The 70435-nt window shown below is 47.8% G+C and overlaps 2 protein-coding genes and 1 long non-coding RNA gene across 9 annotated transcripts; 2 read left to right on the top strand and 1 right to left on the bottom strand.

Annotated features, from left to right (window-relative positions):
* Positions 1-17273: 17273 nt before the first annotated feature.
* On the bottom strand, positions 17274-43892 carry ZBTB49 (zinc finger and BTB domain containing 49). Of its 7 annotated transcripts, none has more exons than XM_038533387.1 (9): positions 42740-43289; positions 36687-36732; positions 35676-35846; positions 32664-33769; positions 30128-30174; positions 23709-23782; positions 22294-22376; positions 22040-22201; positions 17274-18369 (listed from the first exon to the last, which is right to left on the bottom strand). In XM_038533387.1, the coding sequence occupies exons 3-9, from the start codon at positions 35825-35827 to the stop codon at positions 17696-17698; spliced, it is 2298 nt and encodes a 765-aa protein (XP_038389315.1). In that variant the 5' UTR covers positions 35828-35846; positions 36687-36732; positions 42740-43289; the 3' UTR covers positions 17274-17695. The 7 variants fall into 7 exon arrangements, with proteins under 7 accessions (XP_038389315.1, XP_038389316.1, XP_038389318.1 ...); XM_038533388.1 differs by having other exon boundaries at positions 42787-43289; XM_038533391.1 differs by lacking the exon at positions 36687-36732 and adding an exon at positions 35382-35410 and having other exon boundaries at positions 17275-18369; positions 42740-43288.
* Positions 43893-44003: 111 nt separating this feature from the next.
* On the top strand, positions 44004-62943 carry LYAR (Ly1 antibody reactive). The gene is made up of 9 exons (XM_038533383.1): positions 44004-44134; positions 49499-49677; positions 51190-51304; positions 55485-55592; positions 55720-55803; positions 58701-59106; positions 59436-59522; positions 62068-62153; positions 62627-62943. The coding sequence occupies exons 2-9, from the start codon at positions 49556-49558 to the stop codon at positions 62759-62761; spliced, it is 1143 nt and encodes a 380-aa protein (XP_038389311.1). The 5' UTR covers positions 44004-44134; positions 49499-49555; the 3' UTR covers positions 62762-62943.
* A 4193-nt stretch (positions 62944-67136) lies between these two features.
* Positions 67137-68890, top strand: LOC111095278. The gene is made up of 3 exons (XR_005357252.1): positions 67137-67296; positions 68286-68318; positions 68413-68890. It is a non-coding gene; the product is annotated as an uncharacterized LOC111095278 (long non-coding RNA).
* Positions 68891-70435: the final 1545 nt, after the last annotated feature.

The following is a 70435-nucleotide window of genomic DNA, read 5'->3' as shown; positions in this document are numbered from 1 at the left end:
TATGTAATCGCCATTCAACAAACGTTTAGTGGGTCTTTAGTACGAGCTGGCTCCATGCTGGGCCCTGGTGAAGAAGTGAGGGTCCCTGTGCTTCAGGTGCTCCGCCTGGAGGAGGAAAAAGGACGCCAAATGAATCGTTACGGTGGAAGCCGGTGATGGCTGGGACGGGGGTGGTACGGAAGGTTGCAGAAGCAAGGGGGGAAAATCCAACTCACCTGGGGAGAGTCAGAGAAAGGTGGTGGGAATGGATCTGGGTTTTGGCAGATGTGTAGGAGTTTCCTAGGAGTAAATAAGCAAGCAGTGGATTGGGGGCCGAGGGAAGGGCATCGGCAAAGGTGCAGAGCAATGCAAGCGCGTGGCCTGTGGCTGGCGGGGAAGGAGGAGGCTGCGAACACAGGTTAGCGGACTGCAAAGAACCTGGCCTTCCCATCTAGGTTTGGATTTATCCTGTGAGGAGCTACGTACGGAAGGGTTTGTGGCATGACAGATGGGAGGGATGACTGGATTGCATTTTGGAAAGATGGCTCTGCCTGCAGCGTGGAGGATGGGGGGAGGAAGGGGATCAGAACCCCAGAGGGGAGGTGTGGGGACCGGGGTGGCCCTCGAGTGCTCCTGGTCCTTGGGGATAATTTCTAGGCTGCTACCTCCCGCCCTGCTGGGGACCCCCTTGGTCCCAGAGACAGTCCCCCTGTCATACGAGGGTTTTTCCTCTTCTAGAGAGATGTGGATGTTCACTGTCACTAGCCCCCCAAGTCCTTGCCTTGTGGGCATCTTTGTACACAGTCGCGGTCCTGCCGGACGGGCACTCACATATCTCGTTTCACCCAACTCGGCGCTCTTCTACGTTAGTACAGACTCTCTGTAAACATTTTCTGCCAGGCTGACAGGCTGTTGTTTACTTGATCAGTCTCTTCTGGTTAGTCATTGAAGCTAGTCCCAATTTATTCTTTACCACGGTTTTCTAAATGCTGTAATAACATCTTCGTATGGAAAATTTGACCACATCTCTGATTATGTCCTTAGGAGAGAATTTTAGAAGCGGAGTCACTGAATTGAAATGGAACAACTCTCCTGGCAGTTCTTGGGAAATGTTATCAAGTTACTTCCTAAAGGGGGCCATGAGCATCCCATGAAAGTCACTGTTTCAACATATCCTTGCCAGGACTGGCGATTACCATAGAAAGAAAGAAAGAGAGAGAGAGAGAGAAGAAAGAAAGAAAAAGAAATAAAGAAATGAAAGAAAGAAAGAAAGAAAGAAAGAAAGAAAGAAAGAAAGAAAGAAAGAAAGAAAGAAAGAAAAGCAAAACTTTAAGTAATTTGAAAGGCAAGAAATGACATCCAGTATCATCATATTTGTTTGGCCACCAGGGCGATGGACACACTTCCGGGCTTGTTAACTAGCGACATTTCCTGCCTTGGAGCCACTGGCTACCCTTTGCTTCTGACTTCCTTTCTTTTAAGATTTTATTTATTTATTCATTAGAAACACAGAGAGAGAGAGGCAGAGACACAGGCAGAGGCAGAAGCAGGCTCCATGCAGGGAGCCCGACGTGGACTCGATCCCGGGTCTCCAGGATCACACCCTGGACTGAAGGTGACGCCAAACCGCTGAGCCACCAGGGCTGCCCTGCTTCTGACTTCTTATGAGCAACAGCCTAGGAGTTTCCGACCAGAGATGAGGGAGAAAAGCCTGGAGGGGATTGGAGAAAGGTCAGTGAAGTCACCGAGAGGCAGTGTCCCTGTTTTGTCGGGACGGAATTGCCCAGCTGGCCCCACACATGACTGCACTCGGCGCTGCGGGGACTGCTGGTGGCTCCCGCAGCCTCTCCTGTCTTCTTGTGTTGTGCTAGAGCCTGGGGTCAAGACCAGATGGACGGCTTGCACTGGGCGGAATAGCGTCCCCCTGAAACTTCCATCCACCGGGATCCTCAGAACCTGGCCCCATTTGGAAACAGGGTCTTTGCAGACATCATCGGTTAAGATGAGGTCACGCAGGGACGTGGCCCTAACCCAATATGGCCTGGGTCCTTGTAAGAAGAGGAGAAAAGACACAGAAGACCATGTGCCAATGGAGGCAGGGATCGGAGTGGTGCAGCCAGAGCCACCGGACGCTGGACGAGGCCAGGAAGGGTCCCCCCCCGAAGCCATGAACTAGCGCGCAGCCCCGTGTGCCTTGACTGATCTCAGACCTCCGGCCTCCATGGGGCACCACGTGCAGGGGGCTGCAGAGACGTCACGAAGACGTTGAGCCCAGCCCTGCCTCCTGGAGCTGACTGACGACTTGGGGCCAGTTGGTAAGTTCCCGTGCCTCAGTGCCCTCTTCTGTCAACTGAGGTCACTAACAGGTGCACCGTGGCGCTGCGATGCGGATTACAGGACAGGACACCCCTCCGACACGCGGTAGTCACCCAGAAAGTGTTAGTCCTTTCCCGCGTTGCTGTTCTGAGCGTGGGCTCCAGCGTCAGACTGCCGGGGTTCACACTCCCACTCTGCACGGTCTGAGTCCCAACTACCCCTTGGCAAGTCCCTAACGTTCCATGCCTCAGTTTCCCCATTTGTCAAAAAGGCTATTATTCATTGAACAAGACATTGTGCGTGAAGCCCTTCGGATGTTCCCTGCTCCCAGGAAGGGCGCAGCGGGAAGCAGTTGTCACTGGGCGCAGGAGGCATCCGAGGTGGCGAGGGAGGCCAGTCCTGTGGCGCCTCACTGCTCGGGCCGCTCTCTGCACCGGCAGTGCCACCCGGGAGCTGGCTGGGAATGCCAACTGCGGCCCACCCCGAGCTGCTGGATTCCACTCTGCGTCTAACCCACCCCAGGTAGCTGTGTGCGCAGGAGCTCGACGGGAATGCAGCGTCTCCGAAACTCTGAGAATCACCAGGAAACAGGCTGTGGCCACACACTCCCAAGGCCCCCTCCTGGACCAGGTGATTCTGACTCTTGGGGGTGGCACCTGCCAACTGCCAGGTGATCCTTCTCCCCTGGGGCGTCAGGGGATGCCTAGCAAGGAGCCTTCCCTTGCAATGGGGTGGCTCCCTCCTGAGCAGGCGAGGCTGTCCTGCGGGGGAGTCCTGCCAGTTGGTGGGCATCGTGGCCTGGGAGGGGGAGGGTTACAGAGCTCAAATGAGGGGACTGACGGCAAAATCAGAGTAGAGAGTGTTTAGAGCTATTTATTGATTGACAATAAATGAACAAATGGCAACAGCACCCTGGGGAAGGCAGAGAAACACCCCGGATTCTTGCAAGAGTGTTCCATCCCTTGTGGGAAGGGTATCTGTGCAGCCAAAGCCTGCGTGTGATCCCGCCTGCCTGTCATACTTGGTTTGAGCTAATGCGTAGGTGAGTACCTTATGCATGTGTGCACACGTGTCCTCACGCACACGCACGGGGCTCAGGACCTGGCACCCTGACCTCCTACCTCATCCCCACACCAGCTGTCTCTGAGCTGACTGTGCCACCCTGTCCTTCTCTGAAAATACCTTGCTCCTTGTTTGCCACTTGGCTCTTCCCACAAAACCGGAACTTCCCCAAGATCAGCCTCACGACCCCAGAACTGGGCCTGCAGCATCCTCTGCCCCCCTCTTGTAAAGATCCCTGTGATGACAGATAGGGCCCAGCCATGTAATCCCCGACAGCCTCTGCACCTCAAGATCCTTAATTTCATCACATCTGCGAAGTCCCTTCTGCTCTACACGGAGGTATTTACAGGCTCTGGGGGTGAGGGCCTAGACCTGTCGGGGACCCCGTGCAGCTAGCCATGGGGCTCGCAGACAGCATCTGGGCAGGGTGGCCTGTTGGGGGCTAGGGCCCGAACTGGTGTTGCCCGCAGCCATGGGCTCCGGGGACTGGGGAGGTGGGGATGAGGCAGGCCCCCCCAGGAACCCACACAAGTGCCCACAGAGGACATGGGTGTCAGCCATGCGGGGGGCATATCATGGCTGAGGGTGAACTTGAGCTGCCCGCTCCGGAACACTGTCCTGCTGCTGCTCCACGCTGGGGGAGCCGGGCCCACTTGGGGCTTGGGAGACCCCTGCCAGATGGGACCGGGTGGTGGAGTCAGGCCGCACCCTCCGCACCCAAGAACTGGGCAGGAGAGCTGACCCGGCCAGACCTTTGGTCCTGGGATAATGCCCCATTTTGCATCTTCTGAGAAGTGACAGACCTGCCCAGGTCTCCCCGGGGCCGGGTTTGAAGGGGCAGAAACTTGCCTGTACCAGCCCTGGCCGTGGCTGCTCGTGCAACACGCCTGCGGTGCCCGCACCCCCTCCTGGGGGCCTGGGGCAGGGCTCGCTTTAAGAACACCTGGTAGAGGGACGCCTGGGTGGCTCAGTGGTTGAGCCCTTTGGCCCAGGGCATGATCCGGGGTCCTGGGATTGAGTCCCACATCAGGCTCCCTGTGGGGAGCCTGCATCTCCCTCTGCCTGTGTCTCTGCCTCTCTCTTTCTGTGTCTCTCATGAATAAATAAATAAGAAATCTTTTAAAATAAATAAATAAATAAAACTCTGATTCTTGGTGGGCCTGGGTGGCTCAGCGGCTGAGCATCTGCCTTGGGCTCAGGGCATGATCCCAGGTCCTGGGATCGAGTCCCACATCGGGGTCCCTGCGGGGATCCTGCTTCTCCCTCTGCCTGTGTCTCTGCCTCTCTGTCTCTGAGTCTCTCATGAATAAATAAAGAAAATCTTAAAACAAAAACAAAAACCCGGTAGCACCACTGGCCCGCCGGCGGGAGAGGAAGCCGTCTGAGGAGCCTTCCTTGCCGCGGGGGGGTTGTCCTTGGGCTCCCACCACAAGGAAGCCGTATCTCAAAAATCGAGTTTAATGAGCAACAGCGGCGAGGCAAGGGTATGGTGATGACCCCTTATACAAAAGGGTCTCCCTGTATGAACCTGCTGCCCAAGCAGCAGGAGCTCACGGGCCATCGTGTCTGTTTCTGGAACTGCTCTGGGCATTGTGGATGAGGGCCTGGGCCGTGGGCCTCCGCGGGGGGTCTTCCCAGCCCACCATCCTTTTCTCGCGGCTTGAACACTCGCTCGTGTGTTCAATGTGGATGCATGACATCCACATGCCTGTGGGGCAGAGACTGGCTCCCTCGGGAACCTCTGCCTGCGCCTTCGCCTGACTGGTTCCGGAGCCCTTTGTTCTAGCACCTTCGTATCTATCACCGTGAACAGGACCCCGGGGTGCCGGGCAGGAGCCAGGGAGGTGGGGGTCACAGTGGGCAGCGTGCAGCCCCCGCTCTCCGGTGTCCCCCCGAACCAGGGAGTGAGGAGGTGCAGGGAGCAGTGAGTGATGACGGCACCGGGGCAGGTGTCCTAAAGCAGGTCCCAGGTGGGCCTGGAAGAACTGTCCCTCTCCGCCGGGTGACAGGCCAGGGCTCCGGGAAGGGCCAGCGTCTCAGCCACCACCCCAGGCCTCGTTCTGCTTCTCGGCCTGAGCCTGCGGGGAGCCAGGCTGATGCGTGGAGCCCGTCTCTGATCGGGGTGCAGCTGGGTGGGAGCCCGGCCTGCCAGCATTTTGTCTGTACGGGTGGGAGGTCTGTTTGGAGAGCTCGGATGCCGTACTCGCATCCTCTGGGGTGTTTCCAGGAGATGCCAGGCGGCTTGCCGGGGCCGTTGCAGGGCGCACGAGGCCGCCCCTGGGGTGCTAGCCTGGGCTGCCGGAGCCTGGCATCAGCGCGGGCACCAGCAGGGGGGAGGGCAGCACAGAGAGGAGGGGGTCCCCAGGAGAGGCGGCGCCAGAGCAGGGCCCGGCATCCCGTCTTGGCCACCTTTCAGCAGCTTTGGGAGCAGTTACGTCCTTGTCCCGAGCCTCCTCTGCTCGGGATAACTAGAGCTTTCTGCCTTCCCCGTGGGACTGTCCAGAGCACCCCGCACATCGTGTGCACCCAACGAACCCCGGCTCTCCGGCCCTCCCGGCCCTCGTAACTGTTTTGCTGTTGTGAGGCGTACGAGGGCCACCCGCGCCTCGGGCCCCCAGCGCAGCACCTCGGACCCCACCTCCTCAGGCCCCTCCGACGCTCTCATCGCCCCGCCACCAGCCCCCGCCTGCATCCTGCCACGCGGCGACTGTTACCGAGGGTCCGCTCCGTGCCGCGGACAGACAGCTAGGGTAGCACGTCTCCATAGCACGTCCCGGTTCCATCCTATTCCAATCTGCGCTGTTGCATTTCACCTGAGCCCTGTGCCCCCGGAAAATAGCAAGGATTTAGAAATCCTCCCACCGTTTGTGTTCTGGAAAAACAGCTTGCTGCAAAGCACCAGCCTTCCCGTGTGACTCAGGTCTGACTCACAGACGTCCCCTTGTTTACTGTGACAAGGCCAGTGACAAACCATCCAATTCCCACTCTTTGTGCATGAAAGGTTAGCGGAACGGTTTGTCCCCACCGGCCAGTCTGTCCCTTAAGGTCCAAGCGTGTCCCCTAATCTGACCGGACCAGACGGGCACAAAGCCTCTCTCCTCTCGGCAGGCTCGCTCCCAGCCTGGCCCGGTGTGCGGTGCTGGGCGCGGCCTCCTGAGAAAGCCTGGCGGACGGTAGGTGCCCGGAACCACGGCCTCCGACCTACGGTCCCTTCCTCCACCGCCACGACCATCACACCCCACACTGCTCCTTTCCAGCCTGTAGAAGAAAGCCCTTCTCTGCCTGGCCTGGGGGTGCTTGCCGGGCTCGGGGTCCGAGCCCTCTCCCCAGGCCAATCACCCCGTTCCCACAAAGACCTTGTCTAAAGTCCAGAACTATTCATTTTTCATAAGTGCTTTTCTCTTTAGTTTTTTAGGGGGTGGAAGGGGAGAGAGAGAGAGAGACAGAGAGTATCTCAGCCAACTCGGTACTGAGCGCGCAGCCCGAGCTGGGGCTCCATGTCGCCTCAATCCTGAGATCATGACCTGAGCCGAAATCAGGAGTCAGATTGAGCCACTGACTGAGCCACTCAGGTGCCCCGTTTTTTTTGTGTGTGCTTCTCTCTCTCTTTTTTTAGAACTATGGTAAAAATACATAACGTACACTTTACTGTCTTTAACCACTGCTAGGTGTGGTGGTGCCACCGTCATCACTTTGCATCTCCAGAACTTTCTCCTCTTGCAAAACTGCAACTCCGTCCCCATTACGACTGTCCCCACCCCCCCTGCACCCCCCAGCCCTGGCGCCCACCACTCTGCTTTCCGGCCCTCCTCCAGGCACCTCAGCTAAGTGGAGTCACACGCAGGGCTCACCCACGTGGTGGCGTCCACAAGATTTCCTTCCTTAGTTTCAGGCCAAACAACATCCCCCCGAGTGGATGTGCCAGGCGTCGCGTCTCCCATTCGTGGACAGACACTTGTGTTGTTTCCACCTGGTGGCCCATCCTGAATAGCGCTGCTTTGAACACGGGCGTGCAACTCTCTCGAGACCCAACCTTCAGCTCTTTCGGACGCATCCCTGGGAGTGGGTTCACCAGATGCATTTGTAGTTTTTTCAGACATAAGGTGATAATTTTGATTTTTAAGTTTGTTGAAGAGCCGCCATGCCGTGGTCCCCGGTGGGGACCCCCCCACAGTGCACGGGGCTCTGATTCCTTTGCAACCTCAGCACTGTTGGTCATTTCGTTTTTTCTGAGAGTAGCCATCCTAATGGCTACGAGCCCGGGTCTGTTCGTGTGACGGTATCGGCAACTATTTCTGGGCTCTTACTACGCTGCCAGCGCCAGTGCGTGTACATGGCGTGGGTGGAGGGACCAGAGGGTGAGCGTGGTTCTGTTTCCTCATCAGGACGGCCCATCTGGGTCTGTGCCCTGCAGAGGCCTGAGGGAGGGCGGGGGGGGGGGTGTCAGGGGCTGTGAGGCGCCCCCACACACGTCTGCTCGGCGGAGGCACAACCCAGCGAGAGATGGACACCCGACCCCAGGGACCACCTCCGAGACCCTCCAGACTGTGAGAACAGAAGCACAGAGGCTAAGAAGAGCCAGGGCCTGGGGGCCCCAACAGAAATGAGGAAATCTGAGAGCATGCACGCCCTGAAGGAGCCTTGGGGGATTATTTCCTCTGGGTTATCAAAGACCTTCCTCTTGTGGCTGGACCGGTTGGCGTTGTTTGGAGTCGGGTGTTGAGAAGGATCCTGGAGCCAACGTGAACCCAGGGGTTGATCAATGGGCAGGTGGGGCTGGGCGAGCACGGGATACACTGGACACCTCTGATGCTCCAACCCCATCACTTCATAAAGGAAGAAACACGGCCCAGAGAGAGCGTGCACTTTTCCCGAGGTGCCACAGCAGGAAGCAGAGGGAACACAAATTACTTGAGGACCCTTCCGTCAGCCAGATGAGAAGACGTGGGTGCCTCCCGACCCTCTCCCTGTGGCTGACCTGGCCGGCCACAACCTCAAACCCCGGGGACCGTCACGTCACATGTGCCTGGGAAGCCTGGCTATGCCCGGCCCTGTGTCTTGGCCTGGGCCCACAGCCCGTATGGATCCCCTATCAGCTATTTCTCTGGAATGAAAACCGACATTAGCCACTGGAAGACAGTTATAAAATCTAAAACCACAGGGCTGGAGGGGAACTTCGTCAGCTTCTGGTCTACCGTTTTCCAAAGTGATGATATTTGAGGGAAAAAAATGAAAAATAAGAAAAATGAAAAATACAAAAGATGTCAGGGAGCATTTATTTTTAGGCACCTCCTGGGTGCCAGGCACTGCTCTGAGCGCCCCGGACCTAGCACTTCCACTGAGGCGGCCCGCTTTGCGCACAAGAAACACTCAGATTCCAGTAACAGATTCCTTCTTTGCTTTGGCCGCCAGGAATCTCATGGCTGAAGGTGAGGCTCGTGGTTAAGTGGCAGGACCATGCGGGTGTTCCTCAGGCCGCCAGAACAAAGTACCAGAAATGGACGGGCTTAAACAGCAGAAATGTACCGTCTCTGCAGTTCTGGAGGCCAGGAGCCAGAAGCGCTAGATCCGGGCGGTGCAGGGCTGTGCCCGCCTGAAGGTGCGGAGAAGCATGTGTTCCAGGCTTCCCTCCCAGCCTCTGGCCGCGTCCTGGTTTGTGGCAGCACAGCCCCAGTCCTCACACGGTGTCCTCCCTGTGTGCGTCTATGTCCAAACTTCTCCGTTTCATGGCGATGCGGGGCAGGCTGGCTTTGGGTCGGGCCTACCCGACTCCACTATGGCCTTATCCTGACTTGACTTCTTATATCTGAACAGCCCTATTTCCAAGTAAGATCAGAGAGAGGCACCTGGGTGGCTCAGCCAGTGAAGCATCAGCCTTCGGCTCATGTCATGATCTCAGGGTCCTGGGATCGAGTCCCGCATCAGGCTCCCTGCTCAGCAGGGAGTCTGCTTCTCCCTCTGTCCCTCCCCCTGCTTGTGCTCTCTCTCTCTCTCTCTCTCAAATAATACATAAAAATTTAAAAAATCAAATAAACCAGAGTCTGAGGTGCTGAGGGTTAGGACTTCTATGTAATTTTTTGTGGGACGCGCTGCCTTCCTGCCTGCTATGTGCGCAGCCCTTCCTTGGTGTGCATCGTGGGGGGCGGGGGGGAGCAGGGCTCTCTGGTGTGTCTTCTTACAAGGACACTAGTCCTAGCAGATCAGGGGCCCTCCCTTATGACCCTTTAAAGCTGAGTCATGCAGAACATGAGAGACTCCTAGCTCTGGGAAACGAACAAGGGGTGGTGGAAAGGGGGGTGGGCGGGGGGGTGGGGTGACTGTGTGACGGGCACCGAGGGGGGCACTTGATGGGATGAGCACTGGGTGTTATGCTATATGTTGGCAAATTGAACTCCAAATAAAAGAAATTAAAAAAAAATAAAGCTCAGTCATGTCGGTAGAGGCCCCATCTTCAAACACAGCCTCACTGGGGTCAGGGCTTTACCATATGACTTTGGGGCAGACACAAACATAAAGTCCTACGTTTCTATAGAACAACCACACCCCTGGTTTCACCTTATCCCCTGCCTCTATTTCGCCTTGTATATACTTCAGAAGTACAAAAATTTATTTGTACTTCTAGTTTTGGGGGAGCAAGGCAGGTCTTGATAACGAACAACGAAATGATGGAACTGTCCTGTGTTCACGTAGAGGAGCCCAAAAGGCAGGAAACGCAGTGCCAGACAGTCTCTTCTGTCGCTCAGGCCAGTGGCTTCCCCACTCTTGTCCTTGGAGTCCCCCAGGGTCTCAACGAGCCCCCTCGGGGGGCCCGCGGCTGTGGGGACAGTGACGAGGGGCCTTGCACTCAGGGCTCTGGCCCCCAGGCTCCCTGAGCTGGAGTGTCTAGATCCTTCTGCTCTGTGGGTTGGGCTTCCACGTGGCCTGTTATGGATTAACGGTTCCGTGGCCACGATTGTTTGGAAAACCCTGCGGCCAAAGCAGCACCAGGAGGTCAGCCAGCAGCAGGAGGATGCGTCTGTCCTCAGAGCCCAGAGTCCGTTCTCTCTGCCTTCCTTCCTACAGTGGAAGGGTCAGGCAGTTGACAGCCGAGGGCCCTGAGAAAATCTCCTGGCCATTTGAGAATTGGGGAGACCAAGAGTATAATGGTCCCTTTAGCAGCTGGACTTGTGTGTCCCCGGCCTTGCACTCATTCTGTCTCCGGTTTGGGAATCGCAGGCAGACTGATGAACTGGGTCACCCAGCGCAGTATTGGTGCCAGGCCCTGGGGGTGTGAGAGCGGCTGCCTCGGCTGCTCAGCCAGCAGGGCTCCCGGCCACCTCTCCGTGCCCCGGCCCCCGGCCCACCCTGTCTCTTGCTCTATGTCACGGGCTGACCTGTGTCCCCGCCAAATTCAGGTGTGAGTCCTAGTCCCCAGCACCTCCGAATATGACTGTACTTGGAGACAGGGCCTTGAAAGAGGTGATTCAGGGAAAATGAGGTCACCTTGGGGGGCCGTGATCCAGTATAACTGGCGTCCTTACAAAAGAGGAGACCAGGACACAGACACGGAGGGACGACCCTACGAGGGCACAGGGAGAAGCTGGCTGTCTACAGGGCGAGGCGAGGAGGCATCAACCCTGCCCACACCCTGATCTCTGACCACCGGCCTCCAGAATGTTGGGAGGATAAACATCTGCTGTTTAGACCCCCTCGTCTGTGGTATTTCGTCACGGCAGCCCTAGCAAGCTAATACAGCCTGTGCCTGGAAATCTACCAAACACAGGCATCGATAGTAAACAAGAACATTTTTGTCTACATCTAGACCCTTTCAGAAGACCGTTAAAAATAATTTTCAAAGAAAGGTAAAATCCTGCTTCTCATACAGATGGGACTATGCATATGCATTGAAGATTTTATTTAACTCATGAATCAGGGAGCGAACCAGGCAGATGTTCTCACTGGTTCAAACGAGAATCCAAAGAACAGATGCATTTTTCAGATCAGGAACATTGGAGGGAATGACGTGGAGGGAGGGCGGGCTCATCGCGGCAGAGAGAGCAGCCCACTGAGGCCCGCAGGCGAGGACAGGGTCTGCATGTCCTCAGAAGAGAATTATTATTATTTTTAAAAGATGCTATTTATTTATTCATGAGACACACAGAGAGAGAGGCAGAGACACAGGCAGAGGGAGGAGCAGGCTCCCTGCAGGGAGCCCAATGTGGGACTTGATCCCAGGACCCCGGGATCATGACCCGAGTCAAAGGCAGATGCTCAATCACTGAGCCACCGGTGGCCCAACAAGAATTATTTTGTACTCCCAGTGGCCCCAGGCTGAGTTGGGTTTATGCTTTTACACTACTTATGTTTAACCGTAAGGGTGCTCTTTTGAAAAGTAATAATTTTATTCTTTCGCTCCTGAGAACACGACCATCCTCCATGATGATCTGAAGCCTCCAACTGCCTTGGGTGGGGATAGGAGTGAGGTTAGGAATATTAGGGAAGGAGCAAAGACCAAGGCCAAGGGACTTAAGATGATCCGTTCTAAGAGCCAGGGTTTTGTTTTGTTAGAGAGACAGGGTTTTCAAAACTCCTTTCTCCCACTTGTCAGCCTATTGCAGGCCTGGCCCCGCTGGTTTGGAGGGTCCTCAGGAGGTGGCGAGGCAAGCAGGAGGTTTTTGTCCCAGAGATATGGGGAGATTGGACATCCATGCACCCTGCAGGTGCCACTGCGTGGGAGCAGAGGGGAAGCCTGGCCCCTACTCCCCGATTTGCCCCAGGGTCTCTTCTTTTCAAAAGGATACCAGTTTTGGGATGGGACCCCAGCCTTAAGATCTCATTTTAGTGGGGAGGGGGGACACACAATTCAGTCCACAGCAAGCACTTTCTTTTCATTCCAGAACTTCATCATCTCAAGTGGAAATCTCAACCTTGTGAACAGCCACTTCCCATAACCCTGTCCCCTGCCCCCCAGCTGCGGACATCTGCTCTCTTCTCTTCTTTCTCTTTTCTTTCGGTTCAAGAGAGAGGCGGGATTCGGGCGCGGAGAAGGAGGGAGGGAGGAGGGACGGAGGAAGGAGGAGAGAGGAAGGAAGGAGAAGGAAGAAGGGAGAGATATGAGGACTGTCATTAATTCTTATGGGGCTGGTGCGAGTATGTGAGGTAGGATGTAGTTTTCCTTCTTCTTTCTTTCTTTCTTTCTCTTTCTTTCTCTTCTTCTCTTTCTTTCTTCTTTCTTTCTTTCTTTTTTCTTCTTTTTCGTTCTGGCTTTTTCTTTCTTTCTTCTTTGCTTTTCTTGTTCTTTCTTTCTTTCTTCTTCTTTCTTTCCTTCTCTTCTTTCTTTCTCCATGGATTTGCCTATTCTAGACATTCCATGTAAATGGAATCACCCCACACATGCCCTTTGGGTCTGGCTTCCTTCACTTAGCACCATGCTCATAAGGGTTACCCACCAGGTAAAGCTATTTTTAAAGCTCAATTGTACAGAGACACGGAGAACCCAGGGAACCGAGTTCACGAGGCTGCTGAGTGGGGTCTCCTCTTAGAGCTGTGATGTGCCCCCTTCCCCCCCACCCCAGGGGGGCATACTGGAGTCTGGGACACGGAAGGGCACTCAGCAAGGACAAGAGACCCATGAGCTGGTGACTTCCCTTCATAGGACGCATCCCTCCAGACTGGGGAGAGAGGACGCTGCCTTGCCAGAAGCCGCTTGGGGGGCTCCAGGGGGCTCAGGAGGGTGAATGCACTTTGCCACCTGCCGGGTGCTGCAGGAATGCCCAGCAGCCCAGGCCCCGGGAGGGCTGAGGTCACCCCACCCGGGTCTCCGCTTTGTGAGGGGCTATAGCGCCATCTGGTGGCATGAAGGAAACCCGACAGCAGCAGCCCAGGAGGGCCCACCGACTTGCTTGTACCTACATTCAAGGGAACCGGGCTTGTCTAGGCCCCTAGGGCCGTGCTTGGACCTTCGCGAACGTCCTCAAGCTCAGGGCAAGTGTGATGGGAATACAGGACACGGGTTCAGGGCGCTGACGGCAACGCACATTTTTGTGACAAGGGAAGAGGTCTGTGACCATTTGCGATGTGAAAAGGCAAAGGAGTGCACATGGTATGAGCCACTTAAGAGAATGTGTAAGTAGCTAGATTTATTTGTATCTGAGCGCCAAGGGAGATGGCTGGAGGGAACAAGCCAAGGTGTCAACACAGAACGTTGAAGGGGTACGGAGCCAGGCCGCGCCTGAGAGAGATCTCAGCAGGTGTTAGCTGCTGTGGTCAGGGCAGGATCAGGTTCTTCATCCTCATCCTCATCCTCATCCTCATCATCCCTGGCTGATGGAATTATTTTTCCCTTTTACTTGTACATATTTTCTGAGTTTTGTCTGCTGCCCATGCTACTCAGAAAAAAAAAAAAAAAGAAGAAATTAAAATAGAGGAAGGTGCATAAGCTCCCACGGAGAGATGAGCTCTGACTTTCATGAATATCATGGCAGCAAGCTGTGTTCTCTCCAAGCCCATCAATCACCTGGCAGGTGAGCCCTGCATGCCGGGCTGGGTCTGATCCTGGCTTTGGGCCCTGCCGCCCAGTCACCCTGCGACCCTGGGACCCGACCCCTCAGGGGGCTACTTTCCTCATCCGTAAACGGAGGGATCACAGGACTGACCTCACAGGTTTTGTTATGGAGTTTGCACAAGCTGACTCCTGTAAAGCACGTACTGTCCCGCCTGGCGCGTGGTAAGCACAGTGCATCTTTGCTGCCATACCCGGGCGAACCACCTCCCATCTCAGTGCATCAATCCAGCGAGGGATCTGGACAAGATCAGGGTTTCTGTGAGTCTTGTCCTTCCAACACCTGCCTCAGAGCCATCTGGGAAACTTGCTGAAAGGCAGATTCCTAGGCCTTGCCTAAAAGTTCCAAATCTGCACGGTCAGTAGATGTCACAGGGGAAACCTTCCAAGCTGAGCTCACGGGAAGTTGAGACCCATAATTTCTAAGGCCCCTTCCAGCTCACACATTCTAAGATGCTGGGTTCCTCTGGAGACCAGCCCAATCTCTTGACCTCTGCTCCCCAATTTTGTAATAGGAAAGGCAGTCCTCACCCCGGGCAGGCTGTTTTCAGAGAATCGTAAAGCACTAAAGCTGGAGCTACTCATGCCGTAGTAGTCAGGACACTGATGTCCAGAGAGGGGAGGACGCTTATGCTTGCTGTGGGTGGCCCAGGCTAGGTGCACCCCACAACATCAAGGCCTGTCCCTGTCAGATAATTTGCTGTCCAAGCACACATTCACACACTTCCAAGCCTTTTCACCCCTTACACGTTTTTCTTTATTTCGGTTCAGGCTTTGGGGCAGAGTGATAAGGGGAGAAACGGAAGAGACAGGAACTATGGATTAAAAGAGCTTTGAAATTAATTTTTCCCTGGTTTTATTCTACAAGAACAAATTCCTGTCTTTGTCCAGCAGATTTATGCAAAGGGAGCCCCCTCAGCCTCACCAGGTCTTATTCTGAGCCTCAGGCAAGCAAACCCAGTACCTAGCATACAGGAGGTGCTCCATTAATGTTTCTCGATGGACATGGGGCAACTCTTAGGGTTTTTAGTCTGAGCAATGGGAATGAGCCTGCCATTTAATAAAGTCAGTAAGAGTAGGGGCAAGAATGCAGAGCTGAGATTGGAAAGTTTTCAGTCTGAGTGGTCTGTTGGATATTCAGATGAGGATGATGGGCAGTCCTGGGGAGGCTCTGGAGGACAGGAGTTTGGGAGTCATGAACAAATAGCACCGAAGCACAACTCGGACCTGAGGAGGTGCCCTAGGGAGGCAGCAAGGTCAGGGAGGGGTTGGGCCTGTGCTCCGAGCCACCCCAATTTCCAAGTGTGGACTGATGAGAGGGGAGAAGGGGTCTGAGATGGAGCAGCCAGTGAGTTGGGAATCTAGAGGGATCGACTCTCTGGGACATGTCCTAATTCTTGTCTCACGGAGGAAGGAGGCATCAATTCACTGCTAGACTGTCAGTACTGCCCAGGAGTCAACCAAGATGGGGACCCCTGGGTTAGCAATGGGGACCTGGACACCACTTGCCTTGGTGGAGTACTGGGAACAAGGGTTGTCTGATGGAACAGGGTTCTAGAGAGAAAAGAAAATCAGAGGATCAATCCAGGAGGTCCAATATTTGACTATATGATATTTAGTGATATTTCAAGAACTTTTTTTTAAGATTTTATTTATTTATTCATGAGAATACACAGAGAGGAGAGAGAGAGAGAGAGAGAGAGAGAGAGAGAGAGAGACAGAGACATAGGCAGAGGCAGAAGCAGGCTCCATGCAGGGAACCTGACGTGGGACTTGATCCCGGGTCTCCAGGATCACGCCCTGGGCTGAAGGCGGGGCCAAGCTGCTGAGCCACCCGGGATGGCTGGTGGCAAGTATCTTTTGACAAGTATCTGCTGAGCATCAGCAAGTGCCAGGCCCTGTGCTGGGCTCATGGGATAAAGGAGTGAACAAGAGACAAAAATCCAGGGAGTTCACATCCAGACACGATAACAAAAATCCGTAGGTCAGGCAGTGGTTAAGTCCTGATGAGAAAAACAAAGCTGGCAAGTTGGGAATGGGGTGTGTGTGTGGAGGGTTGCAGCTTTACATGGGGGTGCAATCTACAGATGTGGACCAGAGAGGCTGGTAGGTGCAGGCGAGGTTCCTCACTATTTGCTTCTACTTTCTCAGACAAAAAGGGAGCCAGGTCATGAGCAGGTCGAGGGGGAAAGGAGGTGTGGAGGCTGGAGAGGACGATGAAGCGCACAAAGCAGAGTCGCCGAGGAAAGCGTGGGGTGGAAGGCAGCGAGGAAGGCCTTGCGGTGGCGGCCTAGGTCACAGGAGCAAGCTGTAGTAGGAAGCGGACAACAGCTGTTTCTCACCAGCCGGGCTCAGATAGCCCCATGCAGGGGGCCAGGGCTGGAGGCCGACCACGTAGGTTTGATACAGAGGCTGGGGGCTGGATCCTGGTGTGACGGGCCATGGGCTTAGCCTGGAAGGAGGCAGACAGGGACACGAGTGGACAGATCCAGTGGATCGCTGGATGGGGGGGATGAGGCCTGTTGGGCCCAGGAAACCAGAGGGAGGAGCGGGAAAGAGGCAGCGGGAGTTGTGGAGGGCAAGTGGAAGGAGGGAGAACCTCAGTTGTGTGTGACCACCGTGGCTCAGGCTGACGCCTGCACACCTGCGAGCCGGTTCTCAGCTGGACCACGGGGCTGTGCCCATGCGAACCTCAGGTTCTCCCATCTGTAAGACGGGGATACTATATGCTCGCTGCTCCAGAGCTGCAGGACCAGAGGGCCGGTCCTGGTGGGGAAAACCTGGAGGCGAACCTGAGTCGGACTTCAAAGTGCACATTTGAGTCTGCAACCACACTGCCTTCCCGAGCACCATCACCTGCCTGCTTCTCTCACTGCTGGTACTGTATTTTGGAGTTACAGTGGGCAGTGACGGCATCTGTACAGGGTCCTTTGTGCAGTTTCAAGGGTAAGGACTCGCATTGTGCCACATGGGGACCTGCATTTCCACGTGCTTGAGCTCACTTAGTCTAGGGACTACCCCGTAGACACACCTCGTGTCACAGAGGCCGGCAGGTCTGCTGGGAAGGCAAGGAGGAAATACATGTTCAGGAAGCCCTGCCAAGCAACCAGGGATGACGAGGTCACTGGGCCCTGTATGGGTGCTGCAAGGCTTTTACCTCAGACTGTAGAAAAGAAAACCCAGAGAAGATTCTGAGAGGCTGAGGAGCTTGCCTGTGACCTAACCATAAGTGGCAGCCAGGACTGACGTCCTGTTCTCGTGGCTGAACTGAACTAGGACTCATCCCTGTAGGACGAGCCCTTATTGATACTTATTTTTATACCACTATGATCTTTAATAAAAATGCTGGAGGAAACACATTATATAGAAAGTCAATTTCATTTATTCAAATTAAATTATAGCATGAGTTTCATACACAAATAAAACTTTTGTGTAAATAAAAATACAAACCGTACAAATTTCAATGTAAAAAATGCAAAAATATTTATATACTAGATATGTCTTTTTCCCTTTAGCGTGACTGAAATGGACAGCAGTTGACCTAATGTGTGCACTGTTGTGCCAGCCAAGGTCAGTGGGATGGTTTCTCGGGCTGTCCACTTCTCCCCTCCTGCACGAGTTGCTGCCAAGCCTCCGTCCCAAATCCTGGGGCTCTGCATGCTTCCAGTTCTGTTACCACCAGCACAGTGATGGTCCAACTCCTCTTGGGCTGGTCAGAAAGGGATGCCATGGAAAAAATGCTCTCCCCCAAAGCGCGGATACTAGTCCACTGGGCTCAGAGAATGCCACCGCCAGACATCACTGGTCCAACTCGTTTTCATTCTGCAGCGTCTTCATGGCCAGCCCCCAGAGGGTCATGCTAGAGAAGAACTGCCCTTCGGAGTTCCTGTACGGCGTGGCAGGCCCGCGGCTGCCTGGCGCATCACCACAGTGATTGTCCAGGGCAGCCAGAGACGAGCGGCCCAGGGATAGGCTGTCAGCCTGCAGTGGCTGGTCGCCGGCCGCAGTGGCCACGTCTGGGTAAGCATATGCCTGATGTTGTGCTGGCTGCGGTGGGGGCTTGGCACGCCTGCCAGGATCCAGACTGACCTTCTCTGGCTCACCGCCTGCATGAGGCTGAACCATCGGCCGGAACTTGCAGTAGGAACTGGTGGCATGGCCGTCAAACTCTGTCACTGAGTCTTCCACGGGGTGAACAGGGAGCTTGACCGACACGGGCATCAAGGTCACGGACACATCTTGGGCAAAAGGATCTGAGCCTTGAGATTTCTCCAGGTCGGGGGTCTCAAGGGCCTGAGTGAGCTCATGCAGCGCGTCCCGGCCTGCGCTCGCCCTGCAGTGCATCTTCTCATGGCGCCGGAGCACCGCCGAGCGCGTGAAGCACTTGCTGCAGATCTCACACGTGTACGGCTTCTCCCCGGTATGAGTGCGCACGTGCCTGCGGAGGTCGCCAGATCCCCCAAAACATTTTCCTGCAAAATGAAAATGGGATCCTTTTATTTATTTATTTTTTAAAGATTTTATTTATTTATTCATGACAGAGAGAGAGGCAGAGACACAGGCAGAGGGAGAAGCAGGCTCTGTGCAGGGAGCCCGATGTGGGACTCGATCCTGGGTCTCCAGGATCACACCCCAAGCTGAAGGCGGTGCTAAACCACTGAGCCACTGGGGCTGTCCAAAATGGGATCCTTTTAGAAGAGGACATTCTGGAAGGACATTCCTCTTCCTCCTGCCATCACCTGCTCACTCTGGAAGACTCCTCTGGAAGACTCCTCTGTTCTTCTTGAGCTGCATCTCTCTGACCTGGTTGTGGGTACCTCAGGGCGAGCCTTTGAGGGACCCTGTCTCCCTGCACAGGAGCGCCTCTCTGGGAAGCCAAGGTGCCTGCCTCTACTGGCCAGGCTTGCTTAAGTTTTTGTAAACCTAACATGGCCAATCTAGAATTCAGAAACATCTTTTTGCTCATAATGTAATTTTACCTACACTTCTCTCAGTTCGATTTCCTTTCTGTGTATACAACACAGGTAGGGGATCTACTTCCATGATTAAAGTAGGTAAGAAGGTCAGAAGAAAACAACCAATAAAGAACCTTACAGAAGACATCACGTATTCACAGAAGATAATACGTCACGCAGGTACGAGGACATGTACTTACAACTTCTCCCTTATGCGTGTGAACACTAGGCCATCCTGCCCTCATCAGCCAGCGGTGGGCCATTAAAAAAAAAACACACACCTTTGAACAAACTAGGTGTCAACTTCCACAAGTTACATTTTGGCACTTCTTCCCCCTACAGAACACTGAGGCACACTGTGGTGAGTCTTCTTCATGTCTTCATTTTGCCTGCAAGTCAGGCTCAGTCTCCTTCACGTAACGTCACAGTAAAAGCATTTTCACCGTCTGCTGCACTGTCTATACAACATATGGTTTATATGGATAGGAGCTATTTCATAACCATTCCTCGATTTACTGCACGTTTGGGTGCCTTCCACCTGATTGCTACTTTACTTCATGTTCAATTAATATTTTTCTTTTCACTGTTTCCTTCAGAAAAATTCTCAGTAGTGGAAATTACTGGGCAAATGGGAATCTTTTCTGGGGTCCTTAAAGCATATGAATTTTAGCCACAGTGGAGGTCCCCCCAGGAGACAGTCAAGACAGGGGGGCCAGACTTCACAACCGTCCTCATGGCAAGGTAAGGTGTGGCACCTGCCTCCCGCATAGGAAATCCACCGCACTAGTGCAGACAGGATGGTGTCCCTCTGCATGGCCGTGGCCTGCAGTCCCCGTAGTGTTGCCACAGACTGGACAAAGGTCATGCTTGCAAGTGAGCTGCCAGGATTCATCTTCAATCCAGCCTGAGAGATCTGCACAGAGGGGCAGGGAGACCCCAACAGAGAAAGTCTCCTGGGAATAAGGAGCTAGGACCCAGGGCTGAGGAAAATAAACATCTGCACCTGAGAAAGTGCAGAGAAATGCAGGGAAAGGAAGAGGGGAAGGTAGGAGAGGAAATCTTTGGAACAAGAATGACATTGCGGGGGGGGGGGGGGGGGGCGAGGGGGGTTGTGTGTGAGGAGGGGAGGGGAAACAGAGGAAGGGGAGCTCTATTCCCTGAAAAAGCCCAGAATGTGAAGCCACCTTAAAACTGAGCCCATCTTTTGAACTCAAGAAAATGAAAACACGCCCAAACTACATACACGTGTTCACAGCAGATTTTCTAAGTGAAAGAAGTCAGTTACAAAAGCCCACATGCTGTAGGATTCCATTTATGTGAAATGTCCAGAACAAGCAAATCCCGAGAGAGAAGGCAGATTAATGGTAGCCTAGGCTGGGGCGTAGGAGCAGGGCGTGACTGTTAACATGCAGGGAGCTTCTTTTTGGGGTGATGAAAATGTTCTAAAATAGACCATAGTGAGGGTTCTATGACTCCGTGAATAACATACCAAAACTATTGAATTGTTCACTTTAAATGAGTAAATTTTATGGTATGGGAATTTTTTTTTTTTTTAAAGATTTTATTTATTTATTCATGATAGTCACAGAGAGAGAGAGAGGCAGAGACACAGGCAGAGGGAGAAGCAGGCTCCATGCACCGGAAGCCTGACGTGGGATTCGATCCCGGGTCTCCAGGATCGTGCCCTGGGCCAAAGGCAGGCGCCAAACCGCTGCGCCACCCAGGGATCCCATGGTATGGGAATTTTACCGCAATGAAGCTGTTACAAAATTTTGAACCTGTCCTGTAAGAACAAACACTCTTGCTCTTTTTTTCTTCCCCTGGTTCCAGGATGACCTTGTCAGGGTCAGAAACCATGGTTAGTGAGGGAGGGGAATGGGCTAGAAGCATAAGGTGTGGCAGCAGGGCCTCTACTTCCTCCTCTGCCCGGGTCCTAGGCCAGCAACAAGTTCTAGTGGAGGAGGGAAGAGAAAATTCAACCTTAAATCAAGTTGGCAACTGTAATATAATTTGGAACTGACATTTTAGTGACTTGAGATTGCATTTGTGATTTAAAGTAATCCTACTTTTATTTTATCTTATTTTATTTTAGAGAGAGTGTGAGCAGGGGGAGGGGAAACAGATTCCATGCTGAGCGCAGAGCCCAACACAAGGCTCGATCTCATGACCCTGATCTCAGGTCTCATGACCTGAGCTGAAATCAAAGTCAGATGCTCAACTGAATGGGCCACCCAGGTGCCCCAACACAATTTTACTTTGATAAGGAGTAATGAGAATAGTCATGGAGTTGCCAGGAAATCTGTACACAATTTAAGTGGGAGATAAAAACAAAGACCTGTGGTTACATCCCAGAAGTCCTGCCCTGTTTAGAAAGAGCCGCTCTGAGTAGTGCTCGGCTCCAGCCTTCCCACTGTGGAGCCTGAACAGTTTCCCCTTTTGTTCTAACTGGGAAACCACAAACACAGTCACTCACTTGTTCCTCAGTGACTCAATTCACATTGCCAACCACCTGTCCCAGGCACTCGTGCACACACACACACACAGTTCTTCAGAGGCTCAAACACTGTGATCGTAGGTCACAGGTGACTTGACTCACAGTCCCCATTTCCTAACATGAGCAATAACATCCCTCAATAGCGAGGTCGCCAGCTTTCCCCCGCCTCCCAAGACTTCACCACTGCATCAAATGCCTGGAGAAGGGACCTTTGTTTCTGAACACAGCATCTCAAGAAGCCCTCCCTCTTGACCCCATCACATGTTCTCAATGTTCCCGCAGGACAGTTAAACTGCAGCCCCCACACCCAGCCCTTTGGTCTGCGTGATGCTGACGCCCACTGCTGCACACTGCGCTCTCCCACACTTCCCCAACTGTCTACACCCCACCGACCTGGACCAGGAGCACGCAGCACCTGGGACTCTCAGTAGCCTCAGTAGGCTGTCCCCAGCGCTCTGGACACCTCACAGACACTCTGTGAGGCAACTCACAGAGTAAATGTCTGATATGTGAACACAGGAACGAACCAGAGACCACGTTAGGCAGTAAACAGTGCCACCTTCATTTTATCTATAACAGGGATGATTTACGCATGACACCAAAACAGCCAACCGCAGAGTGGGGAGAGACTGGGGTCTGTCCCCAGCGGGGATGGCCGGGTGACTGTCTGGTCCATGCCCTCCAGACACTTACCACAGGCAGAACAGCTGTAGGGCCGCTCCCCCGTGTGCCGAATTCGGTGCTTGACCAGCTTCCTCTGCATGTTGAAGGACTTGCCGCATTCGTCACAGGTGAAGACTTTATCGGCTGTGTGTGTCTTTTTGTGCTCCTTCAAATTACTGAAGTTACTGAACCCTGGAGAGACCATAACAGGTGTTCAGCGGAAGGACCGAGAACATTGCAATTGGTAGTCTTCAGGACAGAAAGGGAAAAACCTGCAGCAGTACCTCGGCCGCAGATGTCACACAAGTGTGGCTTCTCCCCCGAGTGGATGATGATGTGACGCTGGACATCACCAGAAGCTGCAAACCTGAAATGTAATATGAAATTCCAATCAACAACTTCTTTCTACATTGCTGCAAATCTTTGTAATTGCAAGTCACTGAGGGAGGAGGTGAACTGCTACCTTTGTTCCTTCAGAATGTAATCAGAAGTGGCCTGATTCATTTGAAATGTGCGTTGTTTTGGTGTTATTACTATTTTTTCTCCTAGTTTCATCTTTCTGCAGAGATGGTTGACTACTTGGCTCAGGGAATAATTCCAAGCCAGGCTCTCCGACATAAATCTGCTTCCTTTCCACCATACCTGATTGTCTAGCTGGTTCCACTGGGGAGATGCTGCCTATAGACCTGATTTTAAATACATGCCTTACTTTTAAATGGAGTTCAGAAGGCTTCCATTTAAGACGTGTAAAACAAGGCCAACAGTGAAGCAACACAACCACGTGAAACAGCCAGGAGTGCGCACTACAGAGGTACCGGAAGTGAGCAGTATGCAGTACCCCGGCACTGAACGGGGTCATCAGTATTCAGGTGGCCACAGCAGAAAAGGGAGACACGTCAGGATTGGGCAACTCATATTTCTTTGTTTTCTGCTACCTGCAGGGACAGTGGTTTTCCCAGACCTGAACCAGTGCTGCTTTTCCTGCTGGCATCCCCAGGCACATGCTGCATCAGAGGACTCTAACTTTAGTTGTCCCATGTCTGCCCACCACCTTGAGGATGACCTTATCTGAGGCAGAGCTTGTACTATTTCTATGTTCCCCTCATAGCACTCAGCACACAGTAGGTACCAAAAAAATGTTGAAAGGTTATATAAATGAATGACTGAATCGCTGTCATGTCAATGACTGGTGGCTGCTGCCTGAATGCAACCACTCGAGAGCATGTGCACTCCCAACAAATGACCCAGTGAGGGGAGGAGGGTCCCTCTGGACCCTGCCCTGCCCCCACTTAGGCCCCTCCTCCGATGCTGAGCTCTCAAGGCCCTTCCCTGATTCAGCTCAGGCTACCTCCTCTGGTCCTCTCTCCTGACACCCAAGCTTTCAGTTGCAAGTCTCTTTTCCCCCATAAGACAGTCACCTCCATGGGGACGTTTATGCTAACATTCTTGGAATGAATGGAAATTTTAGTATAAAATAATTTTGTTTCATATAAAATCCCATTTTGTAAGACTCCTGTCCTAGATTTTCTTTCTTTTAATTAACATTTTTCTTTCTTTTTGTTCTTCTCATCATGGAAAGCCGGACGATTTACATGTGTTCCTCAGCGACAGAGTGAGCCCTGGTGGCTCAGAGAACACGGAGTTCAAAGACAGACTACGAGTTGTTCCTTAGAAATGGAAGTATAAGCCCAGCACTGACCTCTTTCCACAGATTTCGCAGATATATGGTTTTTCACCAGAATGCCGACGTAGGTGAGTCTGCAAGTTACCTGCCTGCAAGAAAGCAGGGGAGAAAAAGCATACCGATAATGAAAAGTGATCTTAAAGGTCATATAATTCAAAAGGAAAACTGACAGGCTGAGGCAGGTCCCGGTCCAACTTTCCAAGTGAAGATTACATATGCACAACTCAAAAGCAACCATGTGCAAGGAGATCTGGGACCAGCCCAATTCTAACTCCAGGAGTAGCTCCGCCCCAGCAATCTGCTGAACACAGATGCATCTCCATCCTGTGCTCTGAGCAAAAGCGCCTGCTCCACGTGCGCCCCTGGCTTGTCCCATTTCAGGCATGCACTGTGCTGCTTCTCTCTTAAATGGGCCCTGCACACCGTGGAGGCTGCTTTGGGGACTGCCAAGCTTGTATTTTAAATAGACCTTAGGATGCTTTATTTGGAGTTTTTAACTTGGACCATGTATATCCAAGTGTCCCTTGAGGGGGAAAAAAAGTAATACCTATACTTCATTATTTCAGGATTTCTTCTTTTTTAAAAACATGCTTTTGTTCATAAATAGGTATGACATGTGCAAACAGGACTTCCTCCGGCAGTGCTGCTGTTCTCCCTGACAGGGCTGTCATTTTTTTTTTTACCTTTGTGCAAAAAATGCACATCAGGAACTTCATAGCAGCAGGTTCACTGCAGGGCCTCTTATGTTCCTAATTTCTGAAACTAGCAGGGCCTCACAAAGAATAACTTATTTAAATGCAGATCACAAAATAGATTTGATGTAATAATCAATAGGAAGTCGATAGGAAATTGCCTAAAGTACACTGAAATTAAAACTGCAATTGCCTTGTATTAAAAAAGCTCCTGGCTAATGTTTCAAATTAGGATTTGAAAACAAAATCCTCCACTGCTGGAATTTAACTTAATAGACTCAATCTGCCACATCCCCTACCTAATTTTTTTTATAGTGTTCTATTACAAAAACACTGAAATGAATGAATATACCCAAGGGTAATAATGCACAGGCATTATGCACAATATAAGCCAAAAAGGGAGAACGAACAGTAACACCCAACTAACAAATCTGGCTTTGTAAATATGCAAACTGGATTTTAAATAAAATACACAGATAGTTCATGGCCATGAGTTTGGGGACGGTCTGAGGTCTACTTCTGCGTGGAAACTTACAAGCAGAGAAAGGGCGACCTGTGAGTTTTATATCACAGAACACAGAGATTCTCTGTGTCAGGCTCTGGGAAATCACTGAGTTATGTACTATCTTTCAGAATGTGATAAATGTGGCTCAGGAAAAAACCTAGGCTTATTTCAGATAACTAAAGGGAAAGATTTGGCAAAACAGTGGGAAATCCCCAGCTTTTATGAGAATGACTACTAACAATAATAAAACAACAAATGTCAACAGCAGCCTACATTTGGCCTGCTAGCCCTTACATGCATCACCAAACCACTTAGTCACTGCTAGAGCCATCTCTCTTTTCCAGCTGAAAGACTCAGATTCAGATAAATGAAAGAGCTGCTCCTGTTACACGATTGGCCCAGAAATGAACATTGGTTTGTGTGAGTCTACACTCTCATAAGTTTCTGTGAATAAACTAGCTTGTGTTGACGATTCAGTAGTCACTTGGCCGTGGGGGAAACAGCTCACGGGAGGTAAGATAATGCACCACTGACTGTTTTAAGTCAGTCAATTCCAAATTCCAGAAAAAGCTCATCAATTATGTAACAATTTGAATAGCACCATCTGCTCATCTGTTAAATTAGGTCCTTCTTGTTTCAAGTTATTTTGTAAACCATGTGTCATGACTGAAATGTATTCTGAGTCAATTCTTAGCAGGGCTGCATCTTTTCTGGTTAAGTCAAGTGTAACAATTACTTGTTTCCAAAGCAAGTATCAAGGGTCTTCCACTTAAAAGAGTGTAATAAGCAACAGTAAAACAAACCCTTAAAAATGTTTTTTTTAGCTATTTAATATCAGAAATGTATAAAGAAAATCTCCTGCCAGATAAAGGAGGACATATTGATCTAACCAATGGTGTAAAAGTAGATTAGATACTGAAAGACTCAGGCAAAAAAGTCCAATGATGCTGATAATGATTTATGCCAAATTACATTGCAAACCGGAAGGCAGATGATTTGATCTTTAGTCAAGTATCTGTATTTTTGGTAAACTTTGAATTACTCTAGTACCAGTTATGGGCTAAGTACCGAGTCCGCATCTTAGAGATTATTTGTAGCTGGATATGTGACAGCTCTAACAAGTGGTAACTATCGATTAGTAGGAGATCGGTTACCAGGCAGCTGCAGACACTGTGTCCCCTCGTCAGCACAATTCCCTTACAAAGTCATAGTATCGCATTTTACAGAAAAGTAAACAGATAGTCTGTAAACAGATGCTGATTACTAGGAAGTAATCAGCCTAGGCTCCTATAGCTGGGATCAAATATTCCCACCCAGGCCCCTCTGTGGACTCTAAGGCTGGGAGTGTGGCTGTGCTGTCTAGCTATGTTACAGTGTATTAGCAGTGAAGGAGGCTCTGCTCCTTCTAAGCAAATATTTTAAATTAGGAGGAGCTGTCAGGATTTTGCACAGAAAAACTGCTTTATTAAAGAACTAACATCTGATTTGTTGAGTAACTTAAAAAATAATTCCTTCTACTATATATGTGAACATTTAAATATGGACAAACCAAGCATATATTCCCTATCAGAGCATTCTTCTGAAGGCAGCTGATTATTATAGAAAAAATAGCCAAAGAATCATACCACTTTAGATATAAAAGGAACCTCAGATCTTAAAAGTCTTCTAGTTTAAGAGTTTTGGGACTTTAGGATTTCACAAAATAATAAAATTAACAGGGGAAAAAAATCTGGAGATGAACATAAAGCTGTTACCTAAACAGCAGTGCACTATACTGCCAGCAGGGCCTACAGGATACAGTAGGCCAAGCATGCTAAGCATACCATAAATTTTCTAATTTTACACCTAAAACAAGGAGATGAGGTCACTAAAAAATAAAAATACATATGTAAGACTTAATGTACTCTTGCTTTGTCAAGCTGTTTGCTGTACTTTCTGAGATCATAATGTTATGCTGGGAGTGTAGGGACTCTACCCTAGGGCCAGAAGTTTCATGACTCAGGAGAAGCTCACTGAAATACTCTTCTTCCTACACATTCCCCGTGGGTGGAGTTTCATCCTGTCACCCATAGCGCCAGGCCATGTCAGTGCCTGGGGGAGCACATCCGTCTCCAGGTCCCCTCCCCTGCGCCCTGGCCCTGGGGCACCCCTCTCTGGACAGCACTGTCAAAAGGCACTGCATCATCTGCTCCAAGTTTCCATGTCTGCTCCTTTGAAGAGACCAAACAGCTCTACTCCTCTTTCAAAGCCAGCTCAGTACACCCAGTTTCCTCCTCCCATTTCTCACATCACAGGTATGCAGACCTGCCCCTACCTTACCTCTCCTCTGGGTGCACCCACTGATTCAGGTTCTACCGCACTCGGGGACCGGGACCCTGGTACTATGGACAGAGTCTCACTCACACTCTGAAGTATGCAGGGCTCCTGAGGGCTGAGATCTGCACACAGACCGTGTCCAGAATGATGTTAAGAGACGGACAGTCTGTTGTCGCAATCTCGGATTACGGTAGCTCTCAAAGCTCATGTATCATACTGCTTACAGACTTATCATCAAAGTTGTGGTTAACTTTTATTTTTCCCCAAGATGGATTCTACTAAATATAAATTGAGTAACCAGCATAAAAGAGGAATTCTCATTGATAAATCTGTTTTCTTGCTTGCCAGTCTTCCAGAAGGGAAAATATTTACAAACTCACTTCTATCAAAGCAAACATGCCAGCAACAGCATGAGAGCATTCCAATCCAGTGTTACCACATTTACTCCAGTTCATTCTAAGAAATGTATGCTTGGCTTAAGGTGAAGGATAGTTAGTGGGTGCTACTTACCAAGTACCCCTACATAACCTGACAGCTCTCTTGTCCTAGAACACCAGAGAACCCCAGGATTATCAAATGCCTGCTTGTCTTCGGGGCTTACCTAAACAATCTCTTAACACATTTCAGGTCCTCACCCACCCCAAACACCACTTCTTCCAGGCAGGAATGACCACTCTCTTTTCTTTGCCCACACTGTTCCCTAGGTAGATTTCCCCGACATGTGGCAGAGGTCCTTGGACACTGGAGGCTTGCAGCAAACACTTGCTGAAGGAAGTTTTTTTCAAAGAAGTCCTTGTTCACAAAAAAATTCACAATTTCGCAATGAAATAAAACAGCAATATGCATCTGAAAACTGCAACTATACATAATCCTACATTCACAAAAATCTGACAAAAATACAGACACCAACACAGAGGCAGATTTCTCTAGTGCCTGTCAGTCAGGGCTACCCTTGACAGGATTCAAGAGGGCAAGTGTAGGACAAAGTCTGAGCAGTGGTCCTCAACCCTAGCCACACTTCAAAATCACTGTAATACAATAATATGCCAGCGCTGGAGCCCCATTTCAATGCAACGGAATCAGAATCTCTGTGGGCAGGCCCTGGCATTGGTGCCGGGAGAGGAGGCTGAAAGTGGACTACACATGCTTGGATGTCTGGTTTTCTGTGATTAGCAATGAAGGGTCACAGAAGGATTTCAAGCAAGGAGGACAGAACCTACACTGTTACCACATTTTAAATGGATGAAGGGCTTTCGTGGCCATCGTTCCACTCACTCCTAACACTCACATGAGGTAGTATGATCCCTATTTTTAAGAATTAGAAAAATGAAGCCCACTCCTAATGCTCACATGAGGTAGTATGATCCCTATTTTTAAGAATTAGAAAAATGAAGTTATGGTTGTCATTAGCCCAGGCCTTTGGTTTTCCCCCACTCCAAAGCTATAAGGTTAAGATGGTGGTGGAAGACTGGTCTGCAAGAACAGAAGGGCCAGCACCAGGATGGAAAAATGGTGATGTCCCTGAGCACTAACTATGTGCCAGGCAGGAGTTCTTACTCCTACTGATTCATGTACTCTCCACACACCTGCCATGTTCACCCATCTAATCTCCTTTGCTTTATAGACAAGGAAGCTAAAGTGCCAAAAGGTGAGGCTGCTTGCCTGAGGTCACTGAGGAGTAAGCCTGGGGCAGGATCGAAATGCAGACTGCCCGGCTCCACAAGCCCAGCTTGGAAGCTGCAGGCGAGCCTGCAATGAAGAAGCAAGGCTTCAAGTGCATGGCAGCTGGAGGGCTGATGACTCCCCTTGGTTCTGCAAAAACTTACTGAACATTTAGAGGGTGCCAGGTGTTTTCGTGGATGGCAAGTATGGACTAAAGATGCAAAAGGCAGAGGTTAGGACTTGGGGAATCTCAGCATTGCAGGGAGTCGCAGGCGAAAAAGTCACTGAGTGCAGAGGTTTGGATGCGCAGGAGGAAGGGGAGAGCTGGCTCCATGTGGAATGCGTCAAAACATGGTGCTGCTGTTGAGTTTCTGTGCGCTGGAGAGGACTTGCTGCCTAGCTCTTCTCGACCTAGAGGCTCTACTCTTGGATCAAGGCCCAGCCTGAAGCCCTCGTTCTGGGGAGCAGCACCCGTACAAGCCACTACTATAGGATTCACTGCACCCACCACAGCCAGGTATAAAAACAGCAGTGCAGTGGCTGCTCTTGGGCAGCTCTGGAATGCCAGGGTCTGGCCTGTGGCAGAGCAAGTTACCTCCTCCTACTTCAGAAGTAGGTTCCCACTGGTCTACAGTCAACATTTGCACTAAAACATTAATAAAACTCTGGGTTTCAAAAAAACAAAACAAAAATAAAACTCTAGGTTTCTTTATGTCCAGTGCCCAGGTCAGCACATGGCCCATAGGAGGGTACAGCAAATGCTGGCTGCCTGAGAGAATTAATATATGCCTAAATGAGCTATAATCAGAGGTCAGCTAAAAGGCGTTTGGAGCAGGAACGAGAACTGCTTACTCTGTTCTCCACCTTCTAACAACTTTAGTCCCAATAAGACTAAGATGACATGTGTTCTGGATCTGGCCCAGCATGGCATGCAGCCTCCAGGAGTGGGCTCACTGTGGTTTACCAAAAACTTCACTCATTTATTCATGAAAGAGAAGGAATATACTAGGACTGGACCTATTCTTAAAGGGAGGGGGGTGAGAGTTCATACGCTTAGAAAAAATACTACTTTCCCCCCAATAAACTAAAAATTTGTTTTTCTTGAAAATTATTTTCTCCTGATTCAGTATGAAGTCAAAGTTACAGATATCATCAGAGGCTTCTCTCACAAGTCCAACGTATGTCTTATTTGTAATAATAATAAAAAAACACTGGGTTTCAGGTTTCCAATTATTAACAGTAAATAAGAGTATTCCCACCTGAGAGAAATGTTTCCCACAAATGTTACATTCAAAAGGTTTCTCACCTAAAACAAAACAAAACAAAATAACAACTTGTAAAATCAGCAGTCATATTTGCACAATAATTTTGTTTAAAATGTTTAAACTATCTCCTATGTCCTTTCAAAAGGGAGCATCACCTCTTCATCAAAGTCTAGAAATGAGCAGTCTCTACACCCTTGTAATTCTCTCTGGCACCCTTAGGTGGCAAGCAGAGATGATCTGGTCAACAGCAGCATCTTGTTCACCTGCCCTTTAGCCTGACCCCTTTATCACCAATTCCTGACACAAGAGGGTGACTCGTTCTCACCAAATGAGGCGGACACACAGTGGAGCCCAAAACAGAGTGGTCCTCCTGCAAACGTGCCAGGAAAGAGACCCTCTCCACTGCCTTTCAGCCTTGGTTGACACACGCTGATGGGAGAAACAGGATTCCAGCCCAGGAGATGGGCTTCCCTGCCCACTTCTCACCTCTGATTTAACTCTGAGTAATTGCATTCTGGTAGGGAACAGATGCAGAGAGTGGACTCTGCTACAGAGAAACTGAGCATCTCTGAACACACTGACAGATAGACAATGTACTTGAAGGTATCACTTTCACCTGTGAAACCCTAGTAGGCCTTGAGGACTGAGAACCTTCCTTTCCTCCCCTTCTCCTCAAATCAAGTGGTTTCATTAAGATTCTTTTAAAAAGTTAGCATTTCCCTTCTTACTGTGTTGCTAGGGTTTGCTGGTTTACCAGCTTTCTGAGCTCCTGCCAGGATATATTTGTATTGATCTTTTCCTAAAATGGTTCAATGGCTTGCTCATGGCCAAGACAGAGGTTTTGACCCTGAGTAATTAGAATCACATAAATCTTGTATTCGGTGACTACACTTACGTCTGAAATTATGGGGATGACAGATAATGTTAAGTGAAAGACCCCAGTGTAAGTTACAACAGTTTGAAAAATAGAGGCCACCATTCACTAGTGACCAAAGTCAGTAACCCTACTCTCCAGGACCCCTTCACACTCTTACTAAGTGAGGACCCTAAAGAGCTCTTGTTTGCATGGGCTATACCTATTGGTAAAGCCCATATCAAAAATGAAAACAGTGGTTTTTAAAGCCTGTGGCCAGATACTTCACTGGCCACCAGAGTAGCTGCAGCCATTAGCTGACTCCACCACACACTCGTGGGAGAAGGAAAAGAAGGCAAGTGACATCACAGAGTATGACAGAACCAGTTTTGGCCTCACAGACCCCCTAAAAGGGTTCTCCAGACCATAATCTGAGAAGTGCAGCTCCTCTTGGTTTAAGTCCTGGTAAACATCTGTGCCATGACTGTATGGCCACTGGCATCCAAAGATGTTCTTTCAGAAGAAACAAGGTAAGTTTTGTTTTCTTTCAGGCTAACTGGTTATGTCTGTCAAGTAAAAATTCTAATGATCATGAGGCTCTAGGAAATTCATGCAAATAGAAATGACTTAAATCAAGTTTCTCCAAGGGCAAAACTGAGTCACTGATAGTGTCCTCATAGAAAGTAATTCTAAACTACTACTACTTCTGACAGCACTTTATGTTCAAATACATGAACACTTCTGAAGGCTTCCATCTACAGTAAGTCTTTCAGTAGTACAAGGTAGCAAACACTGAAGCAAATGGGAAATCCAGTGATAAGAGAATGTCAGATCAGTAACCACAATTACATAAGCACTTTAAAGTGGTCACACTATAACCATCCTTTAGCGTATTATTTCTCATGCTATAAATTGTCATTAATTTAGAACCTGTTTTAGAGTCATCAAGTTTAACTACAGGAACAAAAGTAACACGTAAGTATTGTGAAACACAACATATATGTACTATGTAACACCTTCAAAAGAGCACCTGGAAAAAATAAACTTCTTGGAAAGAGGACGAAGTACGAATTAAGGTAATAAGACTGAAAATTCAATGTTCAAAGTGGAAGCATTTTCATTTGAAAATATCACATGGTTAAAGTTGATTCTTATAAAAAGTTTACCTCTTCCTACCAAACCACAATTAAAAAAAAATCTGATATGAAAATCACTTTGCAGGGCACTTTTACTATTATTCTAAATTACTTACATCTGAATGAATCTACAGCATCATGCTTTAAAAAATAAACTTACTCTAATTCTAAAAAGCAAATATAGCTTATCCATTTTAGAGTACATTTCAGTGCATCGGAATGATTTATTATGCTTTTAGAGTGATGGAAAGTTTATCATATAAAACCATAATTAAAAAAGAAAAATGTACCATCTTTTTAAGCTGGCTCTATAAAAGCGTCTACAGAACTTTGAGAACTTTGAGATTATTCTTTAAAAGTAATCACCCAAAGTATAATATAAAAAAGAAGCTAATGCTCCTTCGATTTGGGGGGGGGGGGGGATTATCAATGACATCATCAAGCAATAGCAAAACTTCTTACAAAAGCAGGAGCAGGCAGTAGTGTCTGATCATCTGTATCAGGTCCTTCCCTTTTGCCTGTGGGCACTGAATCAGTGTACCTGTATGAGACCGTTTGTGAAGCTCCAGATTGCTGGGGTGTTTAAATGGTTTTCCACACAATTCGCACGTGTACTGTCTCTGTGACTGAAGCATCTGGGACTGCTCCTCCAGTGCGGCAGGCTCTTCGGGCCTCTCCATTTCGTTCATGCAGTTAAATTGCTCTGAACTCACCAGTTCCTCACCTTCTTTCTCTCCAGCACTGTGGCTGCTAGCTTTCTCTACAGTATCTGTGCTAGCACATTCTATCCTCTTTGTTGAATCGTCATCCGTCTTGGCTTCGGGTGTCTGCTCTGCACATTTCTGTGACTTGAGGAAATTCAACTTCTTAAGGTGAATGGCCTTTTTGAGCCTCATTTGTCTGGTTGGTAGTTGGCACGTGTTGTCCGACTCAGGATCTGGGGCAGATTCACTCAACGGCTGGGCCAAGAAGTGGGAAGGCAAGTGCTCTGAAGACTCCAGGACACATTCAGGATGACTGCCGGCACAGGGCTGGTTTTCCCCGGCACTGAGGTCTGTGGACGTGCTGAAAGTGAAGGGCTGCTCGCTGACTCTCTCGTGAGTGGGACATGCAGGCTGTTTAGAGTACTGCTTACTGTAGAAGTTTCTGAGTTTGTAGTAGTAACTTGGCTGTCTGAAAGGCAGTTCTGCACAGTTGCCATCCAGTGTGTCGGGTGCTTGTTTGGATGCTTCACCTGCAGAGTGATGGAGATTAACGGATGATGGAGTATGAGTATGTGGTTCATCCACAACTTTACTCTGTGGAATATCCGCAGGACACTCTTGCTGCAGCAAATGAGGAGGGTAGTTTTCATTTATGACACAGTTAGCATCAGCAGTCAGAGCGCTCTGCAGGGAGAATGCATTATTACAAGACACACCAGGTGGCTGCTCCACAGTGGTTGATTTTAAAAACGTGTGACACAGATTCAGAACATTTTGAACTTGCAAACACTGTGCTATGTCCAGCATTACTTGTATATTGTCCTGGTTAAGATCTAGATGCGATGTGTACATGAAGTCCAAGATCTGACCAATGCCGCTTACATTTTTAATATCCAAGTGAAAAACATCACTTTTTTGGCCTGAAGAGTTCTGAAAGAGGCTCCTGATAAAAGAAAGGATATCTGTTTACAGTATGACAATTTTTCCTTATAAATAATGCTCATGTTAATATTAAAAAGTACTATCCTTCTCTAAGTTCCAAGATTTTAAAATTAAGTACATTTTAATCCTTTAAAAAATTTTGGTAAGCCAATCAATAAAGCAACTCAGATGAATTCAATTAGTGTGCTGAATATTCAACCTTCCAAACAGATCTCAAAGTAAAATTTTGAAAAATACTCGTTGTTCTTTTAAAAATATAATCATCTATATGTATTATTAATTGTATACAGATAAAGTATAGTAAAGGAGACACAGTTTTCAGTATTTGATGTCTAGTCTGATAAATTATATTTCAGACCATAAAACATGTAACAAAAATACTTCCACATCTAAGTGCCTTAAAAACGTCTAAAAATAAAAATAGCTATAATACACTTACTTTTGATACATTTTTTTATTTTAATTTTTAAATTGTGGCAAAATATACACATTTACCACTTGATCTTTTTTTTCGGTGGAGCCCAATGTGGGGCTTGAACTCACAATCCTGAGATCAAGACCTGAGACACTTGACTGATTGAGCCACTCAGGCACCCCACATTTGATCCATTTTGAAGTGTTTAAAAACTTCATGCTTAAAAATATAGTCCCAACTGTAAATTCAGTGGCATTAAGTACATGCACATTTATTATGCAACCCTGATGTCCAACCATTTTCAGAATCTTTCATCTTCCCAAACAGAAACTCTGGACCCACTAAACACTAACTCCCATCTCTCCCTGCCCAGTTCCTCAGGCCCCTGCCACCACCTCTCTACTTTCTATCTCTACAGATCTGACAACTCTCAGGACACAATATACACTCATTTTGTAATCAGATCTGTTAGAGGTTTCTCAGTAACCCAATGGTCCACGAACCAGCAGGGAGAAAAAGTAAAGCTCTATGAGTTAAGGAGGGAAGAGAGGCACCTCTAAAGCCCAGGCATTCTACTCTGGGCACACGTCAAGTCCCAGGTGAATGAAATCGTACTACGTGTAAATTACCAAGCTTACTTAGGTGACTGGTCATGCAAGTTCACTGCAGAAATGTCATCTAACCGTGTCTAACCAGATCACCTGCTTCCCCAAAACAATCTTCAGTTTTGTTCTTACCTAAAGGAAGTACAAACTAAAATGGGATAGGAAAAGCCCAATCTGGGTCCATGTTGCCTAAGGACAAAAAGTACTGCCTACCTCAGTGAGCTCACCCATTATAATATGTACTTGGAACATATATGAGAGCTGAGGTTTAATCTGATGACTCCAGATTACCAAGGAAAGATTAAATCACCTTCTGTATACTGTTTACTAGAACAGTAAAATGGTATGCATTTTAAGGGGGGGGGGAAGATATTAAAAAGATCTTTAGTGCTTAGAGAGATGAATCTCAGCTAATCAGGAAATGTATATAAAATACTTAACTCTAATAATCTAAAAATAATTATGGGAATAAGTAAATTGAATCCAAACCTATTTTCTTAGAATACTCAAATGAAAAACAAATACTAAAATATTTCAATAAAAAAATAGTATGTGGGATGTTTCCCCTCCAATTATCACAAAAAAGTTCTTACCAGGAATTCTACTCCTCAATCTTGTTATCCTAAAAGGATAGGAAATATATAGAGAAGACTGACATTAATTAGAACTATTAAAATCAAAGACAGAGTGCCAAAACACTCTCAATCAGCCCAAATATATTTTAATTAAAACTCTTCTGCTCTCAGGTTACTCTAAATACAAAAAGTAAAAAACTCACATATGTGCTACAAAAATAAGGACAGTGAAATCCAAGGAGAAAAAAAAAATTAGTCAAAATATACCATGCTAGAAGAGCTTTTCCTCTGTACAGAGTCTAAAATACGTACCTAAAATACTGACTGAACGCTGCTAGAACATTCTTATGTGCTTTAAAGCACACTCCTTTTACGACCAACATGCAGTCACAGAGCAGGCCTTGAATGCGCTGCTCCTGCAGCTGCTGGAGGAGATGGCAGCTGTGAGTGGCAACCGGGTCCATGCTCAACCAGCCAGGAGACCTAGGACAAAGAATGTGAATGAGACAGTGACTCAGTGATACAAATGAGACCTGATGGCCCCAGAACCCACTAGGTGACAGGCAGCTCATGATCATGATTCCTTGTCAGTCAAGTTCAAACCAATCAACAACAACAAAAAAAAAACCATAAAAATTTTGTCTTAGGTATCAGACCAGTGCTGCTCAACAAAAACGTCTGGAATGATGGAAATACTCTGTATCTGCACTGTTCAGTCCAGTTGCCATTGGCCTCATGTGGCCACTGAGGGCTTGAAATGTGATTAGAGTGACTGAGGAACTAAACCTTCAATTTATTTAAATAGCCACCATATTTGAGAGTGCTGATGTAGAATGTGACCGTGATAACGCTATGTGCACTTCTCTCGTTTCTACTTAGGGAAAGTTCAATGAAAACATATACATAGACACTTGTAAGTTAGAAAAAAGCCAACTGGATGACATCAATATGTATTGAGCACCCGTGTATGGGGCACTGAATCAGAAGGTAGGAAAATTAGGAGCTTATCTGGGGACATAAGGAAGAAGTTAAACTAGCACCACTGGATAATAATAAAAGAGGTATCACAAAGCAGCATGTCTACTCATTTGTTCCCTTTTTTCCCTAAGATTTTATTTATTTTAGAGAGAGAGCATGAGAGCATGAGCAGGGGGGAGGGGGAAAGGGAGAAAGAGAATCTCAAGCTGACTCCCTGCCAAGCCCAGAGACTGATGTGGGGCTCGATCTCACAACCCTGAGATCATGATCTGAGTTGAAACCAAGAGTTGGACACTTAACTGACTGAGCCACCCAGGTGCCCCAAACATATTTGTTCCTTCTTACCTCTCTGCTAGGACACTACTGTAGCAGAGATCTGTCTCGCAGGAACCTGGGGCAGAAATATTAGAAAGCGTAAGAGCCTGCTGAGCTTAATAGTGGTGAAGCCAAGTAAGTGGTAGGACATATGTGAGAGAAAGAGAGAGAGAGAGAGAGAGAGAGAGAAAGATGAGAGGGTCAATATTAGAAGGTTTCACATATTCAACATCTATTACTGAGTGACTACTATGTGCCAGGTCCTAGGGCTACAACAAAGAAAACATGCCAAGTCCCCAAACTCCTGAAGGTTAAATTCTACTAAGGAAACACACACACACACACACACACACACACACACACACGACACACAACTAAATAAATACAGTAGTTAGAGCTAGACACTTGAACATACAACACAGATGAGGAAGGCATAGGTACATGTCCAGGTGCACAATCCAGTGAGACATGATTATTAGAAGAAATGCAGTGGGGATCCCTGGGTGGCGCAGCAGTTTAGCGCCTGCCTTTGGCCCAGGGCGCGATCCTGGAGACCCGGGATCGAATCCCACATCGGGCTCCTGGTGCATGGAGCCTGCTTCTCCCTCTGCCTATGTCTCCGCCTCTCTCTCTCTCTCTGTGAGACTATCATAAATAAATAAAAAATTAAAAAAAAAAAAAAAGAAATGCAGTGGGGAGAAATGAAGGCAGACTGGGACAAGCCTATGGAGGTTAAAGTGGCAGTTTGGTACAGTAAAAACCTGATAAGCCAATATCTGCCTTATTTGCTTTCATTCTCAGTACATAAGGATTATTGAAAAAGTCACTAGACCATGAAGCCAAAACCTAAGCTTTTTAACAAGGCTCCTTCTTCTATCATCATCGTCATCACCATCATCACCACTACCTTCTTCTATTATCACCATCATCACCATCACCTTCTTCTATTATCACCATCATCACCATCACCTTATCCCTCAGTGTGCCCACTATATGTCAGTCAAACAAACTACCTGTGCCTCCCTAACAAGCTGTGTTGGGGACAGTTTAGAACCCTAGCCACTGCTTATTACCTGTATGACTTTGGGCAAATGACTTCTCAATGTCCACTTTCCTCATCCTATCCCAAGGGTTACTGAGACAACTGTGAGAGCCTATGTGAACATCTAGAACAGCAACTAACATTAACTATTCAACAAATGTCATCTCTAAGGAACACCTGGAAAGTCTGATAAAAATGCAGATTCCTGGATACTATGCAGAGTTCTGCTCAGTCTAGTGTGGAGCGTAGATATCTACATTTACTGTAAGCCTCCAGGTGATTCTGAAGCAGGCAGATTACAGACCTCTGCCTTGCTTCTCTCCAAAAAGCTTTGGTTCTGATACTTCCTGTCCTGGGAATACTTTATTTACATTGGACTTTCCCACTACCCAGATAAGGCCCACTCCCCTATCAGGGCTTAGCTGAGCTGTCACTAACTCCTAGAAGCCTTTCCTGCCATCCTGAAACTTGCTCCTTCTTCTCCTCTGTTCCCTCCTCAAGTCCAACTCTGAGGTCCCTCTTCTGCGATCTTACGGCACCCCATACATACTTCCGCAAGATAACTTGCTATGCTCCATCATTTGTGTCTCCAACTCGGCTATGAGCTCAGAGAGTACCATTTTTACTCATCTTTGCCTGGCATAGAGCAGATAGATACTTGATCATTAAAATCCACACTAGCTAACCTCTATTACTAATTAGCAAGCTAATAATGTTTATTTTGATTCCCTCTATATTCCTACAATAGAGTTTGAGTCCTTTCTGTTCATATCTTTCCCACCACATATGTCTCCTTCATCTGTAAGTGACTGCAACCCCGACTTCACTAAGAGGTTGAGCCCATGGATAGCTTGATATAATCTGAGTGCCTTTAAATTCTTTACTCAATTCCAAATTTCTTGATCAATCCCTTCAGCTTCACAGAATGAAATGTGCCTTCTCTGCAAAGTCAGTTTCTCTTGTCCCCTTGACCCCATCCAGCTTTGCCTCCCCCAGGACTTGGCTTCATCCTCAGGCTCTTTTTTTTTTTTTTTTTTAAGATTTTATTTATTTATTCATGAGAGAGAGAGAGAGAGAGAGAGAGAGAGAGAGAGAGGCAGAGACACAGGCAGAGGGAGAAGCAGGTCCCATACAAGGGGCCTGATGTGGGACTCAATCCCAGATTCCAGGATCACACCCTGAGCCAAAGGCAGATGCTCAACCACTGAGCCACTCAGGAGTCCCATCCTCAGGCTCTTTCACTGCTTCACTCTGTCCCCTACCGGCTCACCAGCTCCTACAAACACACCAAGATCGTCCCACGTTGAAAAAAAGCAAAACAAAACCCTCCTGCTAGGTACATATATACATCACAGGCCTCTTTTATACCTCCCAAAACAGCAACTACACATCCCACTTAGCTTTCTCATGACTCCTTTCCGCCCTTGCAGTCTAGCTGCCATTCTCTTTGTGCTGAAACACTTGCCCGCAGTGGCCTTTACTCAGCCCAATCTCCCCAGCTGTGCTGCAGCATGTAGAGTATGGCCTGCCCTCCTCCTTCTTGACATCCTGCCTCCCCAGAACTCTCCAGGTCCTCTTACTACGCCCCTAATCCATCTCTATGCTGTACTTCTTCCTCTGCAAGTCCCACATGTTAATAATGTCCCTTAGGATTCAGCCCCTGAGAAATATCAGAGAGGGTGACAGAACCTGAGAGACACCTAACTCTGGGAAATGAACAAGGGGTAGTGGAAGGGGAGATGGGTGGGGGGTTGGGGTGACTGGATGACGGGCACTGAGGGGGGCACTTGATGGGATGAATACTGGGTGTTACGCTATATGTTGGCAAAGTAAACTCCAATAAAAAAAAAATTAAAAAAAAAAAAAAAAGATTCAGCCCCTGAGCCTTTCTTTCCCTAGACAATCACCCCTATTCTCGGCCTTCATCTATTCTAAGCAGACAACTCCTAAATGTGAAATTTTAGCTTTGATCACTGCTTCCAAACGTGTCTTTTTGCTAAATGTCTCCAACTGTATGACCCCTCAACTTTGAATCTCTAAAACTCACCCCCACCATCTCACCCCCAACTCTACACCTTATTCTGATTCCCCTATTTCTTTATGGAAAGCTTATTTTCTGATATATAAAGTTTAGAGTATTGGCATGATCTCCTGGTTTGAGATAGGGTGAGATACAAGGAAAACTGGTGATATCCTTATAAAGAACAACACTGAAGCAGTGGGAGAGGATACTTATCACCCAAAACAAGAATACAGAAAGGGAAGCATTATGTCAGGTGGTCGGGCACCGTCCCCTGTTGAATCCTCAAGGGAGCCTAACAGTCAAATGATGGAGCAACCAGTTACCTACCTTACCCTGTCAGTTGCTTGAAAAGAAAAGCATTATTGGCTTATTCTCTTACCAATTATTTACTATGGGCCAGGAACCCTGCTATGCACATTCTATCCATTAACACAATGCTACCAGAATTCTATTCTCATCTTTTTATAAGTAAGGAAAGTAAGAAATGAGGAATTTAAGTAACTAGTCCAAGATCATAAAACTGTTGTGTTCCAAAGCCAGGATTTATTTATTTAATTTTAAATTTTCTTTTTTTTTTTTTTAAGATTTTATTTATTTATTCATGAGACATACACATAGAGAGAGAGAGGCAGAGACACGGGCAGAGGGAGAAGCAGGCTCCATGTGAGGAACATGACGTGGGACTCGATCCCGGAACTCCAGGAACACGTCCCGGGCTGAAGGCAGGCGCTAAACCACTGAGCCAACCGGGCTGCCCCTGAAGCCAGGATTTAAAGACTGGTTCGTATCCGTGGAGCCCATGCTCTTAAGCTATGCTATATCCCATGAGAAAAAGGACATTAAATATACAACACAAAACCTTCCTCTATAGACTTAAATGCTAAAACTCAGCAAATATTCTGAACCTGCTTTAGACATTTTTCAGCTATATAGAAGTAACATGCACAGTTATAAGCTCTTCCACAATTTACATTGACTGTAGAAATCATAACTCTTCCATACCACTTAGTTTTCTAATGGCTTCATGATGTCAATTCTGTTACCTCCCTAACAAGGTTATAGAGAGCTCTGGAAAAACAATTCACATCTCATATTCCTTGTGTATCCTATTAATCACAACCATAAATATCATGTACCTAAGAACAGTAATAAAAAATGGCATGTATTTATGAAACGGTTCTAACATGCCAGCCACTATGCTAAGCCCTTTACTCATACTCTTAGGTACATGTGACCGACGAAAGGCTTTCCTTAGATCAAATCAGTTGCCCTGTCAGTTGACCACCTATGTCAGATTGTCCAGGTAAGGACAGCATCTGTGAGGATGAATGTGTGTGATGCAGGTGTCATGATGTGACACAAAGAGCACAAACCTAGCTCCTCCACTTTTGCAGCTACTCTGTGTGACAAGTGACACAAATCTCCCATGATAAAGACACAGACTCCATCTGTCTTCTCGATCAGTGTATCTCTGTACCTAGAAGAGTGCCCTGGACACAAGAGCTTCAATCCAGGAGCTTAATATAGTTTCTGGATGGGTGGAGACTCTGGGCCTCAGTTTTTGGACATGTAAAAATGGAGGGGTTCCCCACCAGGTTAAATAATCTCTCAAGCATCTTCCCGTTTTTTAAAAAATATATTTTATTTTTAGAGAGGGAGAGTGAGTGAGCACATGTGTGAGTGGGGTGTGGAGGGGCAGAGTGAGAGATAGAGTGCGAATCTTAAGCAGGCTCCACACTTGGCACAAAACCTAACACGGAATTCAACCTCATGACCCTGAGATCATGACCTGAGCTGAAATCAAGAGTTGGATGCTCAACCAACAGAGCCAGCCAGGTGCCCCAGTATCTTCCTGTTTTAAATGCTACAAATCTATACCAAAAGTGTGATGGTAGAAAGATGGACTGAATGGTATCAAAAGGAATGAAAATATGGGAAAAGAGAGAAAAACACAGGGCGCCTGGGTAGCTCAGGTGGTTAAGTGTCTCATGGTTAAGATGTGAGTTGGTTAAGCTCAGGTCATGATCCCAGGATCTTGCTTGAGATTGAGCCCCATGCCAGACCCCCTGCTCGGTGGGGAACCTGCTTCTCCCTCTCCCTCCAACCCTCCCCCCTGCTCCCCGTCTTTGTCTCAAATGAATAAAAAAATCTTAAAAAAAAAAAGGAGGGAGAGAAACATTAAGAAAAAGCATAAGTGTGAATGAAGAGGTGCTTCTAAAGGGAATAAGAACCAGAATAAAATTTTATCCCATAGAACTCCTAGAGCAAAGACCCTTCTGTTCTGTGGGAACGCTTTACTAACACTTGGTCAAACACCAAGAATCTGTAGAAGTTTATTCCCCGGGGCCATTAATGGATCACCTGTCCAAGGGGCCACAGCTCACACACTCAGCACCTGGCCTGCCTTACAGTGGTCCTACCTTCATCTTTGGCCATCATGCTTTTCAAGTGGCTTATTCCTAATCTGCTGTCCCACCCCCCTAAAACCCCATGACAAAAGCTAAGGCTTTACCAAGCAAGCCTGCTTCTGGTCTTAGCTCTACACGGACTGCGACGCTATGCAGGCCGACTTGGTAGAGCTGATCTCATGAGCCTAACGTGCGAGGCCTTGTTGCGAGGAGGAAATGCAGATGTACCGAGTGAGATCTGTTCCCTGCAGCCCGCAGACTGCCTCAGTTTTTCACCACCTTCACCTAACTTTACAGAGTGTCCCTACACGCCAGACACTGAGGGTCCGAGGGGGAACCACTCACATGGCCGCCCATGCCTTCAAGCAGCGTCCATCTATGGGAGTGGAAGAACAACTCATCTCCTTCCATTCTGACTTCATTCTGTTCTTTCTAACTGATTAAGTTCTTCTCTCTAGCTCATCTCTTAACTCAGGCAGAAGACCCTGCGGGCAAAGCATCCCCTGATGGAAACTAAAACTATCCCCTCAAGCAGTAACGACCGGCCTGAGCCAGGAGGGCCTGGTGTGACTGACCCCAGGACAACAACGGGCTGACCTTCACCGCCCACCTGCATGTATCCGCCAACCTCTGTCCCATCTTTTCCTGAATATAAACCTGGAAGCACTTCCTTGGCTCTGGAGACGGCGTTTGGGACGCCAATCCTCTGTCTTTCCCGCGTTGGCCTCCCCGAGATGAGTCCCTTTCTTGCTTCATCACCACCCGTCTCTCGGCCTTTGAGTTTTGTCAGCCTCTGTCTCGGGCCCCAGGGCCACGTGCTCTGGCACCCTCGTGCCCCGGACTCCGGGGAGACGAGAACGCCGCTGTCCTGGAGATACCAAGTGAGGGAAATCCAAATTAACTTGGAGGAGGAAGGTCAGGGAAGACTTCTTGAGGAAGAGACATGTGAGCCGAGTGAAGGCTGAAAGCTTGAGCTACAGAGACAGGCTCGAGAGAGGCCCCCTCCTGGGGATTTCCTGGGGGAGCACATGGAAACAGACGCGCAGGGCCCAAGCGCCTCAAGCATCCTGCTCTTGAAACCTCCAGGCCACGCTGTCAGTCACTTCTGTTGGAACAACGTTTTCTTCCCGGCCCGTTCCGGTGAATCCCTTCTGTGATGGCCTGAATCCTGCCCCCCGCCTCCCCCCCCCAGGGCCCTGCGGACGTCCCGGCGAGAAGGGCGGGTGCGGGCCCGGCGCGGCGCGGGGGATGCCCCAGTGCAAACCCCGCCGGAGGCCGCCGCCGGGCCCCCGCCTCCGCAGCCGCCGGAAAACCGCCGTCGGCGGGCCGGGCAGACCCACGCAGGGCCCTTCAGGCGCAGCCCCCCCCCCCCACCCCCGCCGCCGCCCCCGCCCCGGGATCACCCTCCTCCCGGCGCCGACCCCGACCCCGACCGCGCGGCGTCCCTGCGGCCGCGGCACGCGCGCTCGGCTCCACGGGACCTGGGCCGCCGCGGGCCCGGGCGCTGCCCCCGACCGAGGCCGCCGCCCCCGGAGGCCGAGGGCCCGCCCGGGGCGGGGCGGGGCGGGGGGAGCCCGGGACCGCAGCCGGCCGCCGCGCGACCCTCAGGCTGCCCGGGGCGGGAGTGGCGGCGGCGGCGGCCCCGGCCTAGGCCGGCTCCCTGCGCCGCGCCCTCGCGAGGCCGGCCTTCCCGCCAGACGGCACCTACCGGAGAGGCCGCTCCCCGCCCCGCCGCCGCCGCCGCCGCCGCCTCTCCGCCAGCCGCCGCCTCTCCGCCAGCCGCCCTCAGCGCCGCTCGCCGGGCGCCGCCGGCCGCGGAACCATCCCGACAACGCCCCCTCGGCCGGCCGGATCCGCCTCCGGCTTCCGGGGACGTCACTTCCGCCGGGACGGCGCAGGCGCGGGGGGGCGCCCGGAGGGAGGCGGCTGCGGCGCGGGACGGGCGGCTGCGTCTCCACGTGCTCCTCGCGGCGGGTTGAAACCGTTGGCGGGCGCCGGCGGAGAGGTGAGGGGCGGCGCCGCGGGAGGCTGGGGCTGGGCGGGCGGTGGGCTGGCGCCGGCGTTTCCACCGCTGGACCCCTCCTGGGGCTTTCCCCGCGGAAGGACGAGGCGGGCCGTCCCGTGGCCTTCGTCCCGCGGGCGGCGAAGAGCCTGGTCGGAGGCGGGACGGTCCTCGCGCAGGGTCCCCGCGGGGCTGGGCTGCGGCCGGCTGCGAGGCGGGCCAGCTCGCGCTCCCCGAGGCCTGGGGGGCTGCGTCCCTCCGGGGCGGCCTGGACCGACGGAGGGCGCCCCGGCCGCCGCCCGCGACTCAGGTCTGCCCCTAGCTCCGCGGGTGACCTGCGAGTTACTCCTCCTGTGCCGCCGTTTGTCGGTCTACGAAGGGGCGAACACAGAACCCGAGATCTGCTGCGAGGATTGCACGCGCGCAGACCTGTTGGCCACCCAGGACGGGGCTGCCTGCAGCACCTGCTTCCGGGGAGACTGGGGAACGGCGTGGGGGGTACTTGCACGGCTGACCTCCCTGCGGAGGGCTCCTTGGGACTCACCCAGCACCCCCAGGCCCAGAGCCTAGCACAGCGCGTCTGACCCGCGCTAGACTTGCACGGATACCGATACACCCAAGGGATGCTGGTGATGTAGTTCTGGGGAGGCGGGGGGACATGGCTCCACTGGCCCCGCCTCGGTGCGCCCATCTGTTGGGTGGACATAGATGTACCTGCCTCACAGGGTGAGTGCACATGGGGAGCCTCGTCACCCCGCAGGCTGAGGCCACATGGGAGGCAGTGTGTACTCCTCTGTCCTTCCCTTGCGCCATACCCTTCGTGTCTTGGAATTCCACCCCTGGAAGGGGCTCCTGGCACCTCGCTTCACAGATGGGAGGACCCGAAGCTAAGAGGGGACAGTGACTTGTTGGAGGTCGTGGGGCTCACTGGGAATTGCGCTGTGGTTGCCAGCCTGCCCCCCCCCCCCCCCCCCCACCTCACAGGTGGGCTGTTTGAGGTTTAGGTCTGCGCCTACATGCCTGTGCGAGAATGTTTAAAGAATAGGGAGTGTAGTGTTTGCAGAAATAAACAATATAAAAATGTAAAGGCAGGAAGGTTTAAAAAGAACTCTAGAACCCAATTCTAGAACTAAATATGAGGCCCTTGTATCAGGTAACAGGGTGGTGGAGTGGGCAAATTAATAGGTCATAGGAAATACTTTCTACTGTTGGGTAAGGATGAATCTTTCCTATTTCTTATCTTCCACACAAAGCTCTTAAGATAGATTTTGGACCCATTTTATAGATGAACAGAATCTGGGAAGTTAGGATAGCTTGAGGTCATTTTTCATTGGTAGATGCTGGCTCCAGCTCAGATCTCTGGCCCTGAGTCAACAACATTCAACCAAACAGGGCCACCATCCTGGTAAGAGGACCCCTGAGGTGTCCCAAGTCCCTCATAAGTTCCCAGCCCCTTGTTATTGCTGCCTGCTCCCCTCAACTCAGACTCATTTTCTGACACCTGACCTCAGTTGTGACAAGGATGGTATCTCTGCTCGGTGTAAAATGGAAGGTCACTGTAGAGCCTTTGCTGTTTTTGCTCTTTTTTTTTTTTTTTAGTTTTTCTTTTGGGATGAGGGCCTCCGGCTTCTGCTCACTGAGTAGTGGCCAAGCAAACGGCGAAAAACATGACAAGTCAAGAGAGAGGAGCAGGGCAGGAGCTTGTCTCAGGCTACCTCTGCCACTCCCTATGTCTCCAGCCTAATCACTTAACCTCTCTGAGCCTCCACTATTTCTTACAGATGCTGGGGTGGTAATGTGATCATACCTGTTGTAGAGGTGTTGGGTGCAATTCTGACTATTAGTATGAAGTGGCTTTATGGAGAGCTAGCGATCGTGTTCTGTAACTCATCATCTTTTTCTTGGCTTGTAGCATGTGCTGAGAAGATCATAAGGTGAACGGACAGTCAGAAGCTCACACAGGGACTGGCCTCCTTTGGGGAAGGCACCCGGGTGCATGTGGATCCCAGTGCACACTCGGCATTGACCAGAGGTCTGCCGAAATGAATCACAGTGACTTAACTGGAGTGAAAACTTGAGTATGCTTTTGACTAGTCCACGAACACTGCTTTCTCTTTTCATGGGTCCCCATCTCTAGATGGAAGAGCACACAGAATCTCTGTGGCTGGGCAACCCCCGTGGCTCAGCGGTTTAGCGCCACCTTCAGCCCAGGGTGTGATCCTGGAGTTCTGGGATGAGTCCCGTGTCGGGCTCCCTGCATGGGAGCCTGCTTCTCCCTCAGCCTGTGTCTCTGCCTCTCTCTCTCTCTCTCTCTCCATCTCTCATGAATAAATAAAATCTTTAAAAAAATCTCTGTGGCTATCCTGAGCCAGGAAAGGAAAAGGGGATCTTTATTTAGCCCAATGAAGCATGCCATCATGTCTTTACACGGTGGGCTAAAAGTTGAAATATGTAATATCTGAGCCCTGTGGATAGGGTATCATAACGTCTTAATGCAACTGGCTTTCAGCTTTCCAAATTGCCAAAAGTATAAATGTTACACATTTACCAAAAACATCCATTTGAAAGTTTAAGGTTCTTTCACATTTACTTAGTTTTGTGAGATTTGTGGAAGTTTAAATTTTTAAGGCAGTGCTTGCCCTCTTCCCTTAGAGGGACTGAATTTTCAGAAGGCATCTTTTTGTAAGTTTGTAACATTTACACTTCTGCAGTCTTAAGCCTGCTAAGACTTGGGCCACCTTGTCCAATGTGCAGTTAGGTGGTTCGGAGCTTGCTGTTCTTTGCACTCCACCCCCCTTACAGACAGACACACAAGTGTTTACTGCACACAGGAAAGGTGTTCAGATAAGATGTGTAATCAAGGTGACTCTTGGCTAGTGCCGGGGTGTCTTTGGGGCTCTAAATAAGGGAGGGGTAAGCTCCTTACAGACCTTATCTCATTAACAAGCAGGTGGCCCCACTGTTCCTGATTCAGATCAAGTGTAGAAATGCATCCGTGGCTCTAAGAACCTGAGGCTCTCAGAGACAGAGTTGTGACTTACTCCACAAGCTACCTATTCTGCTTAAAAAGAAAAAAAACACCAGATTTCTAAATATGAACATTTGCCACAAAAGACCAAATGAAAATCATTGAAGGGGTATTTTTCCAGTGGACATGTGACCAAATTCTAATCCTCTTCTGAATTGATGTTTACACCATGTAGGCTAATCCCCAGAGAGAGAACATGTTTTGCACAGATATTCCAAGCATCTTTTTTGTCAACATTACTGGCTTCTTTCAGTTGATACGTTTTGTTTCCAGCTGTCCTTCCCAGGCCTTTCATCCCTGACCTTCCATGACAGACTGAATCTCCCAGTTGGATCTCAAAGCTTGCCGAAACCTCCCCTCCTCTCACCCCCTCGATCGAGAAACAGAACGGACCTCTGCAATGAAAGTCAAAAAGCTCTAGGCCATAGCTTAAGTTTGAGGGGGTACTTTTCCTGGTCAGATTTCATAACAAAAGTGCTTTTAAAATTTCCAGCAGATAATTTGTCTTAACACAGCTGCTTGTACCTTGTGGTTATGATGGCCATCCATTTCTTGGTGACTAAATGATTTGCTCTAGTTTGTACACAAAAGTGCTCCCACAGACTACTGAATAACACGTCAGTTCTTGTCTGACCTTTGTTCTCTCCTTGTGAGGCAGGGCGGCCGATGATATCATTGCCTGCCATTGATTGAGCATCCATCTGTGCAGAATGCCAAGCTTGGGGGGAGCTGAGTCATAGTCCACGTGATAGCGACTTCCCAGGACTCATGACTAGTTGACACCAGATGTGATAACCTTTATGATAACCAGATGAGAGATGGTCACAGTTGCCTCACATCCCAGAAGAATCACATTTGCTTCCCTCTAGATTGGGTGTTAGCGAGGCGGTAGCTGACCATATGCCCTCCCTTGCCAAGCTGATGGCAAGCTGTGGAGGGGAACACAGAGCCGTGGACCTGCTTTCGTATGTGGAATGTCAGGCAAGCTGACATCTGACAGTGCCCCACAGGGCAAGGGGCTTCCAAGAGTGATGGCTGGGCCTTTGTAAACCTGGGGTTGAGGCCAGGATGTACATTTCCATTCAAGGCTGAATGGAAGGGAACGGCCCTGAAAACTTCCTTATGTGTGACCTCTCTGGCAGTGACCCAGAATGTGGGAGTGGAGGAGAGAGAGTGATTTCGTCCATGGAAACTCTCTTGTGAACCCAACTGCTCATACGTGCTGAAGGATTTCTGTATAAATCAAAGTGCACCAGTTTATTTGACCCTTACCTTCGCCTTTATAAGGACGGAGAAGATGCTGGGTCAAACAGTTGTCAGTATTTTTGCTCTGAAACTTATTTCTAATGTAAAATGACAGTAATCTTTAAGGATGTGATTAAAAAATTCTGTAGCCATGGAAAGTTACTGTGACTTCCATAACACTTTCAGATGAATTTGTTTTGTTGAGCACAGTAGGGTCTCCATGAATCGGTAAATGGCAGTTATGTATTTGCAACATATACTAAACCTTGGGGCAGTGCTTGGGACACGTAGGTTTGTGAATGCCTTCCAGTAATTCAGCACCCAGCAGCTGGGACACCTTGATATATATAATTCCACTTCTTTATTGATCTGATGAGAAGCGACATGAAGGAGGCCCCTCCCCCACCTCCTCCTTGTCCACTAAGACCAAAGAACACATCCTTATATTTAACACCTGTGGCTATGTAGTCATGCCTGTGTGAATGTTTTTGTGCTTTGAGAAACGTTTAGACCTCTTGATTTTCTAAACCTTCCTAAACTCCCCACGCTTCCCTTACTATGTTGTTCTTATATTTGGGGATCTGAGGTAATTTGGCAGTTCACATCTAAGGGCAAGGGGGGTGCAAAGCAAGCTTCACCTTATTAGAAAGGGTGGACATTTTGCTTAATGCCCCTAAAACTTCTCTCCTAGAGCCAGCCTGGCAAATTTAAATCCTGGTTTTGCTACTGTGTGACCTTGGGCAAGTAACTTAATCTCTCTGTGTCTCCATTTGTCTTGCAAATTGTACACAATAGACCTCCCCTCACAGGGTTGCTGTGAGGATTAAATTTAATACCTGTAAAGCTTTTAGAATAGGCCCTGCACAAGGTAAACATCTGCTTAACAGATGTCTGCTATTATTTCTGTTAATTATAACTTTACTTACATGCTGGTAGAGTTTTATATAGATTGCTGATCAACTTTGATTCTGTTCTTTGTAGCTATTTTCATGTGAAATTCTGGTTGAAAAGTGTGCTGTATGATGGTTTATTGGGAATAGAAGTTTCAGATTACAATGATAATTATTTTTTCCTTTCTTTTAATTTTCTCTTAGGACAAGACTTCAAACCTATCTTGGATAGAGAATAGATACTTACCCATTTAGGTAAAAATGGTATTTTTTACATGCAATGCATGTGGTGAATCAGTGAAGAAAGTACAAGTGGAAAAGCATGTGGCTGTTTGCAGAAACTGTGAATGCCTGTCTTGCATTGACTGTGGTAAAGATTTCTGGTAAGTTCTACATAATTCATGTAGATCATATTAAAGGTCCAGACCAGTTTTAGAAGCCCTGGCCCCATGAAGGCTTAAAAAAAAAAAAAAAAAATAGAGGCAAATTTGAGGAAAGAAATTAAGAAAAAAAAAAGTGCTTTACAGCCTATTTGCTTTCTAAGGACAATCCAAAGAGAAGACAAAGGGAAGGAGGATGGGGATGTCTGGAGCATGTAGCCTGTCAGTGGCACTCAGCGACACCTCCTTGCTGCCATTACCAGACCCTAAGAGGTAACCACCCAGAGTAAGGCTTTAGAGGAGCGTGGTGTGCTGGTCACACTGAAGAGCTGGATTTATAAACCAGAAAATGAGTTGACTTATTCACAGTAGCAGGGGACAGGGGGAGAGACTAGGTCCCCCTAGAAGTTCAGGGTGATGGTAAGAGTGAGCTCCTGGCCCCCAAGTGTGTCAGGTACTTCCACTGAGGGGTCTCTGGAAAGGTGAGGACTAAGGGCTGGGGGTGGGACCGGTCTTTGACATGCTTATCAATTCTTTCCTAAGGTGGGTCATTATTTGCAGATGGCTCACCGCAGTTTTAACACTCTGTCCCCTTCAGCTTCACACGGGTTAAGTGCAAAGGCAGCTTTTGGTGCATTTGCTTCAGTGTCCTCTGTGGTGTTGGATGACATTTGCTAACAGTCCATTTTAATTTCATTCTAGAGCAGTGATTTTTTTTTTTTAAAGCAGTTTTGGCAACTGCTAAAGTCTTTGTTCATACCTAATCCTGGGAGGAAACCTGATCCATAAAACAGGTGAAAGTTGGGTTGTTTCTTATTGGGGGACTTTGCCCCCAACCTAGTCCCAGACATTTCCCAAGGATCTTGCAGTTTCAAAATGATCATATGAGACAGAATTGAGTCTCCTTGTTTACCAAGACTCACAGATGTAGAACTTTTCAGTGATAAGATACCACCATTTTACTCCAGCTTTTAACTTACTCTACAACTAATTATTGATGGCCTACTATCTTACCAGAAAATCATACAGATATTGTTATTTAAGCTGAAGCCACCCCATTGCAGATAATTTTTTTTTCTTACATACTATATATAGTCACTTAAAAAAATACTGCCTGTCAATTGAGTTTAAGACATTTGTACATTAAAAATGGGTAGAGGGCAGTCCAGGTGGCTCAGTGCTTTAGCACCTGCCTTTGGCCCAGGGTGTGATCCTGGAGTCCTGGGATCGAGTACCACATCGGGCTCCCTGCATGGAGCCTGCTTCTCCCTCTGCCTCTCTCTCTTTGTCTCTCTGTCTTGCAAGAATAAATAAAATCTTTTAAAAAAAAAAAAAAAGGATGGAAAGTTTGATGGTGGTCTTTATATTGAATAATTTGGAAGAAGAAAAATGTGCCTGATGAGGTTATAAGCATAGTAAAACTGGAATGCAAAAGGTAGGGGCAGCCTGTGAGCATTGGATGGAGCCTCCAGTTGGAGAATCAGTCTGACGGTAGAACTTTCTTTCACTCTGAAGGGGTGATGACTACAAAAACCATGTGAAGTGCATCAGTGAAGAACAAAAGTATGGTGGCAAAGGTTATGAAGGTAAAACCCACAAAGGTGATGTTAAACAGCAGGCATGGATTCAGGTAAGGTCCTTCTGGTTCATCAGGTAGCTTCTTCTGATATCTTCTACTTTCTCTGGAAGCCTAAGAATATATGCATCATATGTGCAGATGAGACGCAGAAACATCATGTCTTGGAACAGACTGAAGTTAAACAACTAAATCATGACAGAGTTCTTTCTCTGTTTAATACAGTTGCAGTGTATTTTGTCTTTAATCCATAGGCTTTGCAGACTTGCAGAAACAATTTAGAATTCTCACGGTCTTTCCCTTGGCTACAAAACTGAATGGAAGCTTTCTAATACTTACCTGCTTTAAGTATAAGGAATTTTCTACTTAAAGTGGAAACATGCACAGTAAAAATGGCAAAAGCAGCAAAATCCTTAATTGACAGGTATACCTTCCAGAATGGTACTTACCACTTACTGAACGGATAGCAGAAGAAAGGATCAAAATAGAAGGTAGGAGATAAAAAAGACAAATGCTGTCTTTGTGGAAATTCTCTATTCTAGAAACCAAATAAATAATAGTTAACTCCCTTTGATGATAGGGGTTGAAAGTGAGTTTTCTGGTATTCACTAGCTTACGGAGTCAGCCAGCTCCTGGGAGGGAAAGTTCTTTATCCACAAAGGACTAATCTGCCCAGTGCAGATTGAGAAACTAATGAAACTTCTCCTAACTAAGATACATAGGCTAGTGGCATAAGCCTCACTATTGGGCTCATGCTATATGTTAATCCCCCTTGAAAAACAGATAATGTTCTATAGGCCTCAAGCTTGAGGTACTTGGGTGTATGAGTTCTGTCCTATGTTGAATGAAATTCTCTACAGGCAGGGTCAGCAAACCACAGTCCACCACAGCCATGCCCATTTGTTTACATACCATCCATTGTTACTTAATGCTGCAAGGGTGATGAGTAGTTGGGGCAGAAGGTTTGCTACCCTCTGCGGTAAACTGTCAGGCCTTAGTAGCAGCATCTCTGTATTATAGACCAGAGTTCTCCTTCAGGTTCTGTCCTGGTCCCCCGGTCCACTAGCCAGCTGATTCCTCCCTAAACCCCTAGTTGACAAGTTACAGATGGAACAGACTAAATGTGATACACTGGGAGAATAAATCCAGCCTGCTGTGAACTCTCTGATGGAAGTGGATTCAGGGGTTTTGTGTTTTCTTTAAATTCTTAAGCTCTATAGTTTTAGAGACAAAATTTTGGAATCTTGTCAGTATTAATGAGTATCCTTCTAGATGTCTCTCTGCTTACCCACAGATGGATACTACGGTCAGGGAGAGATCGCCCGCTTGCTTGGGTCACAGTGTTTTCCTTCAAACTTTGTCATTAATGCCCTGTTCTCTTCTGACACCGTATGCCACTCTGGCAAGTGCCCAGCCCACTTGGCATCTTCCTTATCGATGTTTGTGTCATTGTCTAGATTTGTTCTGCCTGAGTGCCTAGAGAATCTTTGTTTCATCCTCCTCTTAGTATCCTGGACCCATTTTTTCCTGGTCTGTTTATATATAGCTTTCATTCTTTCCTAACACAGGGACATTGTCCGTTTGTTGTTACTTGTCCTTTTGTTGGCTTGTGAGTGACCATCTTTCTTATGTACTGTTCTTGTCCAAGCTATAATAATTGTCTTTTTCCTCTGCCTTCACTGAGATTGCCATCAGCATTTTCTCTAGGTCACTAATTTAATTTTCATCTTTGTTCTGTTCTTGCTATTTATTTATTAGATTTATTTATTAGATCTTAATGCTGCCTGTCGCCTTGGTCCTCAAGTAATTTCCTTGTCTGTAATATCATTTTTGTCTGATTCTTTTCATCAGTTTTGGGTTTTTTTCTTTATTTTCCCAATTTTTTTTTAAATTGTGGCAAATTATACATGACATAGAGTTTTATCATTTTAACCATTTTTAAGTACACAATTATGTACCTGCACATTGTGCAGCCATCACCACCATCCCATCTCCAGAACTTTTTCATCTTCCCAGACTGAAACTCTGTCCTGTCAAACACTACGTCTTACATCTCCTCCCCCATCCCCTGGCACCCACCATTGTGCTGTCTCTAGGACTTTGACTATTCTAGGGATTTCATAGAAGTGGACTCACATAGTATTTGTTCTTTTTGTGACTAGCTTATTTCACTGAGCATGATGCCTTCCAGTTTCGTCCATGCTGCAGCGTGTGTCAGAATGTCCTTTCTTTTCAAAGTTGAGCAATATTCCATTGTATGGATGGACCATATTTTGTTTATATACCATATGCTGACAGTTACCTCAGTTGCTTCAGCCTTTGGCTATTGTGGATGATACTGCTGTGAACATGGGTCTACAAATATGTTTGAGTCCTTGCTTTCAGTTCTCTTTGGCATGTATCCAGAAGGAATAGCTGGATTTTTAAGTTTTTTGGGGAACCACCATACTGTTTTCCATAGTGGCTGCACTATTTGACACTCCCACCAGCAGTGCACAAGGGTTCCGATTCCTTCACATACTCCCCAACACTTATTTTTCAGCTTTTTTGATAAAATGCCTATTTTATTTTATTATTTTTATCCTAAGGGGGTATAACAGAGTATTTTGCTGTGGTTTTGATTTGCATTTCCCTAACGATGATGATGATGAGTAGCTTCTCATGTGTTATTGGCTATTTGTAATATCTTCTTTGGAGAAATGTTTATTCCAGCCCTTTGCCCATATTTTAATTGGGTTGTTTTTTGTTTCTGAGTTTTAGGAGTTCTTTATATATATTTGGGATATGAATGCCTTATCAGATAAATCATTTGCAAATATTTTCTCCTATTCCCTGAACTGCCTCTTCACTCTGTTGACAATGTCTTTGATGTACAAAAATTATAAAATTTTTATGTAGTTCAACTTAATTTTTGTTTTTGTGCTTTTTTTGGGATCACATACAAGAGATCATTGCCGAATCCATTGTCATGGCACTTTCTCCCTGTTTTCTCCTAAGTGTTCTATGGTTTTAGCTTTTAAGTTTGGGTCTTTGATCCATTTTAAGTTAATTTTTGTATACAGTTAGAGTTCAGCTTTATTCCTTTCCATGTAGATACCCATTTTTTCCAGTACTGTTTGTGGAAAGACTGGTCTTCCTCCACCGAATGGTCTTGTCACTCTTTTTGAAAATCATTTGCCCATATAGGCGAGGTTTATTTCTGGGCTCCCCATTGTACTGGTTGATACGTCCATTGTTATGCCAGTGCCATGCTTTTTTGATTACTCTAACTTTGCAGTGAGCTTTGAAATCAGAAAGCATGAGACTTCCTACTTAATTCTTCTTCAAGATTGTTATAGTTATTGTCCCTTCAGATACCATGTGAATTTTAGAATAGAGTTTTCTATTTCTGCAAAAAACCACAAATGTCAATTGGATTTTCATAGGGATTACATTTGAATCTGTACATCACTTTGGTTAGTATTGCCATCTTGTTATTAAGTCTTCCAACCCACAAACATGGATGTCTTTCCATTTATTTGTGTCTTTAAATTATTTCCAATAATGTTTACAGTTTTCTGTGTACAAGTCTTTCCCCTCCTTAACAAGTATGTTTATTTTTAAGTATTTCATTCTTTTTGATGCTATTATAAATAGAATTGTTTTCTTAATTTCCTTCTTAGATTGTTAGTGTATAGAAATCTAGAACTTAATTTTCAAGTGTGGATTTGCATCCTATGACTGCTGAATTTATCAGTTCTAATGGCATTTTTTTGTGGAATCTTTAGAGTGTTGTACAAGTTAAGACAAAATCATTTATCAACAGAGATGATTTTACTTCTATTTTGGATGCCTTTATTTCCTTTTCTTGCCTAATTGCTCTGGCAAAGACTCCTAGTACACTGGTGAATTTGTAAGCATAGATGTTAATATAAAATCTAGCCTTGAGGGGTAGCCCGGATGGCACAGCGGTTTAGCACTGCCTTCGGCCCAGAGCCTGATCCTGCAGACCCGGGATCGAGCCCCACATCGGGCTCCCTGCATGGAGCCTGCTTCTCCCTCTGCCTGTGTCTCTGTCTCTCGCTCTCTCTCTTTTCTGTGTGTCTCATGAATAAATAAAATCTTTAAAAATAAATAAATAAATAAAATCTAGCCTTGAAATGAGAAACTTCTAGCCATGGGAAGGATGCTTAATTTGTCTTTCATGAAGCTCCTGTGCCACTTGTTTATTATTTTTGTTTCATCTTTTTTGTAGAAAATTAATGAATTAATAAAAAGACCCAATGTCAGCCCCAAAGTGAGGGAACTTTTAGAGCAAATTAGTGGTTTTGACAACGTTCCCAGGAAAAGGGCAAAATTTCAGGTATGTGTATTTGCTCTGCCTTCCCTGACTGGAGGGGATATGTGGCCCCTTGGTGACTGAGCTCGCATTTACCTGTACCTGTCAAAATGGAACAAGTGGGGTTTGTTTTTCTTTTTGTTCCTTATAGAACTGGATGAAGAACAGTTTAAAAGTCCATAATGAATCTGTTCTGGAGCAGGTGTGGAATATCTTTTCTGAAGCTTCCAGCAACGTAAGTCGGATCTAATTTTAGATTTGTAGTGTGGCAAAAGTGATTAGTAATAATGAAATGGGAATGTCTTATTTTTGGAGGTCAAGACAGCCTTCTTTTGCAGAGAGCCTCTTTGTGCCTTCATTTATGGGGAAGAATAAACTGAATGTACTGCAGAGAAGATTTCCTTATTGTGCAGAGAAAGGTATTTAATCCCAATGTTTGATAACAGTACCAGCTAACATGAGACAACTTGGGTTAGAAATCAGGCAGTGGGATATAATGGAAAGAACAGGGGCTCTGGGTGTCTGACAGACCTGGTTTGAATCCCTGCTGTGCTGTTGGCCAAATGTTTGATCTTGGGCACTTTATTTTACCTCTCTGAGCCTCAGTTTCCTTGTCTTAAAGAAAAGCGGGTAGTCCCATTCATGCATTTATTCAGTACTTGGTGAGCACCTGATCTGTGCCATGCCCTGAACAAAAAATGTAAAATATCACTGGTGGCGACGGTGCCATGAAGAGAAATAAACAGTTGAGGACATGGGAGTGACGAGGTGTTCCTTTAGGTGAGGGGCCCACAGAAGGCCCCGTATATGTTAAGGCATTAAAGCAGCTGAAGCTATTAAAGCACCTCTTTCTGTGGGTGTTTTGTGTAGTGGGTACCTGCTGAGCATCTGTCTCCTTCCCTCTGGGGAGTGAGAACCCCACTGACGTGATTCAGTCTGTCACCTGTCAGGTTTGATCTGAGAGACCCCTGGATGTGGATTACATGCAGAGTCTCGGTTTGATATCCTATGGCCACCTTATTGGTGATGCTGTTAATTTAAAATTTTTTCCCCATGTATTCCACCTGCACCTTGCTTATATCCCATTTGGAGACTTACATCATTAGTAGTTTTAAAAACGACAGTGGGATTTTCTGACTGTATTTTATTCTACTCATATTGCCAGGAGTTGACTGACATACACAGAATAGTTTGGGCAGCACATTGGGATAACCGTGACACTGTCCTGGCATCTGTCTCTTCCAGAACATACAGGTTGGGTCTTTGGCATCTTAGAACTAGTCACGTTGGTGCCACCCTTGCATGGGGCTGTGCTAATCTTCTCTGCATTATTCTAGTTGTAGTACGTGTGGTGCTGAAGTGAACGCTATAACCAGTCATTTAATTAGCATTTCTGTGGCACCTGCTTTTTAAAGGTTACTTCCATTATTTTAAGTGAGAATCAAAGATTTGGAATTACTTAGTACACTGCAGAGGTTTTTTTTAAAGTTTTTTTTATGATTTCCCTTTTGAAACTGTGAACATATTAAGAAGTAAATGAATAACCAGTATGTAGCTTATGATAAACTGAACTCTATAATTCTAAAACATGGCTTATTGCTGTTTGCCTCTGTCCTATGGACTTCACAGCACATCTCTGTGTGTGGCAAAAGCAAACGGCCCTGTGGCCCCCTCCGTTCATGCCTCTTGGTGTTTATCCAGCCAGCTAGAGGCCTTCTGTCCTCTTCTACTGGGCTGCTTTGTCTGCTCCAGCACAGAGCGTGCCTGGTCCCTATGCAGGCAGCTGTCCTCAGGCCAAAGTCCTGCCATTGCAGAGCTATGTTCCAGTGTGGGACAGGCGACCACATGTGGGTCTGGGCCAGAACAGCAGGACAGGGCGTGGGAAGCACAAGGAAGAGATAGAAGGCAGGAGGAGGGATGGGAGGTGGGAGGGGCTCTGTTAGGAAAGAGGGTCAGCGGAGGTGTCACTGAAGAGAGAGTCTGTAATGAAGTAGAAAAAAGGTGGGAAAGGAGTTCATCCCCCTGTTACAGAGTGGCTGCCAGATGGGGCGACTGTCTTCTGGGTGCAGAGGGGAGGCACCAGCTAGAGACATGGTTGGGATTGGGTGGAAGGCAGGCTGAGGTCTGTGGCTCTCAGTGGGCATAACTGTGCCTGACTCTAAAATAGGAATGAAATTGCAGGCCAGGAGTGAGGCGACTTTGTCTCTTCTTTCCTCCTGAGTCTGGTTTCTGAGCTCATTCTCTGCCTGCCCCCATGTGCCTGGCCTGACTCACTTCTCTGAGCTGCTGGGGACACGGCAGCCAGTTAGTTTGCAGTCCCTCTCCTAGGGGCTGCACTCGCAGCCAGGGCTGAGCACTGAATGAGGCCAGAATCAAAGCCAGTCCTTTCTTCGGCTCAGTGGGGGGGGGGGGGGGGGGGGGGGGGGGGGGTGGAGTAGGAGCTCCCTCCTTGCGACCCAGTCTCCCAAAGGAAGACTGGAGGTGACTCGCTTGTCCCCTGGCTGGTAACCAATGAAGATGGGGCCGGGGCACAGGTCTTAGGTGCAGAAGTCCAGAGGTTGCCGCCGCCTCAGTCCACTCCTTACTGAGCATCACGAGCTGCTAATAAGCACATGACATTACTTCCCATTTTATTCGCACATTAGCTGTATAAGGTAAATATTACTACGTTCCATTTTATTGGTGAGGAAATCGGTTTGGAGCAGATAAATAACTTGCCCTGAGTCACCCGGCTAGTAATTCACAGAGTTGGTGCTTGAACCCAGGTCTGCAGATGCACACAAATCCTGTGGTTTCTGCCACACCTGAGTGCTCATCTTCTATCAGGAAGAAAGGCGAAGAGTGAGCCAGAATTGAAGGTCTAGCTTAAGTGACATAAGGATTCTTTACTTTTCCAGTAGAATGAAAATGTCTGTTAAACGCAGGGTGGAGTGTGGGCTGGGGGAAGTTTATTTTGCATTTGATATACTTACTGCTATGTTTTAGCTCTTGGCAGGGGGCTGGGGGTGGTCAGAGTTATAAAATGGTAAGTAGTAGACCTTTTTCTTGAACAGTTTGCTCAGTTGACACATGCAGTGATGTGAACAACGGTCTGGAGTATTTACGTGTTTCTCGGTTTTGCTTTGTAATAAGGAAGCAGTCAGTAAGGGTCAAGCCCAGCAGCCACTCGCCCAGGTGGCCAGCCCGCCCCGCGCAGAGCTCTCTACCAAGGTTCTAGCCGTTGGAACAAATGACCCCACAGAAAAGCAAGCAGAGGTAAAGAAGAATAAAAGAGAAAGGAAGGAAGAAAGGCAGAAGAATAGAAAGAAGGAGAAGAAAGAACTAAAATTAGAAAACCACCAAGAGAATTCGAAAGGTCAGAAGCCTAAGAAGCGCAAAACAGGCCAGGAGGCCGGAGAGGAGGCCCCTGCCTCTGCAGGGAAGAAGAGCCAGAGCAAGGCGGGTGAGGCCAAGGGAGCCGCTGACAGAGCTGAGGAGGGAGATGCCGAGGAGTCCAGGAAAGCCCGGCCTGGGAAGAGAAAGCAGAAGCACTCGGAAGGTGTGTGTGGCTAGCGTATGCTCTGGGCTTTGTCAAGTATATTGTGAACCAGTGAGTTGGGGCCATGTAAAATCTGTTAGACCTCACGTTTGGACCATAAGGCAGACAGCATAAGCTTTGGGCTCAGGCTAGGCAAGTGCACCCCCTCTCCTCACCATGTGCTCCTATGACGCGGAGGAGGAGCCCATGGGGTGGGGTTGCTTGGGCAGTGGGCAAGATGACACGGGTGTTCGGGTCCTGGCCACGCATGCCTTTCATTGAATGGTAGCTGCTACCAGAAATGCTCATCTTTTTTTTTTTTTTTTTTTTTAATCTTTTTACTTACCTAGATGACATAGAATCTAAGAAGAAAAAGGTAAAGTTCTCAGGACCTTCAGAGGGTGGAGAACCAGAGGACCACGAATCTCCTGCAAAAGGTATCACTGCCATTATTTGGAGAGGTCTGCCCTCTTGGGGTAGAGGGGAGATGACCCAGGGCCTACGTGTAGATCGGCCCCTCCAGATGAAGGGAAGACTGAGGGCAGACTCAGGGTGCAGCTCCCGAGGAACCAGGGAGCGCTCTGTGGGCCACCCTCCAACCTAGCTTTATGGGTGAAACTGTCTGGACTGGAAATACATGATCTTTGGAGTGGAAGATAAACCCTGTATGGCTTTCTGAGACTGTGTTCCCTTTCCCTTCTCCCTGCTTTCCTGCCTCTGCTCCTCTCACTCTCCTCTAAGTGCCTGCCACACTGAGCTGTTCCCTCCCACCACTGGCTCTTCCCTGCGTCTCCTTGCTTGGAACTCTGTGGCCACCGGCTCCCTGAGCCAGGCTGTGTGCTTGTCAGAATCCAGTCCTTGGCCTTCATGGTTCTGCTAAATGCTGCCTCTTCCAGAGCTGCTCCCTGGGGTCCTGCTGATCAAGAAGAGACTGCAGGATTCAAATGGGAATCAGGGCTTTATTAATGCAGGGTCAGTAACTGCCTAAGCTGGGTTAGATATCTTAGCTTGGAACCCACCCACTCCGGACTTGGAATATGCGAGGCTTTTTAAAATTCATTTGTTGTTTTAAAGCAATGGTAGATTCACGTGCAGTTGGAAGAAATACTAGAGACCTAGCTATCCATATATTCTCTTCCTGGTTTCCTCCAGGAGTCCTACCCCATACAGCTAGGAATCTCCACCAGGGTGCCGACACTGATACTGGTCATGGACGACGTTTCTACTGCCACGGGGAGCCCCGCTGTGGGTCCTTGTGGAGCCATGCCCAATTCTCCCCTGGCAATCACTAGTCTGTCACCATTTCTGTCATTTCATATTTGCAGAACGTTACCCAAGTGGCATCATTTAGTATGTGAATTTTTGAGATTAACTCTTTTCACTCAGCCTTATTCTCTGAAGATACATCCAGGTTGCTACAGGAATTGGTAATCCAGTCTTAATGTTCATTAAGGAACACCACATGGCATGGATGGGCCAGTTTGTTTGACCATTCATCTCTAGAAGGACACTTGTGGGTGGTTTCCAGTCTCTGGTTGCTATGAATAAAGCTGTGTCAGTATTTATGTACATGTTTTTGTGTGGAACACCCATCACTTTTTCTGGAAGAAACATCGAGGAGCACGTTGCTGTGTGGTGTGGTGACTGCATTGAGTTTTTAAAGAAACTGCTGGCATTTTCCTGGATGGCTGTAGTGTTCTGTATCGCCCCAGCAGCATGAGATGCACTCGGTTGGTTTTCCCACGTCCTGGTCAGGCTTTGGTGGTGGTGGTTTTTTTCTTTGTTGTTTTGTATGTTTGTTTGTTTGTTTTTTCCCATTCTGCTAAGTGTGTAGTAGTAGCTTGGGGTGACTTTAATTTATCTGTAATGATGATGAACATCTTTTCATGTACTTACTTGCCATCTGTGTATCTCTTTATTGAAACATCTGTTCCTGTCTTCTGCCCATTTTCAAATTGGGTTTTCTTTCTTACTGTTAAGATCTGAGAGTTCTTTACATATCCAGTCCTAAATACTAATCCTTTGTGGGATACATGATTTGTAAGGTTTTTTTTTTCCTTCAGTTTGTATTTTGTCTTTTTATTCTCTTTAGCAATTTTTGAAAATTTTTTTCCCTTTTTTTTTCCGAGAGAGAGAGAAAACACACAAGTGGGGGAGGGGAGGGACAGAAGGAGAGAGACCTCCAAGCAGGCTCCACGCTCCCTGTAGAGCCTGACAAGGGGCTCGACCTCAAAACCCTGAGCCAAAATCAAGAATCAGACACGCAACCAACTGAGCCATCCAGGCACCCCATTAACAGAATCTTTTATGGAGCAAAGTTTGTAGTTTTGATGAAGCCTGATTTGTAATTTTACCTTTAACAGGTCACACTTTTAGTGCCAAATCTGAGAACTCTTGGCTTTAGCCCTAGATCCCAGAGAGTTTTTTTCCAATGATTTTTCTCCATGTTTTACAGTTTTGTATTTTACTCTTAAGTCCGTGATCCATTTTGAGTAGATTTTTATGTAAAGTACGAGATTTAGTACAGGGTTCGCTTTTTTGCCCAACAGTGTATGATTGTGCCAACATCATTTGTTGAGAAGACTTTCATCTCCTTGAATTGATTTGTACCTTTGTCAAAAATGAGCTTGGCATATTTGTGTGGTGCTATTCCAGGTTCTTAATTCTGTGTTATTGACCTGTGCATCTGTCCCTACTACAGTCTTGATCAGAAGTCTTGAAATTGAGTAACTTATTCTTCCTACTTTATTCTCATAGTGGTGATGGTACTTAGGATGCCTGCCTGACCCACTCCCTCCCAAGAGCAAGTTCCTGGAAGGGGAGTCAGGCTTGCGATCTGACGGGTCAGGCACCTGCTACTCGGTAGTGTCAGGGCTGGTTCATTTCCTGGGTAGCAAAATAAATGTCACACAGAGGGTTTCCTTATCCCTCTGGTAGTGACACTAAAACCAAATGTTTTACATATTATTCTTTATATTGTAGGTAAATTCAACTGGAAGGGAACTATTAAAGCAGTTCTGAAACAGGCCCCAGACAATGAACTAGCAATCAAAAAGCTGAGGAAAAAGGTATGGTGCACAAACCCTGGTATAGAAGCTGGAGAGAGTCCCTTCTTTATTGTACAGTTTTTGGTTTTTTTCTTTAATTTCTTATCTATTACACATTTGTATCCTGGTGATTTTCAAGCTGCTCACTAGCCCCTCAGGGCTGATGGGAGGGAATTGGGTGGGATCCCATCATAGTTCCTTAGCCAGAACAGTATTCTGTTATATGTGAAAATTACTGTTCTCGATGTTTTGCTCTTTTGCTTATACCAAAGCAATGGTTTCTTCGGATTTTGCTTTTAATTTTGTGTCACTGTGTGACACACATGCAGCAGGTGTTCCTGTATGTACAGCTGCCTGGATTTCCACAAGCAGAACACACCTGTGTGATCAACACCTGGGCTTCTTTCATTTTTTACTGTTGGCCTACTTCTGGGTACTTTTAGGTAGATTTTCAGGAAAAATCACCCATTTGATTTTTGTTTCTCTTTGTGAAGGTCTTGGCGCAGTATTACGCAGTCACGAATGAACATCACAGATCGGAAGAGGAGCTCCTGACAATCTTTAACAAGAAAATCAGCAAGAACCCCACCTTTAAGTTACTAAAGGACAAAGTCAAGCTTTTGAAATGAGCATTTTTATATTTGAAAATTTAATCCATCCTGTTGATTTCTTTCACTACTGTTTATAAAATATGTAATGACGTGTAACAACTCCCAATTTTGCTTTCCAAAGCTGTATTTTTAAGTTAAAGAAAAAGTCTATTTTTGGTAGAACTTTTATGAGAAAATATATTCTTATCCAAAATTCTAAATCTGTGGTGGTGAAAATTATTGTACTTTAAAGAATACTTTTATTGTGGAAAACTTTAAAAAATGTGAGGAGTCCAAAAGAAATGCCTCCTTTGCTCAGACTAAAAAGTATTTAAGTGCATCACTTCTACACAGTTTTAATGAGAGGTTTTTGTGGGTTGTGTCATTCAAATATGTGAGTTATGGTCAGGACAGTCCTGTTTTTAACGATCGGTGCCTCTCTGGAAGGCCCACTCTTGAGAGATTTCTCCGTAAGGGTCTGGCCCATCCTCAACCATGGCCCTGCCCCTCTTCAGCCTGAGACACTGGGGGTATGGCCCGTAACCACGTTTGGGAAATCACCCAGGTGAGACGGAGCCTGTGACTTAGCTGTGTTGCTGTGACAGAATTCCGACTGGACCGAAATGCTCTCAGAAATAGTGTTCTGAGTCCTAGTGTGATGTGCTGGAGGAGAGCTGTGCTGTACCACTTGTTGATGTTTGAGTAGGCTTTGCCCACAAGAGCCCTTAAGAGCTGGTAACATTTGTTATTAATCCCTCGTTACAGGTGAGAGCAAGTGTGAGAGGGGGATTAACAGGAGTGGGGGCAAAAAGGCAGACAGAGCCCGAGGAGCCAGCTTGTCTCCCAGACTCAGCCCCTGAGCTCAACAGGGGATGTGCCGCTGTGATGATGGGATTCAGGGGCACTGTGTTGGGATGAAGGCTTTGGAATTGGTCCTGGAGTCTGGTCCTGGCTTGGTCCTTTAATAGTGAAAAAACCTCACTTTTTTCATCTGAACAATGGGGACACTGCAGGTTCCTCTTGGTCTGTGAGTGAATGAACTGATGCATGTAGAGTGCACAGCATGGTGCCTCAAACCCAGCTGTCACTACTGTACATTTATCAGTAACAATTTTTGAGCCATGAGAAGCTTTAGACATTCTGAAAAGCAAAGGGTAAAGTGAGGCTTGACCCGGACCACATACCTTGTTAGGGACAGAGCAGAGCCCAGCTGCAACTCCTCTGAGTCCAGTACAGGATGCTTTCCTGCTTCCCTGTCCTCCCTGGGCATGGTCAGGGGTGTAAACCTACTCCCCCCAGTCACACGTTCAAGTGCAAGCTCCATAGCATTTTGTGGTCGAGAGCTGTGCTGGGTTTTATTTTCTGAAAAGATTTATTTAATTTTTTAGAGAGGGAGCATGTGAGCAAGGGGTGGAAAGGGAGAAGGGGGGAGGGGCAGAGGGAGGGAGAGAATCTGCAGCAGACTCTCCGCTGAGGAAGGAGCCCACTGAGCGGCTGCATCTCATGATTCTGAGATCATGACCCCAGCCAAAACCGAGAGTCGGACGCTTAACTGAGCCACCCAGGGGCCCCTTTACTGGGATGCATTTAAGGCAAATTTGGGCAAATGTAGCAAAATGGACTACAACATAGACTTCTACCATGACAGAGTCCTTGTTTCTGTCATCCTGTTAACCAAGTTCTCAGGTTAGAACTCGCTGGCAGCACAGGGCAGACGCGGGGCTGACTGCTGCTCAGGAATGCCAGCAGAGTGCCGGTGGCTGGGGCTGAGGGATGGAGGGGGTGGCCCCTCCTTCCCCTCAAGCTCCATGGGGGTGAGGAAGCAGGGCCAGCTCTGCTGGTTCTGATGGTCCGTGTCAGAGAGGGGTCTTCACCGGTGCAGTTGGTGGTAAGGCCTCCCCCAGCGTGCAGTCGCGCCCATGGGTCTGCCTGTGAGCATGATCCACAGACCATCCCCAGTCCCTGCACAGAGACCACGCCTGCCTGACTTGGACTCCAGCACAACACTGGAGCCCTGGGGAATTTAGTGACCCTCTAATGATTTGTATCTGGCTTTACAGCTTCACTGTGTCCATGTTGAGTGTAAGACCGAACTCTACCATATTCTGCCTATTTCCATGCTGGTCTGCTGGGTGTGGCCCTTGGGCGTCCCTAAACCCACCAGGGATGCATTCTGACACTGCGGTTTTCATATGGGACACCTTTCTGGCACTGCCTGGCACTTGTCAGCTGTGTGCACTGCCGTTTCCCATGGTGCTGCTGAGAAGCAGGATTTGGGAGGAGATGGGCTCTTCCCAATGTCTTGTGTGCATTCATTTTTTTTCTCCTCACAAACATGTTTGGACCTGAATCCTCCAGGAGCCCCGGGGCTCTTGTCATTGAAACAAAGAGAAGCCATAAGGACTAAGGAGGTAATTCTAGAGTGCCCTGCCCTGGGCCAGGCTCCACGTGGTCTTTAGGGAAGGGGAGGCAAACAGCCTTGAGGCAAGCTCAGGAGCATGTCATGGAGGTGTATTGGCTGTACTGGTCTACTGGATGTGGGCCTGGGGTAGAGGTAGAGGGTGTTGGGTCATTAAGAGCCCCCTGAATTGATTATTGAAAGGTGCTTCTCACCTACTTTCTATATTAGGTCATCTTTCTCCTCCTCCTGCCACTGCACCCACTGTCACCTCCAGACCTCCACCCCCACCCAATGTTGGAGACAGCACAAGGTGATATGCTATCAGTGGGGCTCTGCGTGCCAGAGTGGAACCAACGATGAATCCAACTTTGTGTCCTACTAGCTGAGGGCCCCTCCTGGGCTGGTTATGTAGCCTTCCCGAATCTTGGGGGTTTTGTCTGCCCTGACTCCTGGGGTAGACAGAATGGAATTAAAATGCTGCACACAGGTGTCTGGGTATATAGCAGACGTCTGCAAATATTTCCCCTTCAAGCACACGAAGTATGCCCAGGTGGCAGGTTCACCCCTGCTTGTCTGAGGCTCTGGCTTCGGCCACAGTCCCCACCCTCCAGGCACCTGGCTTTGCCCAGTACACAGTGTTCTCCAAGTGACTGGACCACAGCAGGAAGAGCCCAGGTGGCTGGTACCAGGCAGTGTGGCACTGGTAAAATGAGGAGATCCAGATCGATTCTGAAGTAGCACTCTAGTTTATAATTCACATGTCAACATTCTCCAGGACATGGATGCAACTGTTAAATTGCCCGACAAACCTAGATAAGTTAAATTTTTAATGTAAACTTTGTACTGAAGCATCCATACAGAAAGGTAGAAAAACCTAAATGGACAGCTCAATGAGGTTCACAAAGCGCACACACCTGTGCCACGACCACCCAAGCCAACAAAGCAGACTCTGTAGCCCAAGGGCAGCCATATGCTCACTTCTGTTGGCATGCATTGGCTAGGCCAGGTTTTGAACTTCAGGTAAGTGGAATTCTATGGCATGTACCTGGCCTCTTTCACTCAACATTCGTGAGATTCACCACGTTGCTTCATAGCAGGAGTTTACACTGTCTTCATGGATGCCCAGCACTGATCTGTTCATCTGTTGATGACACGCTTGGCTTTCCCCAGGGGGGCTGGATTTCTGACGAAATCAGCGTCCTCTACAAGCCTTCTGGTGCAGGTAGGATACTTTTCCCTTTCTGCTGAGTTTGCCAATGAGAAGGACCACTGAGTCACTGACTACATTTCAACTTTAAGACATGCAGCCCATCGATTTTCCAGCGTGCTCTTACTAGTGAACACAGCCAGCTTCCGCGCGTGAGGGTAGATGAGTTTGTTTTGCCCAAAGGTACACTGAAATGCAGTGTTTCTAAATTTCCATCTCTGTATCTATCTTCTCAGAACAGCTCTGTTAATTTAGTGCTGTCAAATCATGGGGCGGGGGGTGGGATGGGAGTGGTTACCGCTTGATTACCAAGCTGTAGAAAATGGTATCTCCCAAATTTTCACAGCAGATTTGTCTTGAGTGAGGTTCAGTCAGTACAGCAATCCCCCCTCTTAAACAATGACATCTTCTTACTCTACTATTGCCCTTTTAGCATTTAAAGAAAACCAAGATCTTGTTCAGCTCACTTACTAGATTTTTGAACTTCTGTGATTTGGGGTCAGCCCTCCCTTCTAACTCTCCGTCTTGGGTACCAAGCAGTTGTATGTGCTGGTAAAAGAGAAGTTTCCTTGTTTGTGAGTGCAAAGACTCATCTAGCTTTTTTGTGATGGGATCCATGGAAGCTTTAATTTATTCCCTTTGATATAAATGATGAAACTGCCCCTTTGGTAGTTTAAACTGTTATTGCTGAGTAAACTCATATGTCAGAGTTGAAAGGTCAGACATGGCTCAGAGGTCAGGCCTTTGTTTGGCCACAGAGAAGGTATTGTGAGCTGCTGAAACCCTACCTTTGCTGCTCTGCCTTCCCAGTGACCTCAGGCCGACTTGTGTTGGAGGCTCTCGGTAGTCCATAGATTAGATTTCCCTACTGTAGATCAAAGGTGGGTAAAGCCTCAGCTCTACTGGGGAGTCTCCAGCAGCACTGCTCCTGGGACCTGGCATCAAGTTTGCATCGGGATTCTAATGGTAATGTTATAGGGCAGCTCTGCTCCGACCAATTTTATGCTAAACAGAGAGCTATTTTACAGCTAAAATTGAAATGACAATCCCTCTTCTAGGCTTCAGAAAAAAAGTTAAGGCAACAGAACTCTCTCAATGTTAAGGTGTCTGCCCCTAAAAATTGTCAGCCTCTTGGCATTTGTCACCATGCACGCAATTCTAGCTCAGGTGCTATGAGAGTGGGCATAAACTTTTATAGCACTTGGGTTATTTTTCACTTAATTTTTCCATATTTCATGATACTCCACAAACGTACCTGGTATTCCATGATCTGGGAGTAGTTTTTGATGCTGTTCAGTAGTTGAAGAGTTGGGTAGTATTTGAACAAGTTTAAGAATCATGGGTTAAGGGTGCTGGTTGTTCCAAATCATTGTCATGACGTCAGGCACTGATCTCGAGGGCTCTCTGTGCCAGGCTGTGTCCGTCCCTGGAACCAGGTCTCATTCCATCCTCATCAGAGCCCTGGTGCAGTGATTTGTGATGTGGCCTCGCAAGTGGGGGCTCTGCTCTCCACCACCAATCTCAGAAGGCTGGGATTTTCTCCCCGTGTTTTGTTTTTATAATGTGAGGTTTCCCCAGAAGTTGTGGCCATGGTATTGGGGTGATGCCCAAGGAGGGGTACAGAATCCAACTCAGTCTTGGCGAATGAGGAGTCCCCAACCAGTACAACCTTGGAATGCCTTCATTTTCCTGAGGTTGGCAGGAGGATTTCTCTATTGCTCTGTTCAAAGTGTGTGTGTTCATGGATTTGCTTTTGTGACTTTCACGACATCAGTACTCATGTTACTTCCTTAAAGGAATGACAGGCTGATTCTTACCAGCATAAAAGCGATGCCCAGTTTGCACTTCTGTACTACTGTCTGGCATGCCTAAGACTTCATGCTAGCTATAGCAACTAGATTTTATCTGGCCTATTAATGCTGGTCAATTGATGGTAATTTTCTGGTGTTCTTCAGGATTTGGAGGTCCTCCCCTGGTGCTGAGGAATGGTAAGAAATGCTATGAATGATTAGCAATGTCTGCCACGGGTCTGGGTGGGAAAAGGGCAATCAGGTCACCACATACTCCCTTCCTGGTATCTAGCTGAATGAATGAAGTGGTCCAGCACTGTGGTTCCTGCAAGAATGAGCCCTGGGTACCGACTTTTCTAGAGTGTATGTCCTGAGACATGCTGAGACATCAGAGCCGGTTTATCACGGCAGCTCAGAGCTCAGGCTCTGAAGCCAAACCTGCCTGGGTTCACGTCCACACTCCATTTCACAAGCTGTGAGGCAGCAGACAAAGACCCAAGTGATGAGGGGCCTTTTGGTTCTGACAAAATAAGGTATTTACTCAGAAATTACAATGAATCTACAAACGGATAGTTTAATCCTTATATCAAGAGACTAAATTAAAGCTTCCTCGGATTCCAGAATAACAAAGTTGCGTGCCTCAGTATCCCCATGTATGGAACAAGTCATGCTAGTGACTGGTTGCTGTGAGGATTAGTCACTCCATGTAAGGTGCTGGTCAAAAACGGCCACTGTTTCCATCAGCATCCATCCTCCTGCTGCTCCACAGCCTGACCTCTTCTTACAGGAAGGCCACAGCCTCACCCCTTCAAGGCTGCACTGCTAGGACCTGCTGCTGCTCCACTGGTACTGACCATGGTACTGACCACAGCCATTCCCGGGCTGCCTTTCCCTACTCTCTAGACTCCACTTCCCCGATGACCGTGGGTCCCTTTATATGGAGTCTTCCCATATATCGGGCACAGTGCTAAGCCCTTTATATCTGTATCTGTACATCTCCCAGATCTTTCAATTAATCTAGAAGGGCGATGTCACTATACCCATTTCATGGATGAGAACATGCAGAGAGCTAAAGTGACTTGCCTCAAGTCATATGAGTAGTTAGCAGAATCAGGATGTGAACTCTGGTGTCTCCTTGATATCATAGGTATCATAGGTTTTTCTCCTGGTCAAACTTTCCTTTGGTCAGGAACCCACTCCTTGTTTCCACCTGACTTAGCACTGGTGATTTAGATCATCATTATAAAGACATTTCCACGTAAAGCTTTTTTTTTTTTTTTTTTTTTTTAAGATTTTATTTATTCATTCACAAGCAACACAGAGAGAAAGACAGAGACACAGGAAGAGGGAGAGACAGGCTCTCTGCAAGAAGCCCAATGCGGGACCTGATCCTGGACCCCAGGATCACGCCCTGAACTGAAGGCAGATGCTCAACCACTGAGCTATCCTGGCGTCCCCCATGTAAAGCTTTTTAAACAAACTTCCAGGCCAAGGATTTCACACCGCCATCCACTATACACACAGTGTCCTCAAAGCCGAGTCTTGTGTGTGCTCCTGGAGCTACCTCACTGAGACCTGACTGAAATCCTAGTTTTGCTTTCAGTTTTGTAAAATACTTTAGAGGAATTCCACTAAGCTTCTTTAAAAACAAAAAAAACTGCTCATGTATTTTATGATTATAATAGTTATTGCTATGGTTGTCATTACTGTCATTATTATTTTGCTTAGGCTGTCTAGGGTTGGTTTTAACTGTGGTTAACTAAGTAAATTCTCCCGGTATAGCTAGTTGCCTAACAAACAGGCAGGGTAGGACTACGTCCATCTGAAGAGGATCCAAGTACAGTTGTCACGTGGTATGTCCTCAAAGTGGCTGAGCACTTCCCACCTGCCAGGATTTCCGTTCTATACCCCCCCAGGCAGGCTCATCCCAACTTTGCCTTCATCATAAGCTATGGCAAGTGAAGAAACACAAAACTAAATGAAACATAGGCATGAACATGATCAAATTTAGAAGGCAAACAGTAAAGTGACAAAAGCAAAAGTACCACAGATCTGATATTCAAAGGCTTCTCTGACTCACAAAAACAAGGAGAGAATGAAAATCCTCAAAGGAAAATGGTGTACAAACAGATGATGTGTGAAAAAAAAAAAGCTATTAATAAAGAAAATAAAATTAAAACAGGGAAATAGGATGGTTGGGTGGCTCAGTGGGTTAACTGTCCAATTCTTGATTTTGGCTCAGGTCATGACCTCAGCATCATGAGATCCAGGCCTATGTCAGGCTCAATGCTCAGTAGGGAATCTACTTGAGATTC

Source organism: Canis lupus, chromosome 3, assembly GCF_011100685.1.
Source record: "Canis lupus familiaris isolate Mischka breed German Shepherd chromosome 3, alternate assembly UU_Cfam_GSD_1.0, whole genome shotgun sequence".
NCBI lineage: Eukaryota > Metazoa > Chordata > Mammalia > Carnivora > Canidae > Canis > Canis lupus.
This window is presented reverse-complemented; position numbering and strand designations above follow the sequence as displayed.

Coding starts and splice junctions, on each gene's coding strand:
- LYAR (XM_038533383.1), top strand. CDS start 49,556: ATGGTATTTTTTACATGCAATGCATGTGGTGAATCAGTGAAGAAAGTA. Junction 49,678..51,189: donor GACTGTGGTAAAGATTTCTG/GTAAGTTCTACA, acceptor TTCACTCTGAAG/GGGTGATGACTACAAAAACC. Junction 55,804..58,700: donor TTTCTGAAGCTTCCAGCAAC/GTAAGTCGGATC, acceptor CTTTGTAATAAG/GAAGCAGTCAGTAAGGGTCA.
- ZBTB49 (XM_038533386.1), bottom strand. CDS start 42,885: ATGAAGCAAGAAAGGGACTCATCTCGGGGAGGCCAACGCGGGAAAGAC. Junction 23,783..30,127: donor GTGGGAAACATTTCTCTCAG/GTGGGAATACTC, acceptor GCTTTCTTGCAG/GCAGGTAACTTGCAGACTCA. Junction 18,370..22,039: donor CTACAGCTGTTCTGCCTGTG/GTAAGTGTCTGG, acceptor TTCATTTTGCAG/GAAAATGTTTTGGGGGATCT.